Raw genomic sequence first — 72,089 nt, forward strand, 5'->3', positions numbered from 1 at the left:
CTAAAGTCTCTAACAGGTTAGACCCTAGCTTCATCAGTTTCATACCTTCATGATGGTCTTTAGTGTTTTGAAGGGATCTTTTAGTCATCGTCCTTACCCTCAAGGACTCTTGTTGTTGTTGATGTTCAACTGTGGGAGATCTTATGCGGCTCTCACTCCCTGGTGAGCCAATTTGTGTTGTGACTGTATGCTAGCATTTGATAATTTTAGGTAGACCTCATTAACCAAGCTTGTGACTTGTTTGGAAATTGAATGTCGGCTGAGGCGACGGTAGTGCATCAACCTATTTGTTCGTCCAAGTGCCCTATCGTGGGTTTTCACTTGAACATGGGAAGTGGCACTGTAGAGACGGTTTTCACCTACTTCCTTCGTTTTTGGGGCTCTTTTACCCATGACCTTGAGACCATGTCAACCTTTTTCATATGTTTATGCTCACGATGCCCTTTTGGGGTTTTCACCATGCTTGGGTTTTATTTTCCACAAAACTCTTTCACTCATGGTTTCGTGACCATGCCCGTTCGTCATTTTTACTCATGGCATTCCCTTGTTTAGGTGTACACCATGCCCGTTCTTTTTTGTGAAGGCGTGTTTAGGGTCATGCCTTCGGGATCTGTGCGAAGCCTTTTAACGTCATGCAGTCAGAACGTGCACTATAGTTTTGGGTCATACAACTGGACCATAGTGGTGATGAATGACAATCTATGGAGGCCATGGAGTGAGTATGGTGATGGTTTCGACTCACCTTGGGAAGATGGCATGAGGTTGCCTGTGAAGGATGGATGATGTATGAATGGTGGGTATGAAGTGGTGACCCACTAGCTGACGGCGAATATGAATTGTGGAATGGTTCGTCATTTTGTGAGTATGGATAAGACTCACCGAGGAATGGTGAATGATGGTGATATAAATGGAATCACTAGGGAGGTAATGAAGGTGGTGCGCGTGCACGACGGGTCGGTTAGGGAAGGCGTGTGTGGAGATGCACATAGAGGGCCTGTGCGTGTATGTGGGCCCACTGAGAAGGCAATAAAGGTGGTGTGCACACACGAATGGGTTGGTTAGGGAAGACGTGCGTGAAGATGCAAGTAAAAAGGGTGTGCATATGTATGAGGGCGTATTTAAGGTCATGCCTCTTGGACCTGAGCGAAGTAGTTTAACATCATGCGGCCAGGACGTACATTCTAGTTTAAGGTCATATAGCTTAGACCATGGTCATGCAGTTTAAAATCATGCAACCAGAACCGTGCAGTTTAAGGTCGTGCGACTAGACCTCTGCGATAGTTTAAGGTCATATAGTTTGGACCATGGCTTGTGTCATGCAACAAGAACCATGGCTGTGCAGTTTAAGGTCATGCAACGCGGACCATGGCTGCACAGTTTAAAGTTATGTAGTGTGGACCATGGCTGTGCAGTTTAAGGTCATGCAGTGTGGACCAGTAAGTGGGTCACCATGAAGGTAAAGCTGCATGGGGGATAGGTATGTGGATATCTACCTGACTCCCTGGGGATAAAGATAGTTAGGGCTATACACAAGTAGAGCGGTTTAGATAAATATGGTGGCACTACGAGGAGTGACAAGCTGAAGCAGACTTCACTAGGGATTAGGAAGGCCAGTGTGACTCTACGGGGCTGATGAATAGTGACATGCATGTAACTCTGCTGAGAATGACAATCCAGAGCACAAATGAACCCCACTGAGATTTGAAAGGATAAGAATAGCCCTAACTCCCTAAGGATAGTGGGTCACAACAAGATGTGATTCCTACTAGGATGTTGGTATGAAATAGATCCATTGGGGATCAAGGGTGGGTATGATCCTTGCATACATCTAACTCCACAGGGGATGTTGATGAAATACCCCCTTAGCGAAGAGGTGGCCCATCTTTCGGTTAAAGTTATATGTATGGACAATTTGTCGCGCCGTGCATTACAGTTTTAGGGTCTTGCAGCTCAGACCACGGCTATGCAATTTTAAGTCATGCGGTTAGGATCATACAGTTTAAGGTCGTGCAACTAGACCTTCGCTACAGTTTAGGGTCATATATTTTGAACCAATGTCGTTAAGCCTTTTAAGTCATGCGGCCAGAATGTGCACTATGGACCATAGTCGTATAGTTTTGAGTCGTACGATGAGGACTAAGAAGTTTAAGGTCGAACAACGAGACCTCCGTTACAGTTTAGGGTCATATAATTTGGACCATACCTGCGTAGTTTAAGGTCATGCAGCATGGACTGATGTGTGGTGAAGGAATGCAACTCTTTGGGGAACAAAGCCATCACCAGAGACTGGACTCCCTAGTGAGTGAGACTGTGATGCAGGGAATGAACTTCCTGAAGAGGCAGAATAATGGTCCAGAGGGAAGTGTTGTGGCATGATCGCAGCATTAAGTGTTGGATGGCGCACACGGCATTAGGCTTAGATGGTGCATGAGCATTGTTAGGTACTTGTTGAAGAGCGCGACGATAGCCTCTGTGCAAAGGTGCGCGGCGATGCCCCTTGAAGAAGGCATGCAACGATGGCCCTTTAACGAAGGCGTTCGACGATGGCCCTTGATGAAGGCACGCGATGATGGCCTTTGACGAAGGCATGTGGCGATGGTCCTTGACGAAGGCATGCGGTGATGGCACTTGACAAAGGCGTGCGGTGATGGCCCTTGACAAAGGCATGCGGCGATGGCCCTTAACGAAGGCACGTAGCGATGACATCTTATGCGGCGCGTGGCGATAGCCCTTTCGGGCTTGACTCGCCTCGGCCTGGTCTTATTACCATCTGAAGATGAGGACTGCAGCGTCTTTTCAAATTCGTCAAGGGCAGTTTGCGTCACTGCTGAGTATAAAAGGGAAAAAACCCGATTCTATTATTTTACCAAAGGGTAAAATAGTTAAAGAGTTTCTAGAGAGAGAGAGAGCCAGAGCTTCTGGCAAGAGATTTTCAGCTAGAACTTCCTGGCCAAAATTTGCAAAGGCCTTCAAGAGCTCTTCTGGTGAGCTTCAGGAGGTTGCGAAGCTTCATACCATGATTGCAGACAATTTCGAGGAGTGTTGAAGCTCTCCGAGGGGAAACATGGCTTCTCAAAGCCTTAGCAGGTTTTGTAGAGGTGGTCTACTGGAGTTTGAGTGTTTCTCTGGCAGTCTCGTGGCTGAAGGGAGGTTGTAGAGAGTTCAGAGGGCTCTGTCGGTCCTTTGGTTGTTGGAGGAGAAGGAGGAGTAGTAGTAGACTCACTAGAAACTCCGTGGAATTTCAGTGAGTTTGTGTCGAACTGTTGAAGTATGAAAGCAGGGAGAAGGGAGACCTGCATGGTCACAGGGAAGTTTTCTGAGAACTCTGGTGGTTTTTTGCTAACTCTAGTAGCAAATAGAAGGCGGGAAAGGGCTTTCTGGTGAATAGGAGCGAACTCCCAACGAAGAGGGGAAACACTGGTGGGAACTTGAGGGGTCGCAGACCTGCAATAGTCAGGAGGCGAAGGGTTGTGGGACAGCGAACGGTCACCTTTCACCCACGTGGTGACAGGCCACATCGCGATTGTCAGGCGGCATGCTCAGATTTCAAGGGATGTAGTACTCGCACGTGCGACGCATGGGAACAGTTGGAGCGCGGGTGTTTGTGATAGTTCGTGGTCACGGGATGGCGATACCCTCTTTTGGTTACGAGACAACGATAACCCTCCCCTCTACGCATGGCAATACCATCACAATGGGTAGACGACAAAATTTCTACCCTTTGTTGCGAGACGGTGATAGCTTGCCAGCATTACGCCTTGAGTGTCAAGTCGGTGATATGCCTTGTGAGCATAGATCTTCGCGACCGCTTAGCATCCTTTGACCGTAAAGCTTTTGATTTAATGGTTGAGCCTTCAGGTGTTATTCCAAACATGAAGAACCTCCCGCCAGCAGGGGAGCTTGGAAATGACGAATTCACAGGTGAAAGCCCGGTGAGAGGTGAGATGATCTGGCTCACCGAAAGCTTATGTGAACCGAGGTGGCCCTTGAGCGTCACCTTTGTTAGTGACGCTGTCTGTATGGTGACAAGGGAAGATAATGATGGCAAGGTGAATGTAGAGGAAGGGGTGGGCCTCCTGCACTTCTTGCATCGAAACATAGGCTCTAATGGGGACTTGCCAACTCTAGTCAAGCAAATGTTAAAGACCCTGAGCATGAAATGGTCTTCCGTTGGCCTGCGGGTACAAGGGAAACACCAGTACTTAAAGGAGTACTCCTCATGGCCCATGAAAGTGCTGAGGCATTTCTAAAATACTTTGAGAAGGGCTTCCTTGCCGGCAGCCATCCAGTGCTCGGCGGGCTACTAGGACTGTTGCTCAAACACAGTCAAAGTGTTTTTGGAAACTTGGAGCCATGTTAGCAACACATGGCTGCTTGTTCATGGGGAGGCATAGATGTCACTCATTGACCTGCACTTCGTTGGTGGGTTGCCACTTCTTAGTGCTATGTATGACGAGTTTATCCCTCGAACTCAGTCATTTTTTGAGGGAAAAAGGTGGGTAAGGAAGCCTCAACGACTGGTCTTTAGGAATTGTTCGTGATCTAGCAACAACTCTATGATGAGCCCAAAAGTGGGCGAGTCACCTTCGCCAAATGGGCGATATTCTTCTACGACGACTATATAGTTTGTCACCGAGAAAAGGGGAGAAGGAAACCCCACCAATTTTCGAGTTGCAGAAGGGGAATGAGCACGTCTACCTGACGCTCTTCTTGTGTAAATTTTCCTTGCCAAGAGGGGCAGACATCATTCGTCTCAGCACTTTCTATGTGGTCTGCGACATGGCAAGAGGGAAGGAGTATGCGCTCGCACAACCCATTATGTGCAGTATTTATCATGGCCTGGGAGCCATTTCTAGGGGAAGACAATATCAAGGGGATGAGGGAATGGCATAGTAGATGGTGAGGCCTTCCCAGGGGATTTCAAGACTCCTTTCCCAGTCCATTATGTATATGGCTGGCTTGGGGATTATATTTTGGACAAATATCTCAAAACTAAAGAGTTGGAGGAAATCGTGTGCCCATTTTTGCTGAAGATTGTCGGTCAGAAGGGAGTCTTCCATACCCCAGGTCATGCGCGCAACTTTTTTTACAACGATCATCTCCACATGACCCAGGTGGCGATCCATGCTGGAGGCCTCATGGAGCGTGTGTTTGTCGATGAGATGGGCCACCATCTAGACGATGATTTCACCAGTCCAAAAGAACTGATGTTCATGTTGAGCATCAGAGGAGGAGTTCTTGCCTATCGTACTGTCCATAGCGCAAAGCTTGAGGGCTACTTCCCCCATCGGTTTGCCTGACAACATGGGATAGATCAAGGCTGTTCGTTCTCAGTATTATTCAAGAAACGACATAGCAAGGCTGCTCGTTGGAAGAAAGACCAATTGGGAACCCTCCGGGAGATTTGGCTCCCGAGGCACATTTGCACTGCTCGGGTCACATGCTTGGAGGCCACCAAGGTCGATAAGTATGTGTTGCCTCATTTTGACAAGATGGTATGAGTGATCGAGGCTTACGAGCTCTGGTGGAGGATCATCAATAAGGGGTACTGGGACGTGGAACACCCTTGGAAGGGGGAGGGTGGTCGTTGGAGCCAAGATACAATGCAGTGGAAAATGGCTATGACCCCTCCCCTATGCAAAATCTTTACCCTTGGCTTCCCACATGACTGGCTCAGGATTGGGCGGCCTCGCCAGACTTCCATGGATGAGTCTTTACTGCGGTTCCTCAATATGGAGAAAGGGGCAAAGAGCGTTTTTTACAACCTCTCTAACATCTTCAAATGGATGGAAGGTCACAAAGTCCCGGGGCACGAAGGGCATCCAGTCTAGGATTTGAATGAGCTGATAGGGAGTGGCTCTCATAGAAAGTTAGCCACTAGTTCTTCCAAGTCCAGCACCTCGAAGGTTGCTGCACCCAAGAAGGGAAAAGGAAAGAAGAGGAAGTGGGCTTCCCTAGCGACTCCTCGTTCTCTGGCCAAGAAGGCGACTAGGGCTTCAGGGCTCAAAGGGCGTAAGGTTCTAGTGATTTGTGAGTCAAAAGATGACTCCTTACCCTTGGCTTCTTCGGAGGGTTGTGTGTCTCCTACTATTTCTACGTCGCCTTCTACTCTTGAGGCTTTGCCTTCTCCTTCACCTGAGCATTCTCTTGGCCCTTCAGTTGCTTGAGCCAGCACCTTAGATCCTACTGCCCCGATCAAGATTGCTTCGGACTGAGAAGTGACGTCCATGGCTAAAGGGAAGAGCTCAGTCCCAATGGAGGTGAACAGAGCTGATGAGGTTGACTTGATGAGGCTAGACCTGATAAGGAGGCAGGGGGGGAGAGGGCCTCTAGAGCTCTGAAGGTTATCTAAGGGAGGGAAGCCTTGACAGAGCTCATGGTTATAGAAAAGGATGAAGCCACAGGGACTGAAGAGGAACCACCCGAGTGGCAGGAGGGTGCCACCTCGATTGATGTACCTACGGGGGACGTAGAGGTAGAACACCCTCAAGGATTAGGCTTAGAGGGCCCGAAAGCAGCACGCACAATTGTAGAGGAGGCAGGCCCTGTAGGAGAGCCTGTAGTGATGTGGTTGTCGTGGAAGACAAGGGCGAAGAAGGAGAGGGGGAAGGTGTCGAGTCTGCCGAGGTGGAGATGGTTGTTCGAGGAGAGGGGACACAGGGAGCAGTCACTGCCCTGAGAGAGGCTACTGTAGTGCAGCTCGACGCTACAATAGTGCCTCCAAGAAATGAGGTCAGCCTTGCCCTGGCTGAGGTAATGAGGTACCAGGGCAGGTTGCCCCTGAACCTAGGGAGCCTGAGAGCTTGGCTGCAGCTGGGAATCCTCCTGCTGTGGTTTCTCCTACTGTACTACCCAGGCCCACTTTCAGCGGGATACTCAGTGTTTTCTTTGAGATTGTGCAAACAGGTTTCCAAAAGCTGTAGGAGCTGCCTCTTAAAGAGCTTGGAATGACACTCTTGCAGTTGAGGGGGATCGCCATAGGAAGTGTGCCCGAAGCGCTCCCTTACTTCGACAGCATCGCCAACGAGCTAGAGGGACAGAGTATGGAGGCTCTGCCGCCAGAGAAGGCTATAAAGTGACTAGAGGATGCAGCTAGAGTGGTTGGAGAATTCCCTCAGACATAATCGAGAGTCGGTTGATGCCCAGGTAGGGGAAATAGATGCTACCGCCTCCCAGCAGTCCGCCCATGCCGAGAAAGCTGTAACGAGCCGTGGCAATGTACAAACCCTGAAAGAAAAAATCACCAAATGGACGCAGGCATTTGAGGATTTGGAGGAGGAGACAGCAGCCTGGGAAGCCAAAGATAAGGAGTTGAGCCAGAAGTTACTGGACCTCGAGTGCTCCTTGAGGGAGCAGCTGACTCTAGTGGACCATGAGGCCAAAATGGTGGCCAAATTGAGAGCCGATATTGGGCGAGTGAAGGCCCCGGTCGAAGAGTGTAGAGAGAAGGTTAATGAAATCATTGACTGCTTTTGTCAGTGTCTCCTTTTCATTTTTCTTTTTAGCAAAGAAAAGACACTTGTAATAAATTTCCTTGATGAACGAAATAATTCTTTTCTCTTTCCTGTGTACATGTCTTTTGTTCTTCCCTTCTCTTTCTATTGCTTCAGCTCTTTCACAGCTTGAGATGAAAAAGAATAGCCCACTCCTTACTTCGCCTTATAGCAGCCTAGTGTGGCTTCAATGGCCTCGATTGGGGGGGTAACTTCTTCCTCACCCTGAGTGTTTGATTGGACAGGGGCTCATAATTCATGGTTCTCATGATTTGGTGAGCCTGTTCACTGTAAATACTCTAGTCTGGGGGAGCCTTCGCTTTGATTCGAGGTGCATTACTTTTGATCTCGTCATAGGTCTTAGTCTTAAGGATAAACTCCTTCAAGTGTTTTGAAGCGACGCGCATAACCTCCAACTGATCCTCGAGACTATGAACCTCACTTCTTAACTCAATCATGGGTCTTGTTCCTGAGAGCTGGAGGGCTGATTCTTGTCCGCCTGTTCTTCTTCGACAACCCCTGAGAAGTGTAAGACCTTCATTTGACTACTAGTGATCACCTTGCTCAAGGAGGATGGAATTTGGAGCACCTTCCTTGGTGGTTGGTGCGCCGATTCTACTTATAAAAGAGCAATGGTGACCTACAGAACCTTTTGTTGGTCCGATGTGTAGGTGACCCTCGATCTTGGAAGATCTACCTCTAGGGCTCCCTCGGGCTCAGGTATTGCTTCTAACGCATCATTTTGTTCTTGCGATTTAGGTGTAGAGGGGGAAGCTTTGTCTCCGGGAGAGGACACCATGACCTCGGAGAGGTGGCAAGGTATACTCAGGTAGATCTGAGTCAAAGGGAGGATCTTGCCCTATCTTTCTTCTACTTTGAACATATCCGTGATCATTCACCCCAGATCTTTGACGCCGTCATGGGATGAGCCCGTCTCTCTCATAGGCTTCCAATAATCATCTTTTGACATTTCTGACGTTGGAAGGTCTGTGAAATAGTACTTGACGCCAGCATAGTGAGTCTCAGCTACAAGGAACGGTCTTTTGTCAGCATAGACCATATGCTGTGTCCCATCTCGACTGTATTTGAAGCATTGGTGGAGCGTGGAAGGAACCACCCCTTGATCGTGAAGCCAAGGGCGACCAAGAAGGACATTGTAGGAGGTATCGGTGTCGATTACGTTAAACTGAGCATAATCATTGAGGTCACCGATCATGAGATGAAGGTGCACCGTGCTAGCTGGCTTCTCTTCTGATTGGTTGAAACCTTGCATGGTGATGTGGGTAAGATATAGGTCATCAGATAGTAATCCCAATAGGGTGAAGATCCTTCTTAAGATCAGGTTAACTACTGACCCTCCATCCAACGTGATCTGGTTGATAGGGCAAGCGTGTAGTTCACCATTTACGAAGAGGGGGCGGTTGTGAAATTTGCCTCCCAACTGCAGGTCATCTTTGAAAAAGGAGATTGCCAAACACCCACTCAGGATGGCTGGGTCAACCTCTATAGGCTCCACTTCGGTCTTGTACACCTCTGGATTAGAAATAGCTTGAACCAAGGCCATATGATAGTCTCTAAACAACAAAACGACATCATATATGCTTAAAAGAGCTGGAAGCTTTCTCGAGTGCTCAATTATGTCGTATTTCACTTTATCCTCATTAGTTTTATGTGTTCCTGATCCAGCCACTAGCGTAGGTGGTAGGGTAGGCTTAGAAACAGGCTTTGGTTGGGTTTTAGTTTGTGACATTGGTTGACTTTGTTGTTCAGCAGGTGTGGTCTGGGTTAATGGGGAAGTAATAGGGACTTGTATTAGGGATGTAGAGGTTTGAGATTGAGGACCTTGAGCTTTTGAGGTGTGGACTGTAGCTTCTTCCATGATCTTAGACTCATTTGCCCCGTGTTGGATAGTACTTCCAAGATCTGTACCATATGGGAGGCTTCTTTGGAAGAGGAGCTTGGTGATGGCTCAGTTTTGACTCAGGTTGACAGGGTGTTGACGATTGCCAAGAATCTAGTCACCTAGGCTAACATCTCTCTGAGGCGCTCTTGTTATGGCTTGGTGAGGCTGGTCCCTTCGAACTCTCTGTGTAGAAATAGAGGAGGGAGGAGAAGAAGAGTTAGAACGTGCCGGGTAGCTTTTTATGTCATCGCTGGAATTAGACGTTTGTAGGGGGTATTTAAGGTCTTGCCCCAACTTTGACAGTTGTGGGGTGCTTTTAGCATCATCACCCATATTAGAGGAATCCCAAGCTGTTGGTGACTCAGGGATGTCTGCCTGATTGGACGAAAGGATGAGGCGAGTTGTGCCTGGGATGAAGTCTTGCAAGGTAGGCAGTGGAGGAAGGGGCCTAAGGAATTCTTCCTCGACTTGTAGCTGAGGGATGGGATTCCTTGGATGGACCGACTTATATGCTTGTCATCTCCTTTTGGATCCCTGAGGAGGTGTTTGGACTGCTCAGGTTGGTGAGTAGTCCTAGCTTAGTGGACTACCTCCCGCTTCAAGGATTTGAGCCTGCGTCACCCATGGTAGACTTCCCAGGGCTGAGAGTTCGAGGGCTCTAAAGGATCCAGTGTATGCTCATGAGGGGGTTGTAGTGTGGCTTCCTCTTGAACTGGAGCGATGGCCTGGAAGTGTTCTGGGAGAAGCGCCCAAACAATGTGGCCTTGTCGGACTTTCTCCATGACTATAGCTTTGAACCCAGAGCACTCTTTAAGTCTGTGGCCCCATACTTGGTGATATGGGCACCAAAGTTTTTCGTGCCCTAGGCAAGACACCTCAGTTGCCTGGTGGGCTTAGGAGTGACTAGACCGTGCTGGAGCATCGCTTTGAAAGGGGCCTGCAGAGGATCTTTCTTAGTGTTTTTCTGGGCTTGAGTCAGGAGGTCTTCTGGCACTTGTGGGAGAGGGAATTGAGGGTGTCGTTCTGGGTTACCTTGAACTTCCTAGCATTGCTGCATCTTCTTTGCCAAGAGTTCATGGAAGCCAGTGCATTCGCTGACATCATGGCCTCATATCTGGTGGTACGTGCACAAGAGGTTCTCGGTTCTTGAAGACAGGAACTTAAGTTGCTGTGTCGGCTTGGGTATGATGAGTCCTTCTTCGAGCATTATGGAGAAAAATGCATGGAGCATAGCTGGTACGTCGTCACCCTCTTAGATTATCACTATATGAGAGGCCTCAGTTGCCTCGAATGCCTTCTTTATCTCTTCCAGCTTTATCTGACCCTTGTTAATAAGGGCTTCGACAGTGTCGTTGAGCTTATAGCAGTCATGAGTAGGGTGGCCTACTCTCATGTGGTATGCGCAGTACCTCTCATTTGTCTCCTGACCAGCGGCTCGTCGGTGATGACCTCCGGTAGGTGGATCATGTACTTTTCTAACAGCAGTCGAAGCAGTGCAGGAGTCCACTCCTTGTCGGGGTAAAATTTGTTTTAATGCTGGATCTATAAGTCATTTGGCTTAGAATATTTAGAAGGGGGGACCTCATTGTAGGATTGCTGCTTGCCCCGAGCCTGAGGCATCTATGCCTTGGAGACGTCCAAGGTTTGAGGAGTCGTGCTCTAATTGTCAATCATGGTGACAGCCACGCTAATCATTGCCTTTTGGTTGCCACGACTGTTGGAGCGAGAAATTGAGCTGGAGGGTTACTGTCGAGAGCTGCCATGGTGTTTGAACAATCCCTCAATACGACCTGCCTTAGAGATGAGCTCTAACATGGAGGGTGGATGGGATGCCTCGACATGCAAAACGATCTCGGGAAGGCTGGCTCTTCAAGAGTCGGGCGACGAACTTGCCAACCGGCTCACCAGGGTCTTGCATCAGAGTAAGGAGTTCGATGGTTTCCACGTTCCTTTGGACTTCGTAGAAGCATTGGTAAAACAACTGCTTCATTTCTTGCCACGTGTGTACCGAGTTTGGAGGCATCTGACCATACCACTGGAAGGCTGGCCCTTCGAGAGTCTCGATAAATTGACGGAGGAGAAGTCACTCGTCAGTTGCAATCTCCCTACAAGCTGCTTGGAAGTGGGCAGTATGCTGGTGAGGGGATGTAATACCGTTGAACAGGGGGAGTTTTCCTTTTTGGTAGTTTGGGGGAAACGATACCTGGTCAATGTACGAGGGGTATCCTCTTACATGCCTAAGACCTTGTCCTTGATGCTATAGGCCACCATAGCATCTAAGTAGGTTTGGGAGACCCCAAGGGAGGCAGAACCGTCTTGGGAGGCTAGTGGGGGAGTTTACTTGGAAACTGTGTCCTCATCATTCGAGGAATCACTCTCATGGTGAGAAGAAGGGGACCTGGAGGCTTCTAAGTGTTCCATCTTCTAGAGGATGGATTACAAAACTACCTCGAACCTACTCATCCTTTCTTCTTGGGCATCATTCCGGTCATTGATCACCATAACACTGATCGTTTCTTCTGGAAGGTCAGAGTCAGGTGGACCAATTGACTGCAGAGGTTGGCGAGTCAGGCGTGGCAAGTTAGTCTGCAGGGGCTCAACTTGGCCCGACTAGACTCGAGCCTTATATGCCGATCTTGTGAGAACCGATTCTCGACGGTCTTGGGATCGTGGTTCTTGGCAGTAATGACCCAACAATATACTTGGACTCGCTCAAGTTCTGGAGTTTGAAGAGAGAAAAAAGGGTTACGAGGCTGAAGGTCATCAAGAGTGGTGAGCTCAACTGCCTTGGAGGCTTCTTTGGTTAGGATCTAAAGGCTGCTATGGACTTCATTCCAGAACTGAGCCTGAGACCTGGGTTGCCCCGCTTCTTTGAATATGAAGTGGTGGGGGCAGCCTTCTGAAGTGCCTCAGCAATATTAACAGTAAGAGACTTGCCAATAGCAGGGTGTGTGCTGTGTGCAATAGATGTGCTACCAATGTAAGGGGCCTTGGTGGAGGGTCCACTAGGGCGAGGAAGCGGGGAGTCAGGGACCTTTAAGTCCCCTCTTGCACCAACCCATGAAAGAACCTGGGAGCCGGACTGTGAGTCTCGACTCAGCAAGAGAGTAGGGAATGAAGCTTGAGTAATTCGCTTCCCTGGGACAGCTACGAGTGTGGGGATAAGGAAGTCCCCGACTCGGATGAAAGGGTTGAACAACCCAGATGCCATAGAAATTAATGCAAAAAGTAAAAGAGGATACTGGTCGAACAAGAGCGAACGGACTAAGGGGTAGTAAGTCCCCAGTGGAGTTGCCAAGCTGGTTAGGTGCCTCAATCTCACCCTCCAGATCTAGATGATCTGGTGGCACGTGTCTTGGGTTTTTAGTGAACCCGAGATTTGAGATCGCTCTCTTGGAACCTTGCTCAAGAGCAAGGGCGGTTATACCAATCGATGAGCGAGCAGTTTAAGGTGGGTTCGAGACTTATTCGAGCTAGCACGCGTGGGTGCCCTCTTAGATCACGTTGGAAAGCGCCCCAGCTGCTTTAACTAGTTTGGAATTGTCTCCCTTGACTTGTAATCTCCTTGTTTTTCTGCACAACACTTCTATGGTTAATTTACAAGAAAAGTGGGTTGAAGAGACCCACCCTTGTCTTAGGGCAATGCATATTCATGTGGATAAGAATGTGAGGGGTTAGGATGATGGAGTGGAAGTTTCGAGCAAAGGTCGAAAAGAGAAGAAAACTTAGTAAAGGGATGAGACTAACTTGATAGCCGGACAATGACCGACTCGGAGTCGTAGTAAGATGGGCATGGTACTCATGACCAGCACGGTGGCAAGACTACTCAAAACCGAGGCCGATATGGTGGTGCTAGGCTAGGTCCCTCAATCAAGTGAGAAGGGGAAAGAATGAAGAGGAGGCGCGAGATGGCAAAGAGATAGGGTCTTAATAGCACTAGGCATCTCCACCCACGATCGTGAAGTAGTAGTGTCACAGCCCTTGGAAGGCGTTAGACACTACTGGTCATGGCGTGGGGGGAAGCAGGGAACTACAGACATCGTTAGGCATTGCCGTTGGCAACACGAGAAGGCAGCACACCCCTGCGCGGGCGGTGATAGCCTCTCATGAAGCACGTGGCGATAACCGTTTGCAAAGCGCGTGGTGATAATTTTTGTGAGGCGCACGACAGCAGGTGTGGAACGCAGGGGGAGCGGAATGAGCACTAAACGCACAAAGGAGGCTTGCAGACAGTGACAGGCACTGCACACATGACAAAAGATCGCCGGTGTCCATAGACATTATCGTGACCTCTCGCGAGCGTCGATAGAAATCATCTTTGATAGATGTTTAAACGTATTTTTCAGCACCTTGGTCCCTGATAGGAAGCAGGTCAATAAAGCCTACAATAGTGGAAATTCTTGACAGTCTCAGAATGGCCCCAGAATTGGTCAAGATCTTCATCAGCACTTCAAAAGACCACCTACCAAGTTTCATCACGATCATACATGTCTAAGGAAGTGAACACAAAGAAAACATTTCAGCGAAATCGGTGTCTAACACCCTGAAATGGACCATATAACTAGAGTCATGCTTTCGATACATCAAACAGCTATGGGACCACCACAATTGGATCCGGCATGGTCGAAAATCTCTATGGGTTGGCTTAATCTGGTACTCCAGGACAAAGTTATGGGTAAAAGAATAAAAAGGGGTAGGCTGCACACTATTCTCGTGTGGCCTCACTGCATCAAAACACCATTAATAGTGGCTGTTTTTACAGTCACGAGCAGTCGCTTTCGGGGCCTATATCTCACTCGTTCCAAGTCGGATCACTCCCAAATTTGGTGAGCGTGTTCGTCTTATCAAGACGAGCAATTCAATATGTGGTACGCCCCATGAATACCCCTGAGCAAAGAGAAAAACTAAATGAAATTTGCTAATCCATGAAGGAAGTTGCAGAAAATTCAGTAGCAGCATGCCTCGCTCGGGTAGCTAGATCATGACGCTCGCATACCCAATTGGCACAAAACCAATTGCATTATGTATGTGAGGTCTGAGGCTATCTTTGGTCCGAACCTCGCGTACGATGAAGGTTGGACTACACACACAAAGGCATCAAAACTGCTGCAAATTTCGACCGCCGGATTTCAAGATTCTGATAAAAAACTCAAGACAACAAAGTCTTCATCTAGACACAAAATCAAGCTACGTTTGTTGCAACATGATCATGACGACATGCTCAGTATGATTCAAGGAAGAAGTCACGAAGAAACATCAAGGAGAGAGCACACAATTGACTCGAAGTTTCCAAGATTCATCTAAAATTCAAGTCTCATGATTATGACTGAAAAACATGATTCATGGCTCGAAGTTGGTATCAAAATGATTGCCAAGGCAAGACCTAAAAGAAAACAATAATTATTCGAACAAACGGGCATCAGAATGACCCCAGATCAGCCAAGGAAGATCATACAAGTTCTCGGGCAACAACAGGGACTGTTCTGAAATTCCACACATTGTTAGGTAGGGGTAAAATAGTCCTTTTGCACCCTTTTTAGAATTTCTTTGCATTCAATAAATTTTTAATTATCTTCAATTCTAGGTAGTTTTTTGGCGTACACCCGAGTTTTAGTCCAATTCTATATAAACAGGAAATGCCTCACTGTACAAAAAGGGGATTCATTCTTTTTAAACGAATTCATTCTTCTTGGATCAATCAATAAAATTTCAAATTTTGTTTGAACTTGTGGGTACATCTTGGAGAGAGAGGAGAGAGAAGAAAGGGGTCGGTACCCTTCGAGCAGGTAATTTTCTCTTTCCTCCTCGCCTCTTTCTCTTCTCCCCTCTTTCTCTCTCCTTCCCTCTTTCTCATCTCTATCTCTTTCTCTCTCCTCCCCTCTTCTTCTCATCTCTATCTCTTTCTCTCTTCTCTCTACTTTCATCTCTATCTCTTTCTCTCTCCCTCTCCTTCCCTCTTTCTCGTCTATATCTTTATCTCTCTTCTTCTCGTCTCTATCTCTTTCTCTCTCCTCACCTCTTTCTCATCTCTATCTCTTTTTCTCCCCACTTTCTCGTGTCTTTCTATTTCTCTCTCTTCTTCTCACCTTTATCTCCCTCTGTTCTTTGTCTAATGCAGTCGGTGAAGCCTAACGTTGATTGGATTTCCCTCTCTCCTTCTCTTCTGTTGCAGTCGACGAAGCCTAGCGACAGTTGGATTTCTCTCTCTCCTTCTCGTCTGTTATAGTCGGTGAAGCCTAGCGTCAGCAAGATCTATCTCCTCATTTTCTGTTGCAGTCAGTGAAGCCTAACATCGGTTGGATTTCTCTCTCTCCTTCTCTTTTGTTGCAGTCGGCAAAGCTTAGCGTCAACTGAATTTCTCTCTCTCCTTCTCTTCTATTGCAATCGGTGAAGTCTAACACCGGTTGGATCTCTCTCTCTCCTCCTTTTCTGTTGCAGTAGGCGAAGCTTAATGTCGACTGGATTTTCTCTCTCGTTATCTTCTGTTGGAGTCAGCGAAGCCTAGCGTCGGCTGGATTTCTCTCTCTCCTTCCCTTCTGTTGCAGTCGGCGAATCCTAACACCGATTGGATTTCTTCTCTCCCTTTCTATCACAGTCAGCGAAGCTTAGCACCGGCTCGATTTTTCTCTCTCTCTCTCTTCTGTAACAGTCAGAGAAGCTTAGCGCTGTTTTGATTTTCCTCTCTTCCTTTTCTACCATCACAACCAGAGCAAGGTTGATGCCAGCTGAGTTACTCTCTTTCTTCTTCTCTGTCACAGTTGGTGAAGCCTAGCACCGGCTCGAACTCTCTGTCTTGCTTCTCTTCCATCACAACTGGTGCAAGCTTAGTGTTGACTAGGTTGCTCTCTTTCTTCTCTTCTGTTGTAGTCAGCGAAGACTAGCACCGACTGCATCTTCTCTCTTTTCTTTTGGCACAGTCGGTGAAGCCTAGCACCGACCGCATTTTCTCTCTCATCTTCTGACACAGTCGACGAAGCCTAACGCCGACTGTGTCTTCTCCCTCTTCTCCTCTGTATAACGCAATCGGTGAAGTCTAGCACTGACTGTGTTTTCTCTCTCTTCTTTCTAACACAGTCAACAATACCTAGTGCTTACTGCGTCTTCCTTCCCTCTCCTTCTTTTATTCTCTCGCCTTTCATACTCTTCTCTTCCTTTCTCCTCCCTCCTTCCTTCTATTCCCTTATTCTCTTATTTCATTTCTTATTCTTTCCTCATAATCATCATTCTATTATTCTTTCATTCAACTAAGAGGGATTGAGGCTAGCCTCTCATGGTAGTCCAGTTGTCTAGCTGTAAGTTATTGTCCGAGGATTACTTAGCCCCTTTTATTGTCACAACAGACTAACCATTGTGCCTAGTTAGTCGGTACTAGTAATGACGTCTAGTAGTAATCCTGTGAGGCGGTCTTAGTTATCGAGCCCATTTTGCTTCCATGTCTGGCCAATTATTCACCAGGTTAGTCACCGCTTTGATCCTCCTGCTCAGTCGAATTCTTCTCTCCCCTGTCTTTATTTTCTTATTTTTCTCTCATTCTTTTTTAATGCGCATGCTTGTGTCTGTTCATCAAAGAGGAAAAGGGTGAGGTCTAACCCACCTGTCCTATAACATTTGACATATGTGTGTGATTGTAGAAAACAAAAGAATACAAGCTAAGGGAGGCGATTCCGAACCAATTTTATTACTAGGGGGCTTTCTTCATGATCTAAGAGGGTGCTTACGTGAGTCAGCCCGAGTAAGTCCCGAACCCACCTTAAATTCCTCTCTCACTTGTGGGTAACACCTGCCCCCGTTCTCGAATGAGGTTCCCAAGAGAGCAATCTCAAAAACGTCTCGGTTCTTCACTCGAAACCCGAGATGCATGTCCCCTGATCCTCAAAGGATCCGGAGGGCGATATCGAGGCACCTAACCAAAAGGCATCACCATCTGTGAAAGGCACACGACAAGGGGAGACCTATGTGAGTGGCAATGAGTTTCGCCGTCTGTGCTCTTCATTGAGACGTGGAGGACGCGTTTGTCGGTGGCGATGAGCAACGCCGTCTATAAGCCTTGCGGGGGGGAAGAGATGGATGAACAAAAGGAGAAGGAGCCTCGCGCATGGCACTGCCATCGCCATGTGTGACCAGTGAAACCACAAGAGAGGCATGCACAACACTGACACTGCCACTGTCATGCATGACCTCTGAACAGAGCTCAGATGAGGAAGAGAAAGAAGAAGGAGAGGAAGAGAGAGAACAAAAGAAAAAGAAGAGAGACAAGATTTACCTCGAGCTTAAGGGTACCAGTCCAAAAGTTTCTCTCACCTTACTCTCTCTCCAAATGTGACACAACAATGAGAAGAAAGAGAAACTTTATTAAGTAAAAACTCTCTCTTTGTGCATTATGTGTGTGTGTGTCTATTGCCCTCTGCGTACAATGATGGTACGTGATATATATAAAATTTGCCCCAAACATGGGTGGATGATCAAAAGTAACCCTAATTGCCAAAAATTAAGATTAAATTAAATTAAAAGAATTTTGAAAATACGGTGCAAAATGATAGATTTGCCTCTTCCTAACAATTTGTGGAATTTCAGAACAGTCCCTGTGTTGCCCTAGAACGTGCATGATTTTTCATAGATGACCCGGGGTCATTCTGATGCCCAGTTGATCGAAAGATGATTGTTTTCCTATAGGGTTCAGCATGGCAATCGTTTTCATACCAACTTCGAGCCATGGATCGTGTTTTTAACGCACGATCATGTGACTTGAAATTTGAATGGATCTTGAAACTTCGGATCGAAATTATACTCGTTCCTTGATGTTTTTCGGTAATTTCTTCGCTGGATCACACTGAGCATGCTGTTATGATTGTGAGGCAACAAACGTAGCTTGATTTCGTGCCCGAACGAAGATTTTGCAACTTTGAAATTTTGGGTGGAATTTGGAATTCCTGTGAGGGAATTTTCGGTCGCTTTGTCAGCTTCGTGTGCAGAATCCGACCTTTCATCATGCACGAAGTTCAGGTCAGAGATAGCTCGAGAATGGAATTGGTCTCACGTCGTTCGGGCTCACGAGTAGCATGATTAGGCCCTCGAGCGAGGCACGACACTGCTGATTTTTCTGCACTTTCTTCATGGATCAGCAACTTCTCTCTTGCTTTTCTTTCCGTTAGGGCATCGTTATGGAGCGTGCCACATATCGAAATGCTCGTCTTGGTGAGATGAATATGTTCACAAAATTTGGGCTCGATCTGACCTTGGACAAGTGAGATATGAGAGTCAAAAGTCACTAATTGTGATTGCCCCTTCAATAGTTTGGAGTTGCAGGGTGGCCACATGGGAATAGCGTGCAACTTCTCCTGTTTCACTCTTTTACCTATAACTTCTTCTTAGAGTATCTGTTCAAGTTGAAATTGACACCTGGGGGTTTTCAACCATGCCAAATCCAATGGTGGCGGTCCACATAAAATTAAGACACTGAAAATGTAGCTCTCGTTATAGGGTCCATTTCAAGGTGTTAGAGGCTGATTTTTCTGAAATTGTTTCTCAGTATGTCTGCTTTAGACATGTCGAAATGCAACAAAACTTGGCAGGAGTCTTTTGAGAGTCCTCATGAAGATCTTGACCAGTTCTGGGGCTATTATGAGACTATAGAGATTTCCGTTGTTTGTTAGGCTTTTATTAAGCGGGGGCCCCATGATGATGAAAAATATCTTCCAACACTTGAAAGTGGGCAATATGTTGGTTGGGGGATTTGGTTCCACTGAACAGGAGAAAAATCCCTTTCTTATAATCTGAGGGAAATGGAATCTGATCAATGTAAGAGGGATATAGCTTTTGGAAAAGCGTTGCTCCCTGTATACTCGGGATCAGCCGGTTCTTTAAGCTATGGGTGACCATAGCATCAATATCTACCTGTGAGATGGGGTGAGGGACATAATTGTTCTGTGAGGCAGAAGGAAGGGCTGCCTTGGAGGTGCACCATCTGAGTGATGGGAATCGACTTCATGGTTAGCTGCCTGTCGCGTGGCATCTATGCGATCAATCTTCTCCATCATTGCATGCACCATGCCTTCAAATTTATTCATGCGCTCTTCTTGAGAGTCGCTAGGCTCATTATAACCATTACGCTGACTGTTTCTCCAGGGAGGTCAGTGTTAACTACAATTGAGGGCTTGTGAACTTGATTGGTCGCACGCAGCAGATTGATCAGCATGACTCAACTAGACTCTAGTCTTGCATGCAGATTGCATGAGGATTGGTTCTCGACGGTCTTGGGATCGTGGCAGCTGCGTGGCTGGGTCATCTTTTATGACACTAACCATAGTGCAGGATTCGTGGCCTCCTCCTTCAGGCTTCGTCATCTAAAGAGGGTAGAAGGGGTTCAAACGAAGAGGGTTATCAGAGTCAATTGCCCTGACTGCCTTGGTTGCTTCCCTAGTCATAATTTGAAGACCCCTATCGTGTTTGGCTTGGAGATTTTGATGAAACTCAAGCCAAAACTGCGATCGGGACTGCGGTTGGTCAACTCTTCTTGCACAAGAGAGAGTTGTCGCCATCAGGTGCAGAAAAGGATAAGGGTCAGGAACCGGGGTCATCCTGGACCGGGGAGGATGAAGGATTTAATCTCCCATCAGGTCTTTGCCTCTAGCTCTCTTATGGGATCCAGAGACATGATCGAGATGATGGGGTTGGTTCAAAATGGTACTCTTGGGGAAGGTCTTTGAGTACCAAGGTTGGAGCTGCTTGCCCAAAGAAGGAGCAGACAAAAGCAAGGTTGACTCATAAGGACCCCTGAGTCAGGGGGAGAGGGGCTGTCTATGATGGTGATGCATGTGCATCCCTTGAGGAAGGATGACGAGTAACTTGGGGGTTAGAATAGGCTTGAATAGGTGGTCTGGCTTTAGGAGGCCGAGAACCACGAGCAGGCGTTTGTAAGAGAATAGGTGGAAGCCTGCCCCTTACAGGATGCGCTAGTGTGTGCTGAGTCGGAGGACGCGAGGGTTGTCTTCCATATACTTGAGTTGACACAGCGGTGGCGTTGCCCCGAGTGGTGTGATACAAATGAGCAACGTGTGTAGGACCTGGCTTTGGGAGGCTTAATCCTGGACGTTGATTGGAGGTAACATAAAAGTTGCCCCGAGGTGTGGTTTTAGTGGATGACCCACGAGCGTTATGGGTGTGTGCGAGAGGTGGAGGCCCCAGGGTCTCCACCTCATTGTGTCGAGCCTCTAAGGGTAGAGACTCGTGGTAGTGTAGGAATATGGGGGGTAGCCTTGCGGCGAACCACTGAGGCAATGACAACTTCTTTGCCTTTTGCAGTAAGGAACTAGACTGCCTTCTGGTGTACCGCGGCAATACGACCAATACGTGACTTGCCGGCGATAGGGTGCATGCTGTGAGTGGCAGCAGATGTGCTATCAATGCAGGGTTCTGTGGTGGAGGTTCTATCAAAGCTAAGAGATGGGGAGTTAAGGACCTTTAAGTCCCTCCTTACACCTATCTAGATTAAGACCTGGGAGCTAGACACTGGGCCTTTGCTCAAAAGGAAGGTTGAGAATAAAGTTCGAGGAACTTGCTCTCGAGGAACACTCATGAGTGCAAGGATGAGAAAATCCCCGATCCGGATAAACGGGTTACAGAACCTGAAAGCCATAAATGTACAATACAGAAAATAAAAGGAAAAACTAGCAAAACAAGTACGATCCGACTAAGGGGTAGTAAGTCCCTAGTGGAGTCGCCAAGCTGGTCAGGTGCGTCGATCTCACCCTCCGGATCTAGATGATCAGGCCGCACGTATCTCAGGTTTCAAGGGAATCCAGGACTTGAGATCACTCTCTCGGGAACGTTGCTAAAAAACAATGGCAGGTGGACCAACCGATGAGAGAGGAATTTATGGTGGGTTCGGGACTTACTCGGGCTAGCTTGCATGGGCGCTCTCTTAGATCACGAATAAAGTCCCCTAGTTGTAGAACTGATTCGAAATCGTCTCCCTTATCCTGTATTCTCATGTTTCTGCAATCACACACACATGGCAAATGTTTCAAGACAAGTGCGTCAAGGGACCCCACCTTGCCTTTGGGTGAACATATACAGACGTGCACATTCAAAAATAAGAAGAGAAGGATGAGAGAAAGATTGGGATGAGAAGATTTTGATCAGGCGGTGAGACCGACACAGTGACTAAATTAGTAGGTAATTGACCTGGCGTGGTAGTAATACAGGCTCGGTAACTCAGACTGGCCTGACAAAATTACTACTAGACGACATTACCAATACCAACTAGCTTAACATAATGGCTAGTCTGGCGTGACAGTAAAGCGGGCACAGTAACTCTGACCAGCACAACGGTGTTACTATTAGATGACAAGACTATCATGGAGTGCTAGTCTTAACCCCCCTTTGATCAAATGAAAGAGTAAAAGAACGAAAAGAAAACAGAAAGAGGGAGAGAAGAGAAATAAGAGAAGAAAAGAAAAGAAAGAGCGAGGTGAGAGAGAAATTAGTGAAAGAAGAAGAAGAGGAGAATAGAAGGAAAGGGAGAGAGAGAGAGAAGAAGAAGAGTAAAACAGTGGAAGAGAAAGAAGAGAAGGAAAAACAAGGAGAAGAAGTAAGAGAGAGGAGGAAGAGGAAATAAGGCACAAATGACTATGAGATGAGGGGAGAGAAACTCAGACGGTGATAGTCACTTGCCGTCTGTGACAAGAGAAAAATAGAGAGAAGCACATGCGACGATGTGTTTCTGCCAGCTATGATAGAAGAGAGAGGAGATAGAAAGAACACAGACGGCAATAGGCTTCCACCGGCTGTGGCAGAAAGGAGAAGAGAGAGAGGACAAAGGAGGCAATGTGCTCCCGCCGACTGTGACAAAAGAGAGAAGAGAGAGAAGACATAAGCAGCGATGCATTTTTGTCGGCTGCGACAAAAGAGAGGAGTGAGAAAGAACACAAGCAGCGATATGCTCCTACTGGCTGTGATAGAAGAGAGGAAGGAGAGAGAGCACATGCGATGATATACTTCTGTCGGCTGTGACAGAAGAGAAAGGAGAGAGAACACAGGCGACGATATGCTTTTGTCGGCTGTGATAGAAGAGAAGAAAGAGAGAGAAATCACAAGTGGCGATATGCTTCTACCGACTGTGACAGAAAAAAACAGAGAAAAAGCACAGGCGGCGATAGTCTTACACCGGCTGTGACAGAAGAGAGGAAAGAGAGAGAGAACACTGACGACGAAATGCTTACGCAGGCTGTGATAGAAGATAAAAAAGAGAGAGAAAACACAGGCGGCAATATGCTTTCGCCTGCTGTGACAGAAGGAAAAGAGAGAAAAATCACAAGCGGCGATAGGCTTACACTGCCTATGATAGAAGAGAGGAAAGAGAGTGAGCACGGGCGGCGATATGCTTCTGCCGGCTGTGACAGAAGAAAAAAGGGAATTTTGACAGAAGCCCGGCCTACCACTCAGGCTAAGACCCGACTCACTGTTCATGTCTTAGAAGCAGGAAGATGTCACACCAGACGATGTGTCCGCCATGTGTGAATGGAGAAAAGAGAGAAGTGCAGGGAAAGAGAAAAGTGATAAACCAAAGGAGGAAGAGAGAGAAAGAGAGAGATGAGAGGGAAAAGAGGAAAGAGAGAAAGAGATAGAGACGAGAGAAAAGAGGAGAGAGAAGAAGAGAGATGAGAGAAAAGATGAGAGAAAAAGAGAGATAGAGATGAGGTGAGGGAAAGAGAGATGAGAGGGAAAAGAGGAGAGAGAAAATTACCTTATCAAAGAGTACTGACCCTTTTTTCTCTCTCCTCTCTCTCTCTCTCCGAGACTCACCCATGAACTTAATCAAGAATTGAATTCTTTATTGAATGATTGAAAGTTTGAACCATGGGTTTTTTTACAATTCAGTTAGCGTGTTTATATAGAATTGAGCCCAAACATGGGTGTGTACGCTCAACAACTACATAAACTGATGATAATCACAATTTAATTGAATTGAAAGAAATTATAAAATTGAGTGTAAAAGGACTGTTTTGCCCCTGCCTAACGATGTGTGAAATTCCAAATAGTCCCTGCTGCAGCCCTAAAACTTGCGTGATCTTCCATGGATGATCCAGGGTTTCTCTTATGCACATTTGATCGAAAGATGATTGTTTTTTGTAGGGCTCGGCATGGCGATCGATTTGATACCAACATCGAGTCATGGATCGTGTTTTTAGGCCACAATCATTCGACTCAAAATTTAGACGAATCTTACAAACTTCAAATCGGTAGTGTGCTTGTTTCTTGATGTTTTTCTTTAATTTTTTTGCTGAATCACACTAAGCATACGTCACGACCACGTGGCGACAAAAGCAGCTCGATTTCATGTCCGGACGAAGATTTTGTCATCTTGAGTTTTTTGCTTGAATCTGAAAATCTGGCGGTCAGAATTTAAAGCAGTTTCAACTCCTCCATGTTTGAAATCCAACTGTTCATCATATGCAAGGTTCGGACCAGAGATAGCCTCAAACCTTACGCACATAATGCGATTAGTTTCACGTCTATCTGGTACACGAGCGTCGTGATTTGTCTGCTCGAGTGAGGCGTGATGCTGTTGAATTTTCTACAACTATCTTCACGAATCATCAACTTCTCTCTAGTTTTTCTCCCAGCTCGGGTATCGTCACAGGTCGTGCCACATGTCAAAATGCTAGTCTTGATGAGACGAACACGCTCACCAAATTTGAGAGTGATTCGACTCAAAACGAGTGGATACATGCCTTTGAAGTTGCTGCTCAAGATTGTGCACATTAGCTTCCTTTAATGGAGACTGATGTAGGGAGGCCGCACGGGAACAGCGTGTGGCCTACCCCTTTTTGGTCTTTTACCCATAACTTTGCCATAGAATGTCTAATTAAGCCGAAACTTGACCCGTAAGGGTTTTTAACCGTGTCGGATCTAATGGTAGTGGTACCACAGCTATTTGATGCACCAAAAATAGAGTTCTAGTTACGTGGTTTGTTTCAAGGTGCTAAAGGCTGATTTTTTCAAAATTGTTTCTTTGTGTTCACTGCCTTATACATGTCGGAATGCAACAAAACTTGGTAGGTGTCCTTTTGGAGTGCTTATGAAAATCTTCATCAGTTCTCGGGTAATTATGAGATTGTCAAGAATTTCACAGTATGTTGAGGCTTTATTGACCTGCTTCCTCTCTATTCCGTGTCAAGGACCAAGGTGCTAAAAAAATATCTTCAAACACTCTGTTTCCTTTTCTTCTCTAATTTTCTTTATTCACTTTCCTTCTCTCTCCTCCATCTTTGCTCTCTTTTTCCTCTCTTTCCTGCTCTCTCTGTTCTCTCTCTTTCTTCTTTGTTCATGCATGGCAGAGCCTATTACCGAGGGTGATGTCTTCTTGCTTCGAGGACATAAACAGTAAGCTGTGTCTTAACTCGAGTGGTGGACCGAGCCTCTGTCAAAGTTTCCTTGTCTTCGCCTTTGTCATGGACGGTGGATGCTCATCATCGTCTGTGCTATTCCTCTCTTCTTAATCCTCTGTCATGGGTGGCAGAAGCTCATTGCCGTTCATGTTTCCTCTCCCCTCTCACTCCCCTATCATGGACGTCGGATGCTCATCACCGTCCATGTTTTCTTTCTCTTCTCTTGATCCTGTCATGGACAACAGATGCTTATTACCGTCCATGTTTTCTCTCTCTTATAATTCTTATCATGAACGGCAGATCCTTATCGTCGCCTATGTTTTCTCTCTCTTATCGTCCATGTTTTCCCTCTCTTCTAATTCTTGCCATCGACGATGAGAACTCATCACCATCTATGTTCTCTCTCTCCTCTTTCTCCTCTATCATGGACGGTGGATGCTCATCACCATCCATGTTTTCCCTCTCTTTTTAACCCTCTGTCATGAACGGTGGATGCTTATCACCATCCATGTTTTCTCTCTCATCTTTCTCCTTTATCATGGATGATAGATGCTCATCTCTATCCATGTTTTCTCTCTCTTCTTAACCCTTTATCATGGATGACAGATGCTCATTGCTGTCCATGTTTTCTCTTTCCTCTTACTCCTCTATCATGGACAGAGGGTGCTCATCACCATCCATGTTTTCTTTGTTTTCTTAACCCCTTGTTATGGACGGCGGATGCTCATTGCCATCATGTTTTCTCTCTCTTCTTAAGCTTGTTTCATGGACGGCAGAAGCTCATCATCGCCCATGTTTTTTCTCTCTTCTCATTCTTCTGTCATGGATGGTGGAAGCTCATCACCATCTATTTTCTCTCTCTTCTCACTTCTCTGTCATGGACGGCGGATGCTTATCGTCATCCATGTTTTCTCTCTTCTTAATCTTGTATCATGGATGGTGGAAGCTCATCATCGTATATATTTTCTCTCTCTTCTCATCCTTTTGTCATGGATGGTGGAAGCTCGTCGCCATCCATATTCTCTCTTCTCACTCCTCTATCATGGACGGCAGAAGCTCATTATCGTCCATAGTTTTTCTCTCTCCCCCTTCTCTTCTTTCTCACTTCTCCTCTCTTCTTCTTTTCCTCTCTCTCTTTCCTTTCTTCTTCTCACATGCACAACATCGATAATACTATGCATGCCTCTCCCTTTCTCTTTCTTCTCTCTCTTCTTCATTTTTCGCTCTCATTTGACCAAGGGAGGCTAAGTCAAACACTATGATAGTCTCATTGTCGAGTAGTATTGTTGCAGTGCCGGTCTTAGTTACTGTGCCCACCTTACTGCCATGATGGGCCAGCCATGGCATCAGGCTTGTCGATGATCGTTCTGTCATCTACAAATATTGACGTTGTGCCGGTCTAGTTACCGTGCCCATCTTGCTACCACGCCAAGTCAATCACTTGCTGGTCTAGCTACTGTGTTAGTCTAGCCACCTAGTCAAATTCTTATCTCCCCCCATTCCTCTATTCTGTTCTATCTCTTTCTTCTTCTTTCATCTATTCTCTTACCCCTTTTTTTTTCTTCTTTTGAATGTGTGTGCCTACGTGCAATCGCCCAAAGACAAGGAGGGGTCACTTGGCCCACTTGTCTTGTAAATTAACCGTGTGTGTGTGATTACAAAATGGGAGAGTACAAGCCAAGGGAAGTGATTCTGAACTTGTAGAACTGGGGGGCTTTCTTCGTGATCTAAGAGGGCGCCCATACGAGCCAGCCTGAGAAAGTCCCGAACCCACCTTAAATTCCTCTCTCATAGGTTGATATACCTGCCCTTACTCCTGAGCAAGGTTCCCGAGAGGGCGATCTCAAAGTCTTGGGTTCCCCCGAAACTCGAGACATGTGCCACCCGGTCATCCCGACCCGGAGGGTGAGATTGAGGCACCTAATCAGTCAGTCTCCTCTTAAATCATCTTAAAAAATGATTTTTTAATCTAAAATTTAAAAGTTCTATGATCTAGGTTAAGATGATCATGAACATAAAAGAAAATGATATTTAAAATGTGACTTATTGAAAAGATGGACATTGGTAAGTCAGCAAGATCTTGCACCCACTGAATCATGAAGCACTTTTCCTTCCTAATTCTTTGCATTCATTTGGTTAATAGCATAAGAAGTAATAGAATATGAAGACAAATGTATTTCATTTAGAAATATGAAAGGCCCCAAGAGGGTTATTATATTGCTACAGTTTAAGTTATACAGCAATATGAAATGCATGTATTGTTTTTTACATGTATCTACTGGTTAGGTGCCTCGATCTCGCTCTCCAGATTTGGATGATCAGGCGGCATGCGTCTAGGGTTTCAAGGGAGACCCGAGACTTTTGAGATTGCTCTCTCGGAAACCTTGTTCGAGAATAAGGGTAGGTATTACCAACCGATGAGAGAGAAATTTAAGGTGGATTCGGGACTTACTCGAGCTGGCTCACGTAGGCGCCCTCTAAGATCATGAAGAAAGCCCCCAGTAATAAAACTAGTTCAGAATTGCCTCCCTTGGCCTCTATTCTCCTGTTTTATGCAATCACACATATATGGCAGAGGTTATAAGGTAGGTGGGTCAGTGGACCTCACCTGGCCTTTTGGGTGAACGTACACAGGTGTGCACATTCAAAAGAAGAAGGAAAGAACGAGAGAAGAAAGAAGATGGGGAGAAAGAATTTGACCTGGCGAGGAGATCAACACAGTGACTAAGCCGGTGGGTAATTGGCCCGACGTGGTAGTAAAACAGGCTCGGTAACTCAAAATGGCTCAACAAGATTACTACTAGAGGTCAATACTGATACTGATTAGCTAGACACGATGGTTAGTCTATCGTAGAGATAAAGTGGGCGTAGTAGTTCTAGCACAACAACATTACGACTAAACGACATAAGAGGCTAATCTCAACCCTTCTTAATCAAACGAAAGGATAACAGAAAGAATGAAAATCATAAAGAGATAGTAAAAAGTAAGAGAATAAGAAAGAGAAGAGAAAGAAAGAGAGGAAAATAAAGAAAGAAGGAGAAGAGTGTGAGAGAAGAGAGAAAGAAGGAGAAAAGAGGGTGAAATACACAGTCAACGCTAGGTATCGCCGGCTATGTTGTAAGAGGAAGAGAAGGAAAGACACAATCGGCGTTAGGCATCGCTGGCTGGGTTGGAAAGAGAAGAGTGAGATAGATACAATTGGTGCTAGGCATCGTCGGCTGTGTTTAAGAAGTGAGAAGAGAGAAGACACAGTCGGCGCTGGGCATCATCGGCTGGGTTGGAAAGAGAAGAGAGAAAAATGACACAGTCGACGTTAGGCTTCGTCGGCTGTGTTTAAGACAAGAGGAGAGGGAAGACACAGTCGACGCTAGGCATCGTCGGTTGGGTTGGAAAGATTAGAGAGAAAAAAGACAGTCAGCACTAGGCTTGGTCGGTTGTGTTTAAGAAAAGAGGAGAGCAAAGACAGTCGACGCTTGGCATCACCGACTATGCTAGTCAGAGAAGTGAGAGAAGATGCAGTCGGCACTAAACTTCGTCGACTTTATTAGACATAGAAGAGAGAGAAGATACAGTCGGTGTTAGGCTTCACCGATTATATTAGATAGAGAAAATCGAGAAGATGCAGTCGACAGTAGGCTTCACCAACTGTATTAGACAGAGAAGAGAGAGAAGATGCAGTCGGTGCTAAGCTTCACCAACTATAGTACAAGAAGAGAAGAAAGAAGACACAGTCGGTGCTAGCATTGCTTGCTATGTTTAGAAGGAGAGTGGGAAAAAGATTTAAAGATGAGAAGAAGAGAGAGAAAGAGAGATAAAGATGAGAACGAGGAGAGAGAAAGGGAGATATAGATGAGAAAGAGGAGAGAGATAAAGATGAGAAGAAGAGAGAAAAAGAGAGATAGAGATGAGAAATAGGAGAGAAAGGGAGAGATAGAGATGAGAAGAAGAGAGAGAAATGAGAAAAGAGGGGAGGAGAGAGAAAATTACCTTATTGAAGGGTACCGACCCTTTTTTCTCTCTCCTCTCTCTCTCTCCAAGACGGACCCCCGAGCTTAAGCAAAAATGAAGTCTTTATTGATTGATTGAAGAAATGAATCCAAGGTTTTTTACAATTTGGCTTTGCATGCTTACATAGAATTGGGGCCAAACATGGGTGGACGCCCAAAAACTACCTAAAATTGAAGATAATTACAGATTTATTGAATTAAAAGAAATTCTAAAATTTTGTGCAAAAGGACTATTTTACCCGTGCCTAACAATGTGTGAAATTAAAAAACAGTCTCTACTACTGTCGAGAACTTGCGTGATCTTCCATGACTGACCCGAGGTTCTTCTGATACCCGTTTGATCAAAAGATGATTATTTTCTTTTAGGGCTTGGCATGGCGATCGATTTGATACCAATTTCGAGTCATGGATTGTGTTTTTAAGCGATGACCATGAGACTTGAATTTTGGATGAATCTTGAAAACTTCGGATCGATAGTGTGCTCGTTCATTGATGTTTTTCTTTATTTTCTTCGCTGAATCACATTGAGCATGCTGTCATGATCACGTTGCAATAAGCGCAGCTCGATTTTGTATCCGGATGAAGATTTTGTCGTCTTGAGTTTTTGGCGGGAATCTTGAAACTCGAGAGCTGAAAATTACAGTATATTCAATGCCTTCATGTGTGAAATCCAATCATTTATCATACACGGGGTTAGGGCCAGAGATAGCCACGGACCTTACATACATAATGCACTTGGTTTCATGCCGATCGGGTATGCGAGCGTCATGATTTGGTCACTGGAGTGGGGCATGCTGCTGATGAATTTTTTGTAACTTTCTTCACGGATCAGTAACTTCCCTCTAATGTTTCTCCATGCTTGGGCATCATCACTGGGCGTACCACATATCGAATCGCTCGTCTTAACAAGACGAGCACCCTCACAAAATTTGAGCGTGATCTGACTCCGAGCAAGTGAGATATGGGCCTCGAAATTCATTGCCTCAGACTATAAAACAACCACCTTTAATGGTATTTTGGTATAACGTGGCCACACGAGAATAGTGTGCATCCCACACCTTTACGGTATTTGACCCAAAAGATTATCTTGGAGTGCCCGATGAAGCCGAAACTTAACCTAAAGGGGTTTTCAACTGTGTTGGATCTAATGGTGGTAGTCCCACAGCAATTAACACAGCAAAAATATAGTTCTAGTTACGGGGTCTATTTTAGGGTGCTAGAGGCCAATTTTTTTGAAATTGTTTCTTTGTGTTCATTACCTTAAACATGTCTGATCATGATGAAACTTGGCTAATGGCCTTTTGGAGTGCTGATGAAGATCTTGACCAATTCTGGAGCCATTCTGAGACTATTGTTTTGTAGGCTTTATTGACCTACTGCCTCTTTATTTCGCATCAGGGACCAAAGCACTGAAAAATGTGTTCAAAACAGCTTGCCCTACCGAATGTTGTACTTCAAGAGAAGCAAGAAGGACAACATTCGAAAAATTTCCTTCGACTTTTACTTTTTTTTTCTTCCTAGGCACATGACCACGTGAACGCCGAGGAGATCTCATCGAAGTCATTAGATGCATTGTTCACAGGTCCGTCTATGGAGACTTTAGGGGGAGAAGAGAATCTTTGAGGGATCTCATCGAAGTCCTCACCCTCGTGCGGCTATTTGTGATTTTGAAGCTGAGGATTTTGTACGGACCTCATCAGTCAAAATCAGGCCTGTCTGGCAATTGAGTGCCATGTCGAAGGGCAATGTTCCCATTTGGTCTATGTTTGTGCATATCCTCTGGTGTTGAGCCACATTTCAAGGATTACGTGAATGGTATGCTGAAAGGCCTTAGGTCAGCACTGTCTGCTTCGTGCATCAATCATTCCTTGTCGAGTAGGGTACCTCAGTTTATCGAGGTGACTAGCTCTAGGTACAACCACCCCTACGCACTGCTTTGCAGCTACAATAAGCATCTGATTACCATGCCAAAGTCATGACTGACCAATTATTCCTTTGCGAGTAGGGTACCTCAATTTATTGAGGTGACCAGCTCTGGGTACAACCATCCCTACCCACTGCTTTGTAGCTACGACAATCATCTGATTATTGCTCCAAATTCATGGTTGACTTAGCTTCCTTGGGCCATCTTCAACATCTTGGAAGTGTGTTGGTAACCTTGTGAGAATGATGCTCTTTGTCATGAGACTTGTCTTGCCTTCTTGGCAAGTCTTCTGTCCTTCGAGTCCATTTTGGCGAATGGACTCAGGCTGTCAGAATCTTTTCCTTGAAGCTCTTATTTTTGGGTCCTGGTATGTGTCACCAAGGATTTTTTCTTTATGAGTGAGGGCTGAAGCCTCCTGTTGAGGCGAGTGCTGCATCAACCTGTTTATTGGTCCAAGCGTCCTCTGTGGATTTTCACTTGAACTTGAGAAGCGGTGTTGTAGTGACAATTTTCACCAACTTCCTCCTATTTGGAGCTCACTTACCCATGACCTTTCGGCCATGTCCACTTTTTTCATCCAGTTTTACTCACGAAGCCCTTTCGAGTTTTCACCGTGCCCGGTTTCTAGTCACGAAACTCTTTTACTCATGGTTTCGTGACTATGCCTGTCCGTCATTATTACTCATGACGTTCCCTTATTAAGGTATACATAATGTCTGTTATTTCATCATTTGTTTTGTGAAGGCATGTTTAAGGTCATGCCCTCGGGACCTGTACGAAGCCTTTTAACATCATGCGGCCAGGACGTGCACTACAGTTTAAGGTCATGCAGCTAGACCATAATGGGGATGGATAGTAGTCTCTAGGGGTCATGAAATGAGTATGGTAGTGGTTTAGCTCACTGTTGGGGAGATGGCACGAGGCTACTTGTGAAAGATTGATGATGTATGAAAAGAAGGTGGAAAGTGATGACCCACTCTCTTATGTCGAGTATAGGTGGCAGGATGGTTCACCACTAGCTTGTGAGCACAGGTGAGACTCACTGGGGAATGATGTAGTATGTTGAAATGAATAGACTCACTAGGGAGATAGTAATAGTGCTGCACGTATGTGGGGGCGAGTTTCTGGTCATACCTCTTAGACCTGTGCAAAGCAGTTTATCGTCATGCAGCCAGGACGTGTATTATGGTTTCATAATCATATAGCTTGAACCGTGGTTATGCAGTTTAGAGTCATACAACTAAGACCGTGCAGTTTAAGGTCATGCAACTAGACCTCCGCTATAGTTTAAGATCGTATAGTTTGGACCATGGTTATGCAGTTTAGAGTCATGCGACTAGGACCATGCAGTTTAAGGTCATGCAACTAGGACTCCGCTACAGTTTAAGGTCATATAGTTTGGACCATGGTTATGTATTTTAGAGTCATGCAACTAGGACCGTGCAGTTTAAGGTCGTGCAACTAGACCTCTACTACAGTTTAAGGTCATATAGTTTGGACAATGGTTATGCAGTTAAGAGTCATGCAACTAGGGCGGTGCAGTTTAAGGTCGTACAACTAGACCTTTGCTACAATTTAAGGTCATATAGTTTGGACAATGGTTATGCAGTTTAGAGTCATGCAACTAGGACTGTGCAGTTTAAGGTCGTGTAACTAGACCTCCGCTACAGTTTAAGGTCATATAGTTTGGACCATGTTTATGCAGCTTAGAGTCATGCAACTAGGACTGTGTAGTTTAAGGTCATGCAACTAGACCTCCACTATAGTTTAAGGTCATATAGCTTGGACCATGCAGTTTAGGGTCGTGCATCTAAACCAAGGCTGTGTAGTTTAAGGTCATGCTGTACGGACCATGGTTTGGGTCACCATGTAGGTGAGATCCATAGGGAATAAGTCTTTGGATGACAATCTGACTCCCTGGGGATAAAGTGGTTAATGTCATACACAAGCAGAGGGATGGAGATAGTGGCCTGACGAGGGATGACAAACGGAAGCAGACTTCACTGGGGATTAGGGTGTGAGTATGACTCCCGGGGGGTGAAAGATGAGACTCTACAGAAAATAGGTAAGCCAACTTCTTGAGGATAAGATAGCAAAGGAGTAGTGATTTGGTGTGAAACAGACCCACTGGGGATTGAAGAGATAAGAATGACCCTAAATCCACTGGGGATAATGGGCTGCAGTACAAGTGTGACCCATACTAGGGATGAGCGACAGTGGCCTGCTCCTAACTCCATTGAGGATGATAGGTCACGCACAGCTTTGGCTCAGGTTGCTTAAAATACAACTGACGCTAGGTGCAACAACCATTATTTGTTGAGCACTCAGCTGGCGTTAAGTCTTTGAAAACACACCCGACGCTGAAGTCGGCCAACACTGCCTCTTAACCACTCAGTCGGCGCTAGGTTGTTAAAAATATTGTGGGCGCTGAGGACGACATGTGCCACCACTAGCGCTGAGTTATCGAGCACACAGCTGATGTTAGGTTTGTTTAAACATAGTAATTTCTAAATGAAAAACACAGCCAGCGCTGGTTTGTTAAAAACACAGTCGGCGCCGAGGGCGGGCCGTGCTATCATTTGAACACCGCCAACGCTGGGTTATCGAGCACATGACCGGCACTAGAGCTGTTGAAACTCAGTCAGCTCTTGCTCATTTCGACTGCATAGCGGGCGTTGGGTTGTTAAAAACACAACCGGGGATGAGGGCGGCTCGTGCTATTGTTTCAACACGGCTGACACTGGGTTATCAAGCACACGACCGATACTATGGCTATTGAAACTCAGCTGGCGCTAGGTCACTTCGACCTCATAGCCAACGCTGGGTATGGATTGGTACTCAGCCTATAGCCTGATCCCGACCCGACCTAGATGAAGCGGTAAAGAAACTTTTCCAGGGCCTCAGGTCAAAACCCGACCCGATATAGCCCGTTTGTTGGGATTTTACAGGTGGCGATGAGAGTTGCCTCGGGCCTTAGGTCAAAGCCCGACCCAGCTCATCATTGTTTGGCTTTCCTTGAACGCGACTGGGATTCCCAGTTTGTGAGGGCGTTTGAGGGTAGTGTTGGCTATATAAGGGGGTAAAACCCCATTTCCTTGACTTTTCATGGAAGATAAAAACCATAAACAAATTTTTTTTTAATAGTGAACAGAGGATTTCCAGGTGCAAGCTTTGGTAAGCAGAGGGTTTCCGAAAAACGATCAAGTGTTCTAGCAAAACTTACAGGGAAGGTTTCGCCAAGATTGTCAAGGGATTGTCAGAAAAGGAAGAGTTACAGGACTTTCGTGGTTAGCATAGGAGGTTTTTCGGGAAGCAAGAGAACTCCGATTGTGATCTTCGAGGGTAGAAGAGGTGGGAAGTGCAATAGTTGGCATTTTAGCAAGTTTTGGGAAGTTTTTTGGGAGCTTAGGGGGTTTCTTGGTGACTTAAGGAAAGATGCAGAGGGTTTTCAGTGGGTTTTGGTGCGTTCCTGACCAAGACGCAGGCAGGGAAAAGTTTCTCAGTGATTTTTTGGCCATGTAGGAGAAGTTCCAACGAGACATCGAAGGGTCAAGGGAAAAGGATCGATCGCTGAAGGTGGACCGTCGCTGGGAAGACGAACGGTTGCAGGAAGTGGACGGTCACAAGAAGTGAACCGTCGAAGGGAAGACGAGCAGTTTCCATTAGCACGTGTGAGACATGTGTCAAGCAGCGTAGAAGGACGAGGCAACAGTTGCCAGGGGACGCAGAAGGGTTTGAGGCGACACGCGTGGAGTCTGTGGCAAGTGTGAGAGATTTGAACACAGTCAGCGCTAGACATTAGCAATCGCAACCAGCACTAGGCATTGACAAACACAGCCGATGCTAGGTATTAGAAACAATAGCCGACGTTAGGTGTTGGAAGACTCGACCGGTGCTACGGGTTAGCAGACACAACCGGCGCTAAGTGTTGTCTGACACAGCCAGTGCTAGGAATTCGCAAACGCATCCGACACTAGATATTAAAAAACATAGACGACACTAGGCGTTGGAAGACTTGGCCGGCGCTGATCTAGTGCCTTACCAAATTTTTATTTGAATCACTTAGCCCTTTTACAATGGCTGGTCTTTCTTACCGAATTCTTGACATAAAGAAGCTTCCAAGAGGGGGAGAGGTCGGCACCCAGGATTTTACCGGTGAGGCTATATCAAGGGGTGAGCCCAATGGCTGACTAAGCCAGTATGCAGGCCACAGTGGCCTCTCAGTGTCACCTGCATTATCAACCCCGTTTGTTTTGAAGTTCACGAGGGTAATGACGGAAATGTCAGTATTGAAGAAGGGATGGCACTGCCTCATTGCATGCACAGGAACATAGCCTCTAGGGAGAACTTGCCCACCCTAGCGAAATTAATGGTATAGGCAAAGGGGCTACTAATGTGGTTAGCAAAAGGCCTCCGAATTTAGGGGAAGCACCAATACTTGAAGGGATACTCTTCCTAGACTGTCAAGGTGTTGGTGTTGCACAGAAGCACTCTTAAACATGCTTCTCTATTAGCAGTGCTCCAGTGTTTGGGCAGCTACTATGATCGGTGCTCCATTACTATGAAGGTATTACTGGAGACATGGAGCCATTTTAGCAATACCTGGCTTCTTGGGCATGGGGAAGTAGGAATCTCTTTGCTAGATCTTCATTTTATTGGGGGCCTTCCGATAATCAGGGCCATGTATGACTCGTTCGTGCCCCAAAACTCGGTCATTTTTTGTGGTGCCAAATTGGGGGATGAAGAGCTACCCGCCAGTCTTCAAAAGATTTTCGAGGCTTACCAATTGCTCGCTTCCAAGTTTAGCAACGGTCGGGTGACCTTCACCGAATGGGTGAAATTCTTCTTTGGGGATTATCCTAAAGGTAGCCAGGGTACTCTGAAAGGGAAAGGGAATGCAATTGTTAAGGGGATGCCTCCCGTGTATCAATCCAAGACCAGCGATGACTACATATTTTTGGCTGCATATTTGGCCTTATTTTTGTGCAAATTTGTGCTTCTTGGATGAGCAAAGAACATTCATCCAGACGTATTGTATGTCACTTGCGACATGGCAAGACGGCATGAGTATGCCCTTGCTCAGCCAGTTTTGTGTAATATTTACCATGGCTTGGGGCCATCTCCTGTGGAAAGGCCTACAAAGGCAAAGACTGAGGGAATGGCATTGTAGGAGGAGAGGCATTTCCTGCAGATTTTAAAACTCCATTCCCCATCCATTATGTATACGAGTGGCTAGGGGCCTACTTCCCTAACACCTAAGTCAGTCACCAGGACTCAGGAGGAAAACTGTGGCCCTTCTTGATGAGGATTGTCAACCAAAAGGCTATCTTCCATACCCCATGGGGAGCTCAGAGTTTATTTGAGAATGACTCCTTAAACATGCGGCGAGTCCCATTCCCGATCGGGAGCTTCACCGATCGTGCTTTCATTGATGAATTGGGGAAGGAGCTAGATGGCACTCCAACAACCATTAGGGAGCTCATGTTCATCCTGAGCATCAGAGGATGAGTTCTACCTTATCAGACTCCGCACAATGCCAGACTAGAGGGGTATTTCCCTCACCGCTTTTCCTGTCAGCACGGGCTTGATCAAAGTTGCCCCTTCTTCATGTTTATCGAAAAGCGTTGGGGCAAAGTGAACACAAGGAAAGCATAAGAGCTTCGGATTCTCCACGAGTGCTGGTCACCAGAATATATATGGACTTCTTGGTCCACATGTCTTAAAATGACAGAAATCAACAAGTATGTGTTGCCTCACTTCGGCATGAGGGTCCGAATGACTGAGGCTTATGCAAACTGGTGGAGGATTATCAGCAAAGGATATTGAAATGCTGATCACCCCTGGAAAGGGGAGAATGGTAATTGGCACCAGGGTACCAGGTAGAGGAGACAGGTGGATACCCCCCTTACCTGGCACGTGATAGAATAGGGAGCTTGATATTTGGATCAGCGCATAGTGGCGAACCAGGAAATTTCAAGGTGCCCGACTACTGTGGTGGAGGTTGCAGCGTCTTCCTTGATTTGAGATTCATCTGCCCCGGGTTGTGTGATGCTTCTGAGATTTGCACCATGTGGCAAGATTCTCGAGAATAGAAACTCTGCCCCTTTGACTCTCTCAGTCTCTGCTCAAAGTCAGGCTCAAGGGGCCACTAGGGTTCTTTGGCTTTGACCTTTTGTTCTTCTTTAAAGAGGATGGCTGTGCTTTGGAACGAGCTGCCAGCGTGTCAGCAACTGTCAAGAATCCTGCTTTCTGAGCCAGCATCTTTTTAAACTCCCTCCGTTGCATTTTAATTATGTTTGATCCCTCAAGTTCTTTGTCAAGAGCTTCGAAGTTTGGACATATCAAGGTTTTACCTGCAAGAGACATAGATGAGGAAGAATGAGAAGCAGAAGACGAAGAAGGAGAAGGGTTAGAAAGTGGGGAACTTTTAAGGTCGTTCCCCTCATCAAACCGCTATGGGCAGCTTTTTACGTCATCGTCAGGGTTGGACGAGTCCAAGGGGCCTTTTAGGTCTTTCCCTTGCCTAGACCGTTGAGGAGTACTTTTAATGTCGTCATCCTCATTGGACGTGTTGTGAGTGGAAGAGCACTCTAGGAGGTCCTCTCGATGGGAAGGAAGAAGGAGTGTGCCAGGGAGAAAGTCTAGTAAAGTTGGAAGTGGGGGACGGGGCTTGAGAAATTCCTGCTCGACTGGTGGTTGAGCCATCTTGTTTCTCCAGCAAGCAGCCCTTAGTGCCCGTCTCCTTTTTGTTTTCTGAGGTGGTACTTGATTCGCATCGTTAGGCTTGTTAACAACCCTAGCTTAGTGAACTGCTTCTAGCCTTAAAGACTTGAGTCTGCTTTGCCAGTGGTGAACTATCCATTGATGGGAAGTTGAGGGTTCAGCAGAGTCTGAATGATTATTGAGAAGGTCTTGTGTTGGGAGGTCCTCCTCTTGCACTGATGCGGTAGTGACTTGGGGATCACGTATTGGGACATTGTAAAACTCTTGACGCTCCCACATTTTCTTTGCTAATATATCATGAAAACTAGTGCATTTCCATAGGTAGTGGCCCCATACCTGGTGATACAGGCACCAACAATCCTCAATCCCCTAAGCAAGGCATCGAGAGTGCCTTGCGTGCTTCAGTGCATTTATGACTTCCTAAAGCAGTATAACAAAGAAGGCGTGAAGGATACTAGGGGCTTCGTCTTCCTCTTGAACAGTTACTGCATGGGAGGCTTCTACTTCCTCGAAGGCCTTCTGTAATTCTTCAAGCTTTGTTTGACCTTTCTGAATCAGGACCTCGATAATATCTTTTAGCATGTAGCAGTCATCTATAGGATGATTAATCCTTCGATGGTAAGCACAATAATTCGCTTAAGTGTCGAGGCTAGCTTGCTCAGGGAATTTAGCTTTTGAAAGTTGAATCATATTATGTTCCAATAATAACCGGAGCAGTGTAGGGACCCAATCCTTCTCAAAGGGGTAGACCTTATTCTAATGCCTGGTGAAATAATCATCCTGACTAAGATTCGCTGGCGGGAGTACTCGATTGTACGGTTGTTGTTGCTTGCCTGCTTGGGGCGTTGTTTTCACTGTGCTCATCCTTTTGGAGAGGTCTAAAGTTTGAGAGGGAGCCTTCTTGGGATCAGTGACTGTGACGGCTGCACTAATTACTCCTTTTTGTTGGTTGCCATGAGTGTTAATCTGATGGCTACAATTGCCCCGGTTGTTCGCAGAGCTGGCACGCTGTTGTCGTGACCCGCCATGGTGGCATGACAGACTTTCTATGCAGACTGATTTAGAGATCAGCTCTGATATGGAAGTCAGATTAGAGGCCTCGCCATGTAGAGAAATCTTAGGTCGCATGTTTCGCACATAAGTTTGGACTGCTTCCTTCTCAAGAAGCAGCCAAATTTCTCCATCTTGATATGAATTGGTCTACGGGCTCATCGGGGTCTTGAGTCAGAGTGAGAAGCTCAATAGTTTGAACCTCTCTCTTGACCTCATAGAAGCGCTAATAGAAATGTTTCTCCATTTCCTCCCATGTATGTACTGAGTTTGGAGGGAGTCAAGCATACCACTGAAAAGCTGGGCCGTCAAGGGTTTCAACAACTTGACGGAGAAGAAGTCTCCCGTTAGCCGTTGTTTCTCGACATGCTTCTTGGAAGTGGACAATATGCTAGTTCGGGGACGTGGTTCTGTTGAATAGAGGAAACTACCCTTTCTTGTAATCTAAGGGAAACGGGACCTAGTCAATGTATGAAGAGTACGGCCTATGGTAAGTCATCGCACCCTGTGTCCTTAGAATTTGTCTGTTCTTTAGGCTACGGGTCACCATAGCATCAATGTCCACCTGAGAGACAGGGTGAGGACCATAATTGTCTTATGAGGTATAGGGAAGGGGCTGTCTATGACGGCGACGCGTGTGCACCTAGTAAGGAAGGGTCATGAGTGTCCTAAACGTCAAGAACTGCGAGCAGGTTTCTGTAAGCGAACAGGTGGGGGCCTACCCCTCACAAGGTGCGCTTATGTGTGCAGAGTAGGAGGACGAGGAGGGCGTCTCTTGTGTGCTCGAGTTGGCGTAGCAATGGCGTTGCCCTGAGCTGTGGGATTCATGTGAGAGCATGCGCAGGACCTGGCCTTGGAAGGTTCGATCCTGGGCACAGACTCGAGATAACAGAAGGGTTGCCCCGAGGTGTGACTCGAGTGGGTAACCCACAAGCCTTGTGGTGTGTAAGAGGTGGAGGTCACAGGGCCTCTGTCTCTATGTGTCGAGCCACTAGGGATAGAGACTCGTGGTGGTGCAAGAATGTGATGGGTAGCCTTGAGGGGAGACACATAAGCAATGACAACCTGCTTGCCTTTTGCAGAAAGGAACTAGGCAGCCTTCTGGTGTACCTTGGGAATACGATCGGCAAGTGACTTTCCAGTGGCTGGGTGCATACTGTGTGTGGCAACAGAAGTGCTGCCGATGCGGGGTGCCTTGGTGGAGTTTCCACCAAAGCGAGGAGATGGGGAGTGAGGGACTTTTAAGTCCCACCTCACACCGGTCTAGGCTAAGACCTGGGAGCTAGATAAGGGGTCTTTGCTCAAAAGGATGGTCGGGAACGAAGTTGAGGGAACTTGTTCCCTAGGGATACTCATGAATGCAGGAATAAGAAAATCCCCGATCCAGATGAATGGTTACAAAACCCGCAAGCCATAAGTGAAGTGTTAAAAGATAAAAGCAGATAATAAAAGAAGAAACAAGCCAAACAAGAACGATTCGACTAAGGGGTAGTAAGTCCCCAGTGGAGTCGCCAAGCTGGTTAGGTGCATCTATCTCACCCTCCGGATCTGGATGATCGGGCAACACGCGTCTAGGGTTTTAGGGGAGACCCGGGACTTTTGAGATCGCTCTCTCGGGAACCTCGTTCGAGAACGAGGGCAGGTATTAACAATCGATGAGAGAGGAATTTAAGGTAGGTTCGAGACTTACTTGGGCTAGCCCGTGTGGGCGCTCTCTTAGATCATGAAAAAAGCCCCCCAGTAATAAAATTGGTTCGGAATCGCCTCCCTTAGCTTGTATTCTCCTGTTTTCAGCATTCACACATATATGGCAAAGGTTATAAGATAGGTGGGTCAGTAGACCTCACCTGGCTTTTGAGTGAACGTACACGTGTCACATTCAAAAGAAGAAGGAAAGAACGACAGAAGAAAGATGGGACGAAAGAAGAATTTGACCAAGCAGGGAGATCAACACAGTGACTAAGTTGGTGGGTAATTGGCCTGACATGATAGTAAAACGGGCTCTGTAACTCAGACCAGCTCAAAAGGATTATTACTAGACGTCAATATCGATACTAACTAGCTAGACACGATGGTTAGTTTGTTGTGGCGATAAAGCAGGCGTAGTAATTCTGACACAACAACATTACGGCTAGACCACAGACTATCATAAGAGGCTAATCTCAACCCTTCTTAGTCAAATGAAAGGATAAAAAAAAGAATGAAATTCATAAAGAGAGGGTAAGAAGTAAGAGAATAAGAAAGAGAAGAAAAAGAAAGAAGGAGAAGAGTGTGAGAGAAGAGAGAAGGAAGGAGAAAAGAGGGTGAAAGACACAGTCGGTGCTAGGCATCACCGGTTGTGTTGGATGAGGAAGAAAAGGAAAGACTTAGTCGACGCTAGGCAATGTCGGCTGGGTTGGAAAAAGAAGAGAGAGATGGACACAATTAGCACTAGGCTTCCTCGACTATGTTTAAGAAGTGAGGAGAGAGAAGACCCAGTCGACCCTGGGCATCGTCGACTGATTGAAAAGAGAAGAGAGAAAAAGGACACAGTCGATGTCAAGCTTTGTCAGCTGTGTTTAATAAAGGGGAGAAAGAAGACACTATCGGTGCTGGGTCTCGTCGGTTGGGTTGGAACTAAAAGAGAGAAAAGGGACACAGTCGACGCTAGGCTTCGTCGATTATGTTTAAGAAAAGAGGAGAGAGAAGATATAGTTGGTGCTGGGCATCCCCGACTGTGCTAATCAGAGAAGAGAGAGAAGATGTAGTCGGTGCTAGGGTTCACTGACTGTATTAGACAGAGAAGAGAGAGAAGATGCAGTCAGTGCTAGGCTTCGATGATTATATTAGACAGAGACGAAAGAGAAGATGCAGTCAGCACTAAGCTTCACATATTTTATTAGAGGAAGAGAAGAAAGAAGACACAGTCGGCACTAGCATCACCGGCTGAGTTTAAAAGGAGATCAGGGAGAGATAAAGATGAGAAGAAAAGAGAGAAAGAGAGATAAAGATGAGAAAGAGGAGAGAGAAAGGGAGATATATATCATAAAGAGGAGAGAGAAAGAGAGATAGAGAGAGAAACATATATAGAGATGAGAAAGAGGAGAGAAAAAGGAAGATAACAATGAGAAAGGGGAGAGAGATAAAAATGAGAAGAAGAGAGAGAAAGAGAAAAAGACATGAGGAAGAGGAGAGAGAAAGGGTGAGATATAGATGAGAAAAAGAAAGAAAAAAAAGAAAAGAGAGAAGGAGAGAGAAAGAGGGGAGAAGGAGAGAGAAAGAGGGGAGGAGAGAGAAAGAGGGGAGAAGGAGAGAGAAAGAGGGGAGGAGAGAGAAAGAGGGGAGAAGGAGAGAGAAAGAGGGGAGGAGAGAGAGAGAAATGGAAAAAGAGAGGAGAGAGAAAGAGAGGAGGAGAGAGAAAATTATCTTATCAGAGGGTACCAACCTTTTTCTTCTCTCTCCTCTCTCTCTTTCTCTCTCTCTCTCTCTCTCCAAGATGCACCCATGAGCTTAAGAAAAAATCAAGTCTTTATTGATTGATTAAAGAAATGAATCCAAGGGTTTTTTACAATTTGGCTTTGCATGCTTATATAAAATTGGGCCTAAACATGGGTGGACGCTCAAATACTACCTAAATTTGAAGATAATTGCAATTTTATTTAATTAAAAGAATTTGTAAAAATGGGTGCAAAAGGATTGTTTTGCCCTGGCCTAACAATATGTGGAATTTCAGAACAGTCCCTATTGCTGCCTGAGAACTTGCGTGATCTTTCATGACTGATTTGGGGTTATTCTGATGCCCGTTTGATCGAAAGATGATTAGTTTCTTGTAGGGCTAGGCATAGTGATAGTTTTGATAACAATTTTGAGCCATCGAATCGCTCGTCTTGACTAGATGAACACGCTCACAAAATTTGAGCATGATCCGACTCTGAACAAGTGAGATATGGGCCTCAAAAGTCACTGCACATGACTATAAACACAGCCACCTTTAATGGTGTTTTGGTGTAAGGTGGCCACAGGGGAATAGTGTGTGGCCTATCCTTTTTTGGTATTTTACACATAACTTTGCCTTGGAGTGCCCGATTAAGCCGAAACTTGACCCACAGGGGTTGTCAACTGTACCAGATCCAATGGAGGTGGTCCCACAACAATTTGATGCACCAAAAATATAGTTATAGTTACGAAGTCCCTTTCAGGGTGTTAGAGGCCAATATTTTTGAAATTGTTTCTTTGTGTTCATTGTCTTAGACATGTCTGATCGCGATGAAACTTGGCAAATGGATTTTTGGAGCATTGATGAAAATCTTGACCAATTTTGGAGTCATTGTGAGACTGTCAAAATTTTCATGTTTTGTAGGCTTTATTGACCTGCTTCCTCTTTATTCCGCATCAGGGACCGAGGCCCTAAAAAATGTGTTCAAACATCTACTTGACACTTCAGAATGATATGGAAATTTAAAAGAACAAAAAAAAAAGGGGAATGAAACTGTTTATTTTTTATCTTGCCCTTTAATCTCAAGTCCTATCATAAAAAAGTATTGCATAATAATTTATCAAAATCATTTATTTGATCAATCTGTTGTAATTCTTAATAAAAGTTATTGCTAAATTTGAGTAAACAAAATATTTTGCTAATGTGAAACAATTAGCTATTGAAATTGGATTACCAAGAAAACAAATTATAGGGAATGTGATTTTGAAGCTTGTTTTTTCCAATGTAATCATTTTCTTGTGTTTAGTAACTTCCTTGTGGGGTGCACATGCAAGAGCAATCATCTCACTATGACATTGTAACTTCTCATGCTTAAATACAAATAAAAAGACATAATTTGTAGTTTCTCTTACTTAAGACATAATTCTTAGTAGATACATAGCCAACTTCCTTAATATTAACATCCAATTTACTCAACATCATGAATATCTCTTTCTTTTAGTGTCAACAACCATAGGAACTGAAACCATGTCTGGTATTTGCAACATATCAAATACTTCTAAAGCATCTTCTGTACACTGCTATTTGGCCTACGAGAGGGAGAGTTTACCTAGAGAGAGAAAGGAGCTCTGCACGAGGCGTCTTCAAGAGAGAAAGCCCCAACTACGTATTGCCCAACTACTTAAAGAGAGAGAGCCCCAACTGAGTACAACGATAGTTGAGGTGATATGGGAAGAGAGCCCCAGCTAAGTACAAATGGTGACCAAAATGCTAAGTGTGTAAATGGGAAAATTGTGGCGTATTGAGCATTTATGGAATCATGATTCGAAGACCTCTATGAACATTTTTCTTCCTATTGTGCAATGAAATTCTTGAGGGTTTATGGAATCATGATTCAAAGCCCTCTATGAGCATTTTTGTTTCTTATTGTGAAGTGTAATGCTTGAGGGTTTATGGAATCATGATTTGAAGCTCTCTATGAACATTTTTTCTTCCTATTGTGCAGTGACAGCTTAGAAAATTGCAACAAATAAAACTCAAGAAAAACAAGACGAAACCATGCCAAAATGGGGGGCATGAACTTGGAATAAAACTATCAATTCAGAAGACAAACGAGCAAGAACAGGCAATATAAAAAGAAGGAGAGGGATCTTGTACCTTGCTCTTAATGGTTGATTACAACAATAGAAAGTGATGAAGAAGAGAGAGAACCCACTATTTTGATTCTTAAGGTCATTGAAAGTTTACAGAGAGAGAGAATCAGATTAAAAGCAAGAGACAATCACCTATAGGGTCACAACGAGAGAGCAAAAATCTCAGGGTGGAGGAGGGTTCACAGGAGAGAGAGAGAGAGAGGGGTAGGTTGCTGAGGGTGGAGGAGGGCTCATGGGAGAGAGAGAGAGAGGGAGAGTGAGAGTTTACCTAGAGAGAGAGACCACACCTCTACACGAGGCATCAGGGTGTCAAAACAGGGGAAATAAATCGCAGTTGTTGGAACCTACTAGTTAGGTGCCTCAATCTCGCCTCCTCGGATCTAAGTGATTAGGTGACACTTGTCTCAGGTTCAGAAGACCCAGGACCTGAGATTTCTCTCTTGGGAACCTCGTTCACAGAACAAGGGCAGGTGTCCAATTAGTGAGAGAGAAATTTTGGATGTGAAGTGGGGACCAGCCTCATCTGGGTCCGTAACTTACTTGGACTGACTCACGCAGGCGCCCTCTTAAATTATGACGGAAAGCCCCCCAGCTTCTTCAGCTGGTTTGGAATCGCCTCCCTTGACCTACAATCTCCTTGTTTTCTGCACAACGCTATTATGGTCAATTTGCAAGACAAGTGGGCCGAAGGACCGACCCTTGTCTTAGGGCAATGCACCTTCATATGGATGAGAAGGTGAGAAGTTAGGGTGAAGAGGGGACTCAACAAGGGGACGAGACTAGCCTGATACTTGGACCAATGCAATGACCGACTCGGAGTGGTAGCAAGACGGGGTAACTCAGACTGGGCTGACAGAAATACTACTCGAAACCAAGGTCGATATAACTGTCCTAATCTTGTGTGGCAGCAAGACGGGCATGGTACTCAAGACCATCACGACAACAATATTGCTCGACAGCCAGAATGTTATAGCAATGCTAGACTGAGTCTACCCTCAGTCAAGTTAGGAGAGAAGAGAATGGAAAGAAGGAAAGATACGGCGACGAAATACAATCCCGACGGCACTAAGCATCGCCATGCTCAACCCTGAAGTAGCGGTGTTACGGCCCTTGGACGACGCTAGACACTATTGCTCATAGCTAGAGAGTGAGTAGTGAACTACAGGTGGCACTAGGCATCACCGTTTGGCAACACATGAAGGCAACATGCCCTCTCGCAGGCGACGTTAACCTCTTGTGAAGCACATGATGATAGCTACTTGTGAAGTGCACGATGATAGTTCCTTCTGAGGTACACGACGATAAGCACGGGATGCAAGAATGAGGCTTGCGGACAGTGATAGGAACCAAGCGCATGAAGAAAGCTCTTAGATAGCGATAGGCACCGAGCGCTCGAAGAAAGCTTACGGATGGCGATAGGCACCGAGCGCGCGAAGGAAGCTTGCGGACGATGATAAGTATCGCCTAGATCCCTTACGGGTGGTGATACACATCGTTGTCTACGATAGGCAGAGGGCGTAAGAGAAGAGTTCGCACATGACAGGCGGGCAATGGGCTTCGTTGTCTGTGCTCTTCACTGAGGCATCAAGAACACATTTGCGGATGGTGATGAGCAATGTCATTTGCAAACCACGCTGAGAGATAGAGACGAATGAAAAGGAAGAAGAAAAGAGCTCGCGCATGACACTAGCATCACTATGCGCGACCTGTGAAACCACATGAGGGGAAGAAGGAAAGAGGCATGCACGCCACTGCCACTGTCATGCATGGCCTCTAAGAGAAGCCCAAACGAAGAAGAAGAAGAAAGAAAAGAAGAGAGAGAAGCTTGACCTTGAGCGTAGAGGTATCGATCCAAAATTTTCTCTCTCCTTTCTCTCTCTCTCCAAATGTGACCCAATAATGAGAAGAAAGAGAAATTTTATTAAGCAAAGTTCTCTCTTGTGAATGAATGAGGGGATCTGCATACAATAGTACTATGTGGAATATATAGAATTGTGGCCAAACATGGGTGGATTGATCAAAATTAAATCTAATTACAGAAAATTAATATTTAATTGAATTAAAAGAAATAAGAAAATAGGGCGCAAAATGACAGATTTTCCCCTACCTAACAAGTTATGGAATTCTACTACAGTCCTTGTGTTGCCCTAGAACGTCAATCATTTTCTATGGATAATCCGGGATCAATCTAATGCATGTTTGATCGAAAGATGATTGTTTTCTTATAACGCTCAGCATGGCGATCAATTTGATACCAACTTCGAGCCATGGATTGTGTTTTTAGGCCATGATCATGAGACTTGAAATTTAAATGAATCATGAAACTTTAGATCGATAGTGTGCTTGTTCCTTGATGTTTTTCTATGATTTTTTTGCTGGATCACATTGAGCATGTCGTCACGATCACGTGGCGACAAACACAGCTCGATTCCATGTCCGGACGAAGATTTTGCAACATTGGAGTTTTGGCTGGAATCTGAAATTCCAGCGCTAGAATTTGCAGTTATTTCATCGGCTTCATGTGTAGAATCCGACCGTTCATCATGTACGAAGTTCGGACTAGAGATAACCCTAGCCTTATTCACGTGATGAAACTTGTTTTATGTCAATCGGGGTAGCGAGCGGTGTGATTTGGCCACTCGAGCGAGGTGCGATGCTACTGATTTTCTTACAACTTCTTCACAGATCAGCAACTTCTCTCTAGCTTTTCTTCGTGCTTGAGCATCATCGCGGGGGGTGTCATATATCAAAATGCTCGTCTCGAAGAAACGAACACGCTTCATTAAGTTTAAACACGATCTGATCTTGAAAGAGGGAGATATAAGCATAAAAAATCATTGTTATGGCTGTCCCTTTAATGGAGTTGAGTTGCAGGGTGGCCACACGAGAATAGTGGGTAGCTCTTTCAGTTTCGCTCTTTTATCTATAACCCCTTTCTAAAATATCTATTTAAGTTGAAATTTGGGGGTTTTCAACTCTGACGGATCCAATGGTGGTGGTCCCATAGCATTTTGATGTACCAAAAACATAGTTCTACTTATAGACTCCGTTTCAGGGTGCTAGAGGTTAATTCTGCCGAAATTGTTTCTCAATCTGCACTGCCTTAGACATGTTGGAATGTGACAAAACTTGGCAAGAGACTTTTAAGAGTCCTCATGAAGATATTAACCAGCTTTGGGGCCAATCTAAGATTGTCAGAATTTCCACTGTATGTTTGGCTTTATTGACCGAGGACCCATGATGATAAAAAATATCTTCCAACAGCATGCCCCACAGAATGTTGTGTTTCAATAGAAGCGAGAAATACAATTATTTGAGAAATTTCCCCTGGCTAGCCACAAGACTACATGAACACCGAGGAGACCCATTCAATGTTGTAACTAAGATGCTCAAATGTTTTGAAGCAATGTACGACTCCATCCATGGAGGCTTTAGGGGGAGAAGAGACTTTTTGAGGGATCTGTAGAATTCCTCACCCTCAAGGGACTAATTGTGATTCTGAGAGCTTGAGGATTTTTTAGGGACCTCATTAGTCAGAATCTGACCTATCTAGCGGCCAAGTGCTATGAACCATTGGTCAGCATTATTTGTTACTACACCAAGTTTGCTTTTGATGATCAGGGTATCTCTGTAGGTCCCGTCCGGTGGGGTCCAGTCGGGGGCTTCTAACCTATCCCGAAGATTTGGGCCTGTCAACTAGGGGGATTCTTGGTGAGGCGATCCCAAAAATATGGGCCTGTCGGCTAAGGAAGGTTTTTGGCGAGGCGATCTCATGGTGAGGAATAATCCTGAAGTCTCTGGCGGGTTAGGCCCTGGCTTTGTCAGTTTCTTGCCTTCGTGGGGATATTTAACATTTCGAAGGGATCTTTCGGTCGTCGTCCTCACCCTCAAGGACTCTTGTTGTTTTTGGAGGTGAAGTGTGGGAAATCTTATGATCGGATGTTGGCAGTTGGGGATTTTGCGTAGACTTCATTAGCCAAAATTATGCTTGTTTTGGCAATCGGATGTGTCAATGTATTTTGTTGGTCCAAGCACCTTTTTACAGGTTTTCACTTGAACAGGGGAAGTGGAGCCGTAAAGACGGTTTTCAGCTTCCTTTATTTTTGGGCTCTTTTACCCATGACGTTACGCCATGTTCATCTTTTTCATCTATTTTTGCTCACGGTTCCCTTTGGAGGTTTCATTGTGCCTGGGTTTTTATTTTCACAAAACTCTTTTACTCATGGTTTTATGACCATGCTCGTCCGTCATTTTTACTCATGGCGTTCCCTTGTTCAAGTGTACACCATGGTCGATTTTTATGAAGGCGTGTTTAGGGTCATGCCTTTGAGACTTGTGCGAAGCCTTTTAACGTCATGCGTCTAGGATGTGCACCATAGTTTAGGGTAATACAGCTGGACCATAGTGGTGATGAATGGCAGTCTGTGGGGGCAATGGGGTGAGTATGGTGATGGTTTTGACTCACTTTGGGAAGATGGTACGAGGCTGCTTATGAAAGATGGAAGATGATGAATGGTAGGTGAAAAGTAGTGACCCACTAGCTGATGGCGAGTATGGATGGCAAGATGGTTCGCCATTTCGTGAGCATGGGTAGCTCCTTGACGAAGAGCACGGTGATAGCTCCTTGACGAAGCATGCGGTGATATTTCCTAAATAAAGTGCGTGGTGATAGCTCCTTACAGCGCATGGCTATAGTCCTTTCAAGTCCCGCGGTGATAGCCCCTTGACGAAGCGCATGACAATAGCCCTTAACAAGGCGAGCGGCGATAGCTCCTTGACAAAGTGCGAGGTGATAGCCTCTTTCAGGTCTCAAGCTTGACCCGCCTCGGCCTGGTCTCGTTGCCATCAGAAGTTAAGGACTGGAGCATCATTTTGAATTTGTGAAGGGCAAATTGTGGCACTGCTGAGTATAAAAAGGGGAAGACCCCATTTCACTGTTTTACAAAAGGGTAAAACAGTTGAAGAGGATTTTTTAGAGAGAGAGAGCTAGAGATTTAATCAAGCGTTTCCCGGCCAACATTTGCAGTACCCTGGACTTCAAGAGATTTCTGGTGAGCTTGAGCAGATTAGGGCCTTCTCAACGTGCTTTGAGGTGTTTTCGGAGAGTGCCAAGGCTTTCTGAGCAGGGAAGGGGGAGCTTCTACTAGATTCACAGTGGTGCTTTGTTGGAGTTTGATTGTTTTTTCGGTAGTTTCGCAATTGCGCGTAGGGTACAGAAGGGTCAGGCAGCTTTGACGGTCCTCTGGTTCTCAAAAAAGAAGGAGGAGCAGTAGTGGGCTCATCAAAACCACAATGAAATTTTGGTGAAAACCACAAAAAATGGGAGAAGGGAAACCCGTTAGCTAACAAGGAAGCTTTTCTGGGGATTCCGGTAGTTCTTTTGATAGTCTCGGTTGTTAGACAAGGAAACGAATAGGGTCAGATGAGGATTTCCCAGATTATAGAGAAGTGTTTTCACGGTGGGGAGACGAAAGATTGTGAGAATGCAGACCATTAGCGGGGAGCGACGGTTGGGGAAACCGAAGAGGTGTGGGAGTTAATGCCTCCAGGGAATTTGAAATAGTTGGAACCGGGGCACTGCGAGGGCATACACGATATTAAGTCGCATGCAGCACTGCGTTCGCACGTCTTTAGGTTGCGCATGGCAATAGCCACTCTCGAGAGCATGTTGCTCGCGACAATGGTCTCGCGCGGCGTTGGTCTGCCCGTGATGATGGTAGCACGCGGCATTGAGTTGTGCACGGTAGTGGTCACCTACGGCGTTAAGTGGCACAGGATGATGATCATGGGCGGCATTGAGTTACGCACGGTGATGACCATGGACGGCGATGCCTTGTGGGGGCCAAGAGTGATGGCAAAGGAGAAGGCTCGGTCACTGTGGTCTGTTGGAAGCCAAGTCTTCCAGCACAACAGTGAAGTCCATGTTGTTTTGGAGGAAGGGAATCCATCATGAGCCAGCTCCTTGCCAGAGAAGTCTGCTTTGTATGTCAGATGGATTGAAGATGACACGGAAATAGTTCGCTTCTTGTTTTTTCCTGTAACCATCCTCTTTGAGAACACCTAGCAGATGAATTGAAGCGGACTTCCAAGTGGTTTTGCTTCTTCTTCATGATAAGGGCGTTTCTTTTTGGCCTGTAACCGTCCTCTTATCCTCAAATGCATGAGCTTTGTAACCTCCCTAATAATGGGCTTTTGATTGTAGTTAGGGACATATCAAGGATAGTACTTCTTTAAGTATCTCCCATTGATAGGAGGCATCGCCTCTCCTCCATTCGAGTTTGCCAGTATATAGGACCCATTTTGGTGTGACCATTTTTAGTATGAATGGACCTTGCCCCTTGGGTTCGAACTTTCCTTGGCGACGCCCAGGCATGACAATCGGTCTCTTGACTGCTAAGACTAGATCTCCACGGGCGAATGAGTGAACCTTGACAGATTTGTCAAAGGCTCTCTTCATTCTCCCCTGGTTGAGCTCGAGGTTTTGTTGGGCCTCTAGTCTCTTTTCGTCAAGGGCATCCAACTCCTGATAACGGACCTTGATCCTCTCATCTTTGGTTAGTCCCTTGTGTATAGCAACACAGAGTGAAGGTATCTAAACTTCGAGGGGTAAAACCGCCTCACCTCCATAAACCAAGGAATAAGGGGTAGAGTTTGTGGCATTACAAGTGGTGGTACGATAGGCCCACAGAGCCTCAGGTAGCTTCTCATGTCAATTCTTCCATGACTTTGAAACTAACTTTTGGAACACCCCACACATGGTTTTGTTGAATGCCTCAGCTAAACCGTTGGTTCGAGGGTAGCACATGGTCGAGTATTTCCACTCGAAACCAAACTGGTTGACTAGACAATCAAGATGATTGCTTCTGAACTGAGAGCCATTGTGAGAGATTATTCGGTCCGGAACCCCGAACCGGTATATGATGTGGTGTCGCACAAAGTTGGCCACAGTGGTCCCGAAAACCCGCTTGAGGGGGACCGCTTCAGCCCACTTGAAAAAGTAATATGTCATTGCTAGAATGAAGGCATGACCCAAAACAGAAGGAGGGTCAATGGGTCCTACGATATCCATACCCCACTAAGAAAAGGGCCATGATGTTACTATAGGATGGAGAGGCTCCAGGGGCTGATGAATGAGGCTAGAGTGAATTTGGCACACCTGCCATCTTTTAGTATAGTTTTGGGCATCAGCCACCATTGAAAGCCGATAATAGCCAAGTCTGTGTATGCGCTCATCGAGCTTAGGGCCGGACTGATGCAGCCCGCAGATACCTAAATGCACTTCTTCGAGCACTTTGCTTGCTTCTTGTGTATCGACACATCTGAGGAGAATTTTGTCAAATGATCGACGAAAGAGAACATCCCCATTGAGAAGGGTGTACTTGGTCGACATCCGTCGTATACCGTTGCGTTCTGCCTTATCCTTAGGCAGCCTTCCATACTTTATGAAATTCATGATAGGCTCCCTCCAGTCTTCTACTTGTTCTACCTTTCCACGCATCGGGTCGAAGAATTCAGGCTATTGCTTCTCAACCCTAGATTCTTTACTTCAGGACATTTCCTGCTCTGCCTTAATGACATCCTTGGTTGCAAGGAGTTCTTCGAACATATAAGGCGGGCATTTGGGGAAGGCATATCTCTCATCATCTGCATCAACTTCAGTTCTCAAGTCGACATGTCTCCATTCAGTTACCCTGACAGGCGTGGGCCCTGATGAAGATAGTTGAATGGTGGCCCCGAGCTTTGAGAGTACATCAGCCCGTGAGTTTAGCCTTCTAGGGATATGACTCAAGGAGAAATCATAGAACTAAGCCATATAAGATTTGGTTGTGTCATGACAAGGCTTGAGAGTATCCTTCCTTATGTCATAAATCCTCTTAAGCGGCCTGATGACCAGCTCAGAGTTACCGAAAATGTTTAGTTGCCCCAGGTCTAGCTCCTGGGCAATCTCCAATCCAATTATGTGGGCTTGATATTGAATTTCATTACGAGAAAATGCCTCTTCTAGTGAGAAGGATAGAGGAATAATTCCACCGTCGGGAGTCAGGAACATGACTACGACACGCCCTTTATCTGACTAGAATGCTCTGTCAAAATACATCTCCCACGACTATGAGAATACCATATAGAAAACTTCATTCGAGAGATCACTCGATTGGGAGATTCCGAAGGGACTGGGTGAGTCGCGAGAAAATCTGCTAAGGCTTGACCTGTGACTACCTTCTGTGGTACATATGTGATGTCAAACTCCATCAACAATAATGCCCACTTGGTCAGGCGTCTTGATAGGCATGACGAGGTAATAAGGAACTTGACCGAGTCCGCCTTTGAGATTAGCTGACCTTGTAACCGAGCAGGTAATGGCGGAGCTTCTATACCGCAAAGATCAAGGCTAGACACATCCTTTCGATAGGAGGGTAATTCTTCTCGGCTCCCTACATCCTGAGGCTGAGATAATAGAACATTGTTTCCTTCCCCCCATCATTATTCTGTGCTAGGAGTGCCCCGAGTGACTCATCAAGGGCAGTCACATATAGGATGAGAGGCCTTCCTAACACTGGCGTAGAGAGCACTGGACGTATGAACAAATACTTCTTGATGTGATCGAGTGCAGCTTGGCACGCCTCATCCCATATGAAGGGAGTGTCCATCTTCAGCAGATGTGAAAAGGGCCTAAATTGCCTTGAAAGGTATGAGATGAACCTTCGAATATAGGCCAGCTGTCCTTGGAGAGACCGCAGTTCATGCAGGTTCATAAGCAGTGGCATATCCTTAATTGCCTTATTTTTTACTGGCTTATCTCCAGCTCACGGTACCTCTTGATGAAGCCTAAGAATTTTACTGAGCACGCCAAAGGCGCATTTCAAAGGGTTCATCTTGAGTTGGTGACACCATAGCCATTCAAATACCTTTTTAAGGTCTTGTACATGAGTGTCCTTTGTTTCAGACTTCACCACCAAGACATCCACATAGATCCGACCACCTTGTGGATCATATCCTTGAAGATGGACGTCATGGCTTGCTGGTACGTGGCACCGATGTTCTTTAAACCGAAAGGCATCACAGTGTAGCAAAAGACACCTTTTGAGGTAAAAAATACAATGGCCTCTTCGTCCTCTAGTGCCATTCTGATCTGATTATAACCAGAATACCCATCTATAAAGGAAAGCAATGAGTCGTGGAATCGACAAGCATCTCGGTGAACGGTAAGGGGAAGTCGTCCTTGGGGCAGGTGGTGTTCAAGTCACGAAAGTCAATACAGACCTTGATGTGGCCATTTTTCTTCTTGACTGGGACAACATTTGCCAGCCATGTTGGGTATTTGACTTCACATATGAATCCAACCTACCTGGGCTTATTCACCTCAGCATTGATCTGCATCTCAAGGTCAGGTCTAAACCTTTTTTATTTTTGCTTTATGGGTTTGGACGAATTAATGCCGAGACGATGGAGAGAGATTTGAGGGTCTAGACTGGGCATCTCATGATAATGCCAGGCGACGACGTCCCGGTTTCCTCGGATGAGGGAGATAATAACTTTCTTCCTCTTCTGAGGACATTTTTACCGAGATGAAAGTTGGCCTGAGGTGGGCCTCATCCCTTAAGATTATCACTTCAAGCTCATCAGCTGTGGCCTGACCACCTTCCTTCCACTCTTCCAAAGCTTCTTGCAACTCTTCGTCTGTGGATTCAGGATGCTTCTCATCAATCTCGAGTGCAGAGACACACGATCCTGACATTTCTGCTTCTAAGAGGGGCCCAGTGTGAGAGACGATACCAAGCAATGAAAGGGTCGACTTCGAACGGGAAGTCCATGAACTCATGATTAGGATCACTTGGTACTTGCCCTGAGCTGGTTGACTCTACATGAACTTGAATCATGTGACAGGCCTCGTGGGAACAGGAGCTTGAAGATGGCTCGGTCTTAGCTTGGGTTGACAGGGCATCGACAACTGTCAAGAATCCAATAACCTGGGTCAGCATCTTTCTTAGGCGCTTCTGCTACGACCTGCTGAGGATGGTTACTTCGAGCTCTCTATTTAGAGTGTTGAAGCCTAGGCACTGCCCAACCGCACCTGTGGAAGATATAGAAGAAGAGGGAGTAGAAGAAGAGTTAGAATATTCCGGGCAACTTTTTACATCGTCGCCCATATTGGACATGTGCAGGGGATATTTTAGGTCTTGCTCCAGCTTTGACCATCGTGGGGTGCTTTTAACGTCGTAACCCATATTGGATGACTCTCGAGTTGTTGATGACTCAGGGATGTCCATCTGTTTGGATGATAGGATAAGGCGAACTGCACCTGGGATGAAGTCCTGTAAGGTTGACAATGGAGGAAGGGACCAGAGGAATTCTTCCTCAACTGGTGGTCTCCTTCTAGGTCCCTGAGGAGGTGTTTGGTCCGCCCTATCAGGCTAATGAGTAACCCTAGCTTGGTGGATTGCCTCACGCTTCAGAGTCTTGAGTCTATTTCATCCATGATAGACTTCCCAGGGCTGAGAAGTCAATGGATCTGAAGGGTCCAGTGTATGCTCATAAGGGACCTATAGTGGGATTTTCTCTTGGACGTGAGTGATGGTTTGGAAGCGCTCTGCGAGAACGATGCAAACAATGTGGCCTTCCTATACCTTCTGAGTGACTATAGCTTCGAACCAAAGAGCATTCCTTCAACTCGTGGCCCCATACTTAGTGATATGGGCACCAGATGTTTTCTGCTCCTTGGGCAAGACGCCTCGGTGGCTGGCGGGCTTGGGAGTGACAAGACCCTAGTGGAGCATCGTCTTGAAGAGGGCATGCAAAGGGTCTAGCTCAGTGCTTCCTGGGGCTTGCATAGGGAGTTCTTCTTGCACAGGTGGAAGAGGGACTTGTGGGTGTCCTTCTGGGTTACCATGGACTTCCTGACATTACTACATCTTCTTTTAGGCAGTGCATTCACTCAGGTCATGGCCTCGTATCAGGTGATACAAGCACCAGAGGTTCTTAGTTCTTGGAGGCAGGAACTTGGGCTGCCTTATTGTCTTTGGCATGATGTGTCTTCAAGAATTATGGAAAATAGTGCACGAAGGATAGCGATTGCCCCGTCATCATCTTGTATTGTCACTATGTGAGAAGCCTCAGTTTCCCCAAACACTTTCTTTAACTCTTCAAGCTTTATCTGACCCTTGTTAATAAGGGCTTCCATAGTGTCTTTGAGCTTATAACAGTCCTAAGTGGGGTGGCCTACTTTCCTGTGATAGACACAATACCTCTCGTGTGTCTCCTATCCAGCTTGTTCTTCAATGTTGACCTCTGCCAGTTGGATTATGTTTTGCTCCAGTAGTAGTCGAAGCAGTGTAGGAACCCACTCCTTGTCAAAAGAATACACCTTGTTCTGGTGCTAGATCTAGTAGTCACTTGGATTAATATTTTTAGGAGGTGGGACCTTGTTATAGGACTGCTGCTTGCCCCTAGCCTGAGACGTTTGTGCCTTAGAGATGTCCAAGATTTGAGGGGCGGCTTTCTTTGTGTCAGTCACGGTGACAGTTGCACTAATCATCACTTTTTGCTGGTTGCTCTGATTGTTGAAGCATGAGTTCGCGCCAGAGGGTTACTGACGAGATCTGTCATGCTACTTGGACAATACCATCTGCTTTAGAGATGAGCTCTGACATGGAGGGTGGATTGGAGGGCTCGACATACAGGGTGATCTCGGACATCATATTTCGTATGCAGGTTTGAACTGCTTCTTTTTCAGTCATGGGAGTGGTTAGGTGCCTTGATCTTGCCCTCCGAATCTAGGTGAATTGGCAACACGTGTCTCAGGTTCAAGGTGAACCGGGGATTTTGAGATCACTCTCTCGGAACCTTGCTCAAGGGCAAGGGTAGGTATACCAACTAATGAGAGAGGAATTTTAGGTGGGTTAGAGAATTACTCGGGCTGGCTTATGTGGGAGCCCTCTTAGACCACGAAGAAAGCCCCCCAGTTCCTTGAGCTGGTTCAGAATCGCCTCCCTTGACCTGTAATCCACTTGTTTTTCTGCACAACACTTATATGGTTAATTTGTAAGACAAGTGGGTCGAAGGGACCCACCTTTGTCTTAGGGCAATGCACATTCACATGCAAAGCTAATGAAGTGCAAGTTTTCATGAAAGATAGAAAAGAGAAGAGAGCTTGACGTAAGGGTAAGACTAACAAGACAACCAAAACTTGCCGACTAGGAGTGGTAGCAAGACGAGCATGGTTCTCAGAACCAGCACAACGGTAATACTACTCGAAACTGAGGTCGGGGCGTCGGTGATAGGCTAGGTCTACCGTCAGTCAAGTGAGAGGAGAAATAGGTGATGAGGAAAGAACAAGACGGCATAGAGAAGGGGAAATCTGGACTTCAATAGGCATCACGGTGGGCAATGCAAGGAGACGGTGCATCCTTTGTGGACGGCGCTAGCTCCTGGCGAGGCACACGAAGATAGTTTCAACTAGGTCGCAGGACGATAGGTGCGGGACACAGGAAGAACGGCGATGAGCACCGGGCATGTGGAAGAGGCTCATGGATGGCAATAAGTGTTGCCAAACCCCTAGCGGGCGGTGATAGGTATCGCTGTCTACGCAAGACGCGCGACAGGGAGATACCCCTGCAGGCGACAACAAACCTTGCCATTTAGGTTCTTCACCGTGACATCAAAGCTACGTCTATGGGTGGTGTTGGGCAGCGCCATCTACAGACCTCACTTGAAGAAAGAAACATATGAGTAGAAGGGGAAGGAGACTCGCTCATGGTGCTGCCATCGCCATGCGCGCCCTGTGAGATCAAGGGAGAGACATGCACGACACTACCACTACCGTGCATGACCCCTGCGAGGAACTCAGACGAAGAAGAAGGAGAAGAGAGCGGAGAAAAGAGAGAGAATAAGAAAAGAAAAAGAATAGAGAGAAAGTTTACCTAAAACTTAATGGTATCGGTCAAATTTTCCTGTCACCTCACTCCCTCTCTCAAGCGTGACACAACAATGGTAAGAAAGAGAAACTTGTATTAAGTGAAAACTCTCTCTTGTGCACGTATGCCTCTCTCTTTTTTTTGCATACAATGATGGTACGTATATATAGAAGTGTGCCCCAAACATGGGTGGATGATCAAAAGTAACTGTAATTGTTGGATATTAAGATTAAATTGAATTAAAATAAATTAGAAAATAGGGTGTAAAATGATAGATTTGCCCCTTCCTAACAAGTTACGAAATTCCATAACAGCCCTTGTGTTGCCCTGGGACTTGCGTGATCTTGTATGGCTGATCCGGGGTCATTTTGATATGTGGTTGATTATAAGATGATTAGTTTCTTGTAGGGCCGATCGATTTCATACTAACTTCGAGTCATGGATTGTGTTTTTGATGCACGATCATGTGGCTTAAAATTTGAGTAGATCTTGAAATTTTGGATCGATAGTGGGTTCATTCCATGATGTTTTTTATGTTTTCTTCGCTGAATCACATTGAGCATGCCACTACGATCACAGGGTACCAAACGCAACTGGATTCCACGGCCGAATGAAGATTTTGCAAGTTTGGAATTTTGGACAGAATTAAGGATTCTGGCCACAGAATTTACAGTCTGTTCGTCGGCCTGGTGTGTAGAATCCGACCTTTAATCATGTACGGGGTTCGAGTCAGAGATGGCCCGAGATCTTACGCTCGTAATGGAATTGGTTTCGTGTCGATCGGGCTCACAAGCGGCGTGATTTGGCCACTCAAGCGAGGCACAATGTTGCTGAATTTCCTGCACTTTCTTCACATATCAGCAATTTCTCTCTAGCTTTTCTTCGCGCTCGGGTATCGTCACGGGCGTGCCACATATCGAATTGCTCGTCTTGACTAAACGAACATGCTTACCAAATTTGAGAGTGATCCGAATTAGGACGAGTGAGATATGAGCATCAAAAGTTACTAGTCACGACTGTCCCTTCAATGGTGTAGTGTTACAGGGTGGCCGCATGGGAATAACGTGCGGGTTCTCCTGTTTCACTCTTTCGCCTATACCTTCTTCTTGGAATCTTTGTTTGAGCTGAAACTTGACCTCTGGGGGTTTTCAACCGTGCCGAATCCAATGTGGTAGTACCCATAATAATTTGAGACACGGAAAAGGTAGTTCTAGTTATAAGTGTTCGTTTCAGGGTGCTAGAGGCAGATTCTGTTGGAACTGTTTCTCAGTCTGCACTCCCTTAGACATGTAAGAATGTGATAAAACTTGGCAAGAGACTCTTGACAGACCTCATGAAGATCTTGGCTAGTTCTAGGGCTATTCTGAGACTGTCGAAATTTCCACTACTTGCTAGGCCTTTATTGAGCACGGGCCCCATGTTGATGAAAAATACCTTCCAATAGCATGCCCCACCGAATGTTGTGCTTCGAGAGAATCGAGAAGTACAATCATTCGAGAATTTTGAGGGATCTTTGTCGAAATCCACACCCTCAAGAGGCTATCTATGGTTTTGGAGCATGAGGCCCTTGTCAAGACCTCCTCGTATAGAACCAAGCCTTTTTTTAAGGCCAAATGCTACGAAACTTTGATCGTGTTGTTTTCTGCTATACCAGGTTTACTTTGGATGCTCAAGCTATCTTCTGTAGGCCCCTTCTAGCAGGGTCCAGTCCGAAAGTCTGGTCCCATGTAAGTTAGGGGGTTTGGCGAAACTACCCTAAAGCATGTGGTAGGTTAGACCCTGGCTTCGTCAGTTTCTTGCCTTCGTGATGGCTCTGAGCATTTTTGGAGGGATCATTTGGTCATCATCCTCACCCTCAAGGACTCTTTTTGTTTGTTGAACTTGGGAGATCTTATGTGGCTCTCACTCCCTGATGAGCCATGGAACTGAGGAGATCTTATGCGGCTCTCACTCCCTAATAAGCCATAAAACAGGGGAGATTTTATGAGGCTCTCACTCCTTGATGAGCCATGAAACTGGGGAGATCTTATGTGCCTCACTCCTTGATGAGCCATGAAACTGGGGAGATCTTATGTACTCTCACTCCCTGATGAGCCATGAAATCGAGGAGATCTTATGCGGCTCTCACTCCCTGATGAGCCATGAAACTAGGGAGATTTTATGAGGCTATCACTCCCTGATGTGCCATGAAATCAGGGAGATCTTATGAGGCTCTCACTCCCTGATGAACCATGAAACCAGGGAGAGCTTATGTGCTCTCACTCCCTGATGAGCCATGAAACTGGGGAGTCGGTTGAGGCTATGGAAGTGCGTCAACCTGCTTTGTCGGTCCAAGCGCCCTTTCACGAGTTTTTACTTGAACATGGGAAGTGACGCCGTGAGGACGGTTTTAACCAACTTCTATTTCTAGGCTCTTTTACCCATGACTTTGTGGTCATGTCCACCCTTTTCATCCATTTTTACTCACGGTGCTCTCTCGGGTTTTTCACTGTGCTTGGGTTTCTTTTTCTACGAAACTCTTTTACTCATGGTTTCATGATCATGCACGTCCATCATTTTTACTCATAGTGTTCCCCTGTCCAGGTGTACACCATGCTCAATTTTTTTTAGAATGCATGTTTTAGGGTTGTGCCTTCGAGACCTATGCGAAGCCGTTTAACATCATGCGGCCAGGATGGGCACTATAGTTTAGGGTCATACAGCTGGACCGGAGCAGTACGTAATGGCAGTTTGTAGAGGCCACAGAGTGCGTCTGGTGATGAATTTAACTCAATTGGGAGGATGACATGAAGCTGCTTGTGGAGAGTTGATTGGATGGTTTGTGAAAGGTGGTGACCCACTAGCTGACAGCTAATATGGGTGCCAAGATGGCTTGCATGGGTAAGACTCACTGAGGGATGATGAAAGATGGTGAAGGTAACCCGCGCACATGAATGGGCCAGCTAGGGAAAACATGCGTGGAGATGGAAGTAAAGGGCGTGTGCGCTTATCTAGGCTTAATGGGGAGAAGAAGAGGGTACACACACACAAATGGGTCGGTTAGGAAAAGTGTGCATGAAAATGCATGTGAAAGGGGTGTGCAGTTAACGGGGGCATGTTTTAAGGTCGCGCCTCCTAGACTTGAGCAAAGCAGTTTAACCTAATGCGGCTAGGACGCGCACTATGGTTTAAGGTCATATAGCTTGGACTGTGGTTATGCAGTTTTAGGTCATGCAACCAAGATTGTGCAGTTTAAGGTCGAGCAACTAGACCTCCGCGATAGTTTAAGGTCATATAGTTTGGACCATGGCTATGCAGTTTACGGTCATGCAGCATGGACCAAGTACGAATCGCCATGTTAATAGGGCTACATGGGGGGTAGGTATGTGGATAGCAATCTGACTCCTTGGGGATAAAGATAGTTAAGGCTATACACATATGAAGAGATGTAGATGAAGGTGGTGACCCTGTTTGAATGTATTTTTCATCACCTTGGTCTCTGGTAGGAAGCAGGCCAATAAAGCCTACAAAAAAGTGAAAATTCCTGACAATATCAAAATTGCACCAGAATTGGTCAAGATCGTCATTAGCGCTCCAAAAGACCACCTGCCAAGTTTTGTCGCATTCCGACATGTCTAAGGCAGTGAACGCAAAGGAACAATTTTTTGAAAAATGGCCTCTAATACCCTGAAGCTAACCCTACAACTAGAACTACATTTTCGGTGTCTCAAATCACTGTGGGATCACCTCCATTAGATCTAACATGGTTAAAACCCCTATAAGCCAACTTTCGGCTTAATCGGACGCTCCAAAATAAAGATATGAGCAAAACATGAAACGGAAGGGGCCACACACTATTCCCATGTGGCCTCACTGCACCAAAACACCATTAAAGGTGGTTGTTTTTACAATCATGGGCAGTCACTTTCGGGACCCGTAACTCACTCGTTTCAAGTCGGATCGCTCTCGATTTTGGTGAGTGTAGTCGTCTCATCAACACGAACAATTCGAGATGTGGCACGCCCCGAGACAATGTTCAAGTACGGAGAAAAGCTAGAGAGAATTTGTTGATCCATGAAGAAGTTGCAGAAAATTCAGCAGTGACAAGCCTCGCTAGATAGACCAAATCACGATATTCGCACAACGAACCAATGCGAAACTCATTTCGTTGTGTGCATAAGGTCCAAGGCTACCATTGGTCCAAACCCCATACATAATGAACGGTCAGATTTCATGCACAAAGCCGACGAAGTGACTGAAATTCTGACCGTTGGATTCCAGACTCTGGCCAAAACTCAAAAGTTGTGAAATCTTCGTTCGAGCTCCAATTCCCGTTCTGTTTGTTGTCGCGCGATCGTGATGCCATTCGCAGTGCACTACAACAAAGAAATCACAAAAAAACATTAAGGAATGATCGCAATATTGATCTGAAGTTTCCAAGATTCAACCAAATTTTAAGTCTTGTGATCATGGCTAAAAAACATGATTCATGGCTCGAAGTTGATATCAAAACGATCACCATGCCAAGCCCTGCAAGAAAACATTAATATTTCGATTAAATGGGCATCAGAACACCCTTGGGTCAGCAATGGAAGATCACGCAAGATCTCGGGCAGTAGTAAGGACTGTTTTGGAATTCCACACACTATTAGGTAGGGGCAAAACAGTCATTTTGCACCAATTTTTAGAATTTATTTTAATTCAATTAAATCTTAATTTTCAGCGATTAGGTTTTTGGTAGAAGAAGAGAGAGAAGACCAATCGGTGTTAGGTCTCACCGACAGGTAGAAGAAGGGAGAGAAGACCAACCGGTGCTAGGTCTCACTGAATGATAGAAGAAGAGAGCGAAGACCAACTGGCTCTAGGTCTTGCCGACTGATAGAAGAAGAGAGAGAGGAGGCCAACCGGCGCTAAGCCTCGCCAGTTGACAGAAGAAGATAGAGAAGACCAACCGGTTCTAAGTCTTACCGACTGGTAGAAGAAGATAAAGAGGGTCAATCGACACTAGGTCTTACCAGTTGATAGAAGGAGATAGAGAGGACCAACCGGTGCTAGGTCTCACCGGTTGACAGAAGAAGATAGAGAAGACTAACTGACGTTAGGTCTCACCAGTTGATAGAAGAAGATAGAGAAAACCAATCGGCACTAGGACTCGCCAGCTGATAGAAGAAAGAAAGAGAGAGAAGAGAGATAAAGAGAGAAGAGAGAGAAAGGGGGAAGAGAGAGAGAGAGAAGAGAGAGAGGAAGAGAGACATAAAGAGAGAGAAGAAGAGAGAGAGAAGATAGAGAAGAGAGAAAGAGAGAGGGAAGAGAGAAGATAGAGAGAGAAGAGAGAGAAAGAGAGAGGGAAGACAGAGATAGAAGAGGGAGAAAGAGAGAAGGGAGAGAGAAGGGAGAAGAGAAAGTTGCCTGCCTGAAGGGTACCGACCTTTTTCTTCTCTCTCCTCTCTCTCTATCCAAGACGTACTCACATGCACAAGCAAGGAATCTAAATTTTATTGAATCTTCAAAAGAACAAATCGAGCATCTAGAGTCCCTTGAGCATGTTTTTACAATGAGGCAATGCCTGTTTATATAGAATTGTGCCCAAACATGGGTGGATTGATCTCTGAGCATGTCACCACAATCACATTGCAACAAACGGGATACGATTTGGTGCCCGAACAAAGATTTGACAATATTGAACTTTTGGCTAGAATTTAGGATTCCGACTGCTAGAATCTGCAATGACTTCAACTAAGTCTTGTGCGAAATCCTAGCGTTCATCACGCGCGAGGTTTGAACCAGCGATTGTCACAGACCTTATGCAAGCGATGCAACTAGTCTTACGCCGATCGGGTTGCAGGCGATGTAATATGGTTGCTCGAGTGAGTGGAGGTCTTGCTGATTTTCTGCAATTTGCGGCTTCGAATCATGAACTTCTCTTTAGCTTTTCTCCCTACACCGAGATTGTCACAGGACGTGCCACATATCAAAACACTCGTTCTGACGAGACGAACACGCTCCAATATGTTTGAGTGCAATCCGATCTTAGATGAGGGAGCTATGGATGTCACAAGTCCACTGTTTGTGATTATGCTTTAATGGAGTTTAGTTGCAAGGTGGCCACATGGGAATAGTGTGCGGCTCCTCATGTTTCAATGTTTTGCCCATAACTTCTCCTCGAGTGTCTGTTTAAGTTGAAATTTGGCCCCTAAGGGTTTTCAACCGTGCTGGGTCCAATGAAGATGGTCCCATAGCCTGTTGATGCTCTGAAAGTAGAGTTCCAGTTATAGGGGTCTATTTCAAGGGGCTAAAGGTTGATTCTGTTGAAACTGTTTCTCAGTCTGCACTACGCTAGACATGTCGGAATGATACGAAACTTGGCAGGAGACTTTCAATAGTCCTTATCCAATTCTAGGGTCATTTTGAAATTGTCAAAAATTCCATTGTTTGTCAAGATTTATTGACCGGCTTCTCTCTTTTATTCTGCATCGAGGACCCATGGTGATGAAAAATATCTTCAAACAGCATGTAACAATCTTACACTTTCAAAAAAAAAAAAGAAAAAAAAAAAAGGGAAAAGAAACTTTTAATAAGTGATGGTCCATATGAGAATGATAGTCCTTAGGGACTATCACCATTTTCAAAGCTTTTAGTTTGAATTTGTTTGTTTGCTGTTGCCTTGCCACGTCCAGTGGACGTGGGCTTTAAGCGTATACGAAGTAATATAAACGTTACACCTCATGTATGAGGTGTAACTTAATAAAATATTATTATAAGGTGTTGTAAGAGTTTACATACGAGAGACGAGGTCTCTCTCTCTCTCTAGCCGAATTTTTATCGGAAGCTCCCTCTCAAAATATTTTAAGTAAGTGACATCGTCTTCCTGAAAAATAGTATGTTTTTAATAAATAGTGATCTTTTCGTCCAGAATCTTTATTTTATAAGTTTTGTTTGTAAGTGACCTCATTGTCTCGAAAAATAATCCATTCTTTTTAAAAATAAAATGAAATAATTATTTCTGCTTATTGTCATGAATTTTAGGCGCGATAAATTTTATGCGCATACGACCTCATTATCTTGAAAAATAATCTTTTTAATAAAAAAATTGTGATATTTTATCTATGTTAGAAATTTTAAATGTTGTAAATTCTTAGAAAAATAAATTTATTTATTTCTCTTGTCTATTGTTAGAAAATTTTAGATACTATCAAATTATTAGAAATAAATGTGATATTTTTGCTTTTAGTAAAATTGTGAGATTTCTTTCTATTGTTTTAAAATATTTAGACATTGTGAATTTCATGTGCAAATGACTGCCTTATTATCTGAAAACTAATAGTTTGCATTTGATTATAGTATTGTTGTGAAATGTTTAATTGCAAATTAACATCCCATAAATTATGATAATTCCATATTCTTGAATTTCTATAAGAGTTTTTCTATACATATTAGATTGGCAATTATGCTAGAATGTCTTTACGAACTGCTACCTTTCTAAGTTTGAGCCCAAAATATTTGATTGGTTGAAATGTTATTGAAAGTGATTGTTATTAATGGTGTCAGTGAGATTCATATTAATTATTTCAGTGATATGTTGAGTACATGATATTTGCTGCTTTCGAATGTTTAAAGAGATTTAGAAATAATTTAAGTATGCAAGTGGACTCATCCGTCTCGTCGGTGAGGTATAAGTGGACCTACCCGGGACGTCGGTAGGGATTAAGTGGACTCATCCGGTACGCTGGTGAGGTATAAGTGGACCTGCAAGGATTAAGTGAACCTATCTAGGACGCCGATAGGGATTAAGTGGACCCATCAGGACGCTGATGGGGTATATAGGTGACCTACATGGGATGCCAGTAGGGTATTTTGTGAAATCCTTTGAATTATGCACTGCCGTTAAAGTGTTATGTGCATTTCAATTATTTGGATTATACTTAATTATGCATTTATTGAAAGTGAAACTGTTGATGCATTTCTGTTAATAGATCTTCTTTTTTAAAATATTGATATCTTTCAACCATGATTATTTTTAGGATTATGATGATCAGTTACTGAGTAGCCAAACTCATCAAACTATGGTAAACATTTTTCAGGATAACTGCGGATTCATTTTGAGTGCTAGTTATGATCAACCTTAGAAGATACTATTGTTGTGCTAGCTTTCTTTATTTACTTTGTAAGACCTCGCCACTGTAAATTTGTCCTATCAAGAGATGTATATATGTTTTTTCTGTCACATCTCCGGAATATATGTATTGTAAATTCTTGGGGTGTGACACAGCATGCCCCGCTGAATGTTGTGCTTCAAGAGAAGCGAGAAGGATAACATTCAAAAAATTTCCTCTGGCTTTATTTCTTTTTTCTTCCTAGCCACAGGACCACGTGAACATGGAGGAGAAATCCAAGCAATGTTGTAACTAGGATGCTCAGACGTTTGGACACATTTGTCGCAGATACATCCATGGCGACTTTGGGGGATAAGAGAATTTGAGGGATCTTGTCACAGTCCTCACCCTCACAGGACCGTAGGAGGCAGTTTTTAATCTCTTCACCCTGTCAGATGAGTTTGCGATATGGAGATATTGGTATTTACAGTCTTCACCCTATCGGACAGTACCCCAGGGGGCCATTTTGTATTTTTGAGGGATCTTATGGTCATCGTCCTTACCCTAGGGACCCTTTTTTATTTTGAGGGATCTTTTGGTCATCATCCTCACCCTCAATGACTCTTTTTTTTGTTTTTGAGGGATCTTTTGTTCTTCGTCCTCACCCTCAAGGACTCTCTTTGGTTTTGAGGGATCTTTCGGTCATCGTCCTCACCCTCAAGGACTTTTTTATTTTATTTAGAGGGATCTTTTGTTCATTTTCCTAACCCTCGGGGACTATTTTTTATTTTGAGGGATCTTTTGCTCATCGTCCTCACCCTCGGAGACTCTTTTGTTTTTGGATCCTAATATTGTGACACCAGAGATTTTTCTTTTGAATGAGGGTTGAAGCCGCCTGTTGAGGCAAGTGCTGTTTCAACCAATTTATTGGTTCAAGCACCCTTTGCAGGTTTTCTCTTGGACTTGGGAAGCGGCGAAGTAGAGACGATTTGCACCAACTTCCTTTTATTCGGGGCTCTTTATCCATGACCTTTCGGCCAAATCCACCCTTATTTTTCCTTTTTTACTCACAGTGCAATTTCGAGTTTTCACCATGCTCAGGTTTTTATTCATGGAACTCGCTTGCTCATGTTTTCGTGACCATGCCCATCTTGTCATTTTTACTCATGGCGTTCCCTTGTCCAGGTATACACCATGCCCATTATTTTTTTGTGAAAGAATGTTTAAGGTCATGCCTTCGGGACCTGTGCGAAGCCTTTTAATGTCATGCGGCCCAGACGTGTACTACAATTTAAGGTCGTACAGCTGGACCATGATGGAGATGGATGGAAGTCTGTTGCGGCCATGGAGTGAGTATGGTGGTTTTGACTCACTTTTGGGAGATGGCACGAGGCCACCTATGAAAGATAGATGATGTATGAATGGTTGGTGAAAAGTGGTGACCCACTAGTTGACAACGAGTATGGATGGCCAGGTGCCGTTTTGTGAGCATGGGTGAGACTCACTGGGAAATGATGGACAATGGTAATGATAGAAGGTGGATTTGATGAAGATGGTGGATCGTGGTGACCCATTAGCTAGTAGCGAGTATGAGCGAGCATGGGTGGTGGAATAATTTACCGTTTTGTGAGCATGGGTGAAACCCATGGGGAATGGTGAATGTTGTAGAGGGAAATGGATCCACTAGGGATTTGGTCATGTGTGGAAGCACGTTTAAAGTCTACCTCATGGACCCTGTGCAAAGCCTTTTAACGTCATGCAGCTCAGACGTCATTATAGTTTTGAGTCATACAGTTGGACCATGCAGTTTAAGGTCGTGCAACTAGACCTCCTCTACAGTTTAAGGTCATATAGTTTGGACCATTAATGATGGGAATTCTATGAGGATTATTTGGGTCAATATAGATCCACGAGGATAATGAGCAATGGTACGCATGTAACTCCATTGAGAATGACAGGCCAGAGCACAGATGCAGCCCCACTGGGGATAGTGATGGAAGACACCCGATGGAGAGGTGCATCCATTTCAAAGTTTAAAGACATGCGAATGGACTATTTGCCATGCCGTTTAGCGTCTTGCTACAGGGACGTGTGTTACAGTTTTTAAGGTCATGTAGCTCGAACCATGGCTATGTAGTTTAAAGTCATGAGGCTAGGATACTAGACCTCTGTTATAGTTTAAGGTCATATAGTTTGGACCACGGCTATGTAGTTTAAAGTCATGCAGTTAGGACCATGCAGTTTAAAGTCGTGCAACTAGACCTCCACTACAGTTTAAGGTCATATAGTTTGGACCATGGCTATGTAGTTTAAAGTCATGCGGCTAGGACCATGCAATTTAAGGTCGCGCAACTAGACCTCTACTACAGTTTAAGGTCATATAGTTTGGACCATGGCAATGCAGTTTAAAGTCATGCAGCTAGGACCATGCAGTTTAAGGTCGTTCAACTAGACCTCTGCTACAGTTTAAGATCATATAGTTTGAACCATGCAGTTTAGGGTCGTGCACCTAGACCATAATGTGGTAAGGGAATGTGACTCCATGGGAAACAGAGCGGTAGCTAGAAATTTGACTCCCTAAGGATATGATGGCTGTGGTGCAGGAAATGGACTCCCTAGGGATGCAGAACGGTGGTCATGTCATAATATCTAGGTGTAGCTCCACTGGAATAGTGAGAGAAATCCACAAATGGCAGAGCCATAACACACGAACGGCACTAGGTCTACATAAGTAAGTGCATGGCGTTTACATAAGTAAGGCACGCGGTGCTAATCCTTAAGAGCTATAGACGACGCTAAGCTTAACAATGCGCATGGCATTGGCATCTGAAAGATGTGTGCGGCGTTGAGGCATAGCGATAGCAATAGATGACAGCAGGTTCATGAGGCACAGACGGCATCGACTCACCATTTGGAGACGACGACTAGTGCATCATTTCGAGCTTGTGAGGGGCACTTTCTGTAACCCTCGTCTACAAAAGGGGGTAAAACCCCATTTTACTGCTTTACCTTTGATGAAATGGTGAAGAGAGTTTTAGAGAGTGAGAGCTTCCGTCAGGAGACTTCTGTCAAGAAACCTCCTGTCAGGACACAGTGCGCAGTCATTTACGAGCTCTCCGGTGATCTTCAGCAAATTGTGAACCTTCGCAGAGTGCTTGGGAACATTTTGAGAGAGTGTTAAGGCGTCTTAAGCAAGGAACATGGGCTTTTTGAGAAGAAGCGGAGAACTCGATGGAGTTGCAGTGAGGTTTGCAGAGGCTGTAGTAGGGATCCTGCAAAGATAAAAAGATTTCGGCGAGGAGGGGAAAGCGCAGTGGCTCTGCAGAAATAGACCAGAGGACTCTAGTGATTTTCCTGACGGTCTTTTAGTCATCGGAAGAGGAAGAGGAGGAATAGCGATGGGCTCACCGAAAACACAGTAACATTTCGGCGAGTTTTTTTTTAGGGAATTGGAAAGGCAAAAGAAGGGAGACCGAGAGGTTACAAGAAGATTTCTGTGGAGATTCCAGTGGTTTCCCAGTAGGATTGGCCACTGGTGAGGAGAGGAAAAGGACAGAGGGGGGTAGACGGAGGAGAGTTTTTTACAGAAAGAAGAAACACTGGTAAGGGCCTGAGGGGTCACAATGACCACAGCCATCGGGAGGTGGAAAATCGATGGCAAGTGGACTACATGCACTGCATTTTAAGAGCACATCAAGGATAATACTTCTTTAGGTATCACACATTGATAGGGGGCATTGCCTCTTCTCCATCAGAGTTTGTCAATATATAGACCCTGTTTAGCGTGACCTTATTTACTATGAAGGGACCTTCCCACTTAGGTTTGAAATTTCCTTTGCGGCATCCATGCATGATAATTGGTCTCCTGACTGCTAAGACTAGATCACCACGAGCGAATGAGCGAACCTTGAAGGACTTGTCAAAGGCTCTCTTCATTCTCCTTTGATTGAGTTCAAGGTTTTGCTCAGCCTTTAGCCTCTTTTCATCAAGAGCATCCAACTCCTGATAACGGAGCTTGACCCTCTCATCTTCAGTCAGTCCCTGACGTATAGTGACACAAAGTGAGGGTAGTTGAACCTCGAAGGGAATAAGGAGTAGAGTTTGTAGTATTCCGAGTGGTGGTGCGACAGGCCCACAAATCTTCAGGCAGCCTCTCATGCCAGTTCTTCTTTGACTTCAAAACTGACTTCCGGAGCACCCCGCACAGGGTTTTATTGAACACCTCAGCTAAACCATTGCCTCGATAGTGGTACATGGTCGAGTACTTCCACTCGAAACCGAACTGGTTAACTAGGAGACTCATGTGATGGCTTATAAACTGAGGACCATTATCAAAGACTATTCGGTCCGGAACCTTGAACCGGTATATGATGTGGTAGTGCACGAAGTTGACCACAGTGGCCCCTAAAACCTGCTTAAGAGGGACCACTTCAGACCACTTGGAAAAGTAATTTGTCGCTGCTAGGATGAAGGCATGACCCAAGGAAAAAGTAAGGTCAACGGGTCCTACAAGGTCCATACCCCACTGGGAAAAGGGCCATGATGCCACTAGAGGATGGAGAGGCTCTGGGGGCTGATGAATGAGGCTTGAGTGCATTTGGCACACCTGACATCTTTTAGTATAGTTTTGGGCATCAGCCACCATTGAAGGCTAATAATACTCGAGTCTGCGTATGTGCTCATAGAGCTTATGGCCGGATTGATGCAGCCCACAGATACCTGAATGCACTTCTTCCAGTACTTTATTTGCTTCTCATGCATCAATGCATATGAGGAGAATTCGAAAGAGAACATCCCCATCGAGAAGGGTGTACTTAGTAGGCATCCGTCGTATACCACTGCGCTCTACCCGATACTCAGGAAGCCTTCCATGCTTTATGAAGTTCATGATAGGCTCCCTTCAGTCTTCCACTTGTTCAACCTCTGCATATATCGAGTTGAAGAATTCCGGCTCCTGCTTCTCGGCCTTTGCTTCTTTACCTCGGGACATTTCCTGCTCTGCCAAGGAGTGCTCCAATTGGATAAGGAGGGCATTCAGGGAAGACATCTATCTCATCATTTGCATCAACTTCGGTTCCCAAGTCAACATGTCTCCATTTTGTTACCCAGACAGGCGTGGGCCCTGGTGAGGACATTTGAATGGTGGCCCCAAGCTTCGTGAGAGCATCAGCCTGTGAGTTTTGCCTTCTAAGGATATGAATTAGGGAGAAATCGTCGAACTGGACCATATAAGATTTGGCTGTGTCATGATAAGGCTTGAGAGTATCCTTCCTTATGTTATAAATCCCCTTAAGCTACCGGATGACCAACTTAGAGTCACCGAAAATGTCCAGCTGCTCCAGGTCTAGCTCCCAGACAATCTCCAATTCGACTGTGAGGGCTTGATATCCAGCCTCATTATGAGAACATGCCTCTGTGAGTGAGAAAGGATAGAGGAATCATCCCACCATCGGGAGTCTGGAACTCTTCTCCAGCACCCCCTCTATCTAACTGGAATGCTCCATCGAAGTACATCTCCCACAGCCAAGTTAGTACCGTATAGAAAACTTCTTCATCCAGGAGATCACTTGACAGGGGAGATTCTGAAGGGACTGGGTGAGCTGCAAGAAAGTTTGTTAAGGCTTTACCTTTGATGGCCTTCTGTGGTACATACATGATGTCGAACTCCATCAGTAATAATGCCCACTTGGCCAAGCATCCTCACAGGCATGGCCGGGTCGCAAGGAACTTGACAGGGTCAGCCTTTGAGATTAGCTTGACTCTATGACCGAGCAAGTAATAGCGGAGCTTTGGTACCATAAAGATCAACGCTAGGCACATGTTTTCGATGGGAGGGTAATTCTTCTCGGCACCTTGTATCCTGCGGCTAAGATAATAAAGTGTTGCTTCTTTCCCCACATCATTGTTCTGTGTTAGGAGTGCCCCAAGTGACTCATCAAGAGCGGTCACGTATATGCTGAGAGGCATTCCTAACACCGGTGTAGAGAGTACTGGAGGATTTAACAAGTACTGCTTGATATCATCAAGTGCAACTTGGCACTCCTCATCCCATAAGAAGGGAGTGTCCTTCTTCAACAGGTGTGATAAGGGCTTGCATTGTCCTGAGAGGTTCGAGATGAACCTTTGAAAGTAGGCTAGCTGCCCTTGGCGTGACCAAAGCTCGACGGCATGTCTTGAATCACCTTGATTTTGACCGGTTCAATCTCCAGGCCACGATACCTCACAATGAACCGTAAGAACTTTCCTGAGCGTACTCCAAAGGCACATTTCAAGGGGTTCATCTTAAGTTGGTGACTCCGCAGCTGCTCAAATACCTTTAAAGTTCCTTCATGTGAGCGTCCTTTATTTCAGACTTCACCACCAAGTCATCCACATAGCACTTGACCTCCTTGTGGATCATGTCCTTGAAGATGGTCGTCATGGCTCACTGGTACGTGGCACTGACATTCTTTAATCTGAAAGGCATCACAGTGTAGCAAAAGACACCTTTTGGGGTCAAGAATGCAGTGGCCTCTTATCCTCTGGAGCCATTCTGATCTAATTATGACCAAAATACCCATCCATGAAGGACAAGATCTGGCAATCAGCTGTGGAATCAACAAACATCTCAGTAACGGTAGGGGGAAGTCTACCTTGAGGTAGATGGTGTTCAAGTCATAAAAGTCAATACAGACCCTAATTTGGCCAGTTTTCTTCTTGACTGGGGCAACATTTGCGAGCCACCTTGGGTATTTGATTTCACGTATGAATCCAACTTGCCTAAGCATGTTCACTTCAGCATCGATATGCATCTCGAGGTCGGGTCTAGACCTTCTTGATTTCTGCTTTATGGGTTTGATGGATGAGTCAATACAGAGACAATAGACAACAATTTGAGGGTCTAGACCGGGCATCTCATGATAATGCCAGGTGAAGATTTCCTGGTTTGCTCGGAGGTGGGAAATATAACTTTCTTTCTCCTCTACAAACAGTTTTGCCGACATGAAAGTTCGCCAGGATGCTTCCTATCAATCTCGAGTGCAGAGATGCATGATCCTGACATTTCTGC

This window comes from Amborella trichopoda, chromosome 1, assembly GCF_054954075.1.
Source record: "Amborella trichopoda isolate Santa Cruz 75 chromosome 1, AtrichopodaSantaCruz75HAP2 v2.0, whole genome shotgun sequence".
In the NCBI taxonomy this organism is placed as follows: Eukaryota; Viridiplantae; Streptophyta; class Magnoliopsida; order Amborellales; family Amborellaceae; genus Amborella; species Amborella trichopoda.